The 70,001-nt window shown below is 51.0% G+C and overlaps 5 protein-coding genes across 5 annotated transcripts in view; 2 read left to right on the top strand and 3 right to left on the bottom strand.

Moving 5' to 3' along the window:
* The window catches only part of LOC100908734 (venom allergen 5-like), a 786-nt gene extending 350 nt beyond the window's left edge, over nucleotides 1-436 (bottom strand). Inside the window, exon 1 of the mRNA XM_003743243.2 lies at nucleotides 1-436. This exon is cut by the window's left edge and continues 350 nt beyond it. Within this exon, the coding sequence (XP_003743291.1) occupies nucleotides 1-409 (409 nt within the window). The 5' untranslated portion in view covers nucleotides 410-436.
* Nucleotides 437-10,441: 10,005 nt separating this feature from the next.
* On the top strand, nucleotides 10,442-13,825 carry LOC100908597 (5-hydroxytryptamine receptor 1-like). Its single transcript, XM_029111457.1, has 7 exons — nucleotides 10,442-10,589; nucleotides 11,041-11,252; nucleotides 11,392-11,581; nucleotides 12,627-12,704; nucleotides 12,892-12,998; nucleotides 13,157-13,591; nucleotides 13,775-13,825. The coding sequence occupies exons 1-7, from the start codon at nucleotides 10,442-10,444 to the stop codon at nucleotides 13,823-13,825; spliced, it is 1,221 nt and encodes a 406-aa protein (XP_028967290.1).
* Nucleotides 13,826-33,244: 19,419 nt separating this feature from the next.
* On the bottom strand, nucleotides 33,245-43,958 carry LOC100908456 (uncharacterized). The gene is made up of 15 exons (XM_003743241.2): nucleotides 43,715-43,958; nucleotides 43,201-43,362; nucleotides 42,826-43,014; nucleotides 42,453-42,632; nucleotides 40,941-42,322; nucleotides 37,581-37,847; nucleotides 36,942-37,196; nucleotides 36,662-36,845; nucleotides 36,307-36,451; nucleotides 36,042-36,205; nucleotides 35,364-35,619; nucleotides 35,020-35,275; nucleotides 34,460-34,916; nucleotides 34,042-34,225; nucleotides 33,245-33,927 (listed from the first exon to the last, which is right to left on the bottom strand). Exons 1-15 carry the CDS (start codon nucleotides 43,858-43,860, stop codon nucleotides 33,742-33,744), a joined length of 4,413 nt encoding a protein of 1,470 aa, XP_003743289.1. The 5' UTR covers nucleotides 43,861-43,958; the 3' UTR covers nucleotides 33,245-33,741.
* Nucleotides 43,959-50,714: 6,756 nt separating this feature from the next.
* On the top strand, nucleotides 50,715-55,093 carry LOC100908168 (uncharacterized). The gene is made up of 3 exons (XM_003743239.1): nucleotides 50,715-52,339; nucleotides 52,458-53,953; nucleotides 54,099-55,093. The coding sequence occupies exons 1-3, from the start codon at nucleotides 50,715-50,717 to the stop codon at nucleotides 55,091-55,093; spliced, it is 4,116 nt and encodes a 1,371-aa protein (XP_003743287.1).
* A 4,203-nt stretch (nucleotides 55,094-59,296) lies between these two features.
* LOC100908030 (probable serine incorporator) lies at nucleotides 59,297-65,579 on the bottom strand. The gene is made up of 6 exons (XM_003743238.2): nucleotides 65,510-65,579; nucleotides 60,811-61,094; nucleotides 60,547-60,695; nucleotides 60,014-60,439; nucleotides 59,599-59,857; nucleotides 59,297-59,494 (listed from the first exon to the last, which is right to left on the bottom strand). The coding sequence occupies exons 1-6, from the start codon at nucleotides 65,577-65,579 to the stop codon at nucleotides 59,297-59,299; spliced, it is 1,386 nt and encodes a 461-aa protein (XP_003743286.2).
* Between the last annotated feature and the right edge of the window lie 4,422 nt (nucleotides 65,580-70,001).

Genomic DNA, 70,001 nt, shown 5'->3' with positions numbered 1-70,001 from the left:
CCGAGCTCAACCCCCACGATCCGCCTGCGCCCCAAGCCATGTTCTGTCCGACGCTGCTGTAGGACGGAGTCACCCTGCATCTGTCATGGCCAGGACCGAAAACGTTGTCCGCGATACACAGCTGATGCGCCCAGTTCAATGCAGTCCGCGCGAGTTCATCGTCCCAGCTGATCTCGAGCATGTTCGTCGCATCCTGGCCGTTGAATGGTTCTCGGCGGTATTGGTTGTGAGCATCGACGATCTGCCGCCTGAAGCTATCATCGAACTCGCTCGATTCCGCTATCGAGCAACGGTCATTCATACAAGCCGTCGCGGGGCTCGTCCCGCAGAATCTCCGCACATTGTCCGTGCACAGTTGAGAAGTTGAAAGGCCGGCCAAGGCGGCAGCTCCCAGAATGATCCACAGCATGGCGTCGACTGGCTTTTGTGCCGGCAGATGAGCAGCGTTCTCACTCGATCCCGGTATTTATATCCCATCGGGAAAGCTGCGGCTATATCCCGTATGCGTGACAAAAGCTGTAAAAGGTTGCGGCTGGCGCGCGAAATCATTTATAACGAGTCGAATCGACCGGAGTCGCCGAGAGCCGTTTGCCGCGGTTCGGACGTTTGAGGCCCTGGGGAAGTTTATGGCGTTCGGTCTAGAAGGAACATAATGAAAAGTCGCTTAAACGCTATTTTCCCTGCCAGCCTCGTGTCTAGAACCCGATCGCGCCTGCTTGAGCGAGTCGCGGATGCGGAATCATGGAGCGTCGTCGTGGTTGTTATGAGTCGAGAAATCCGACGCGGACAAGATGCGCGCTCACGTATACCGAGTCTCAAGATAACAAGCAAGCTGTCCGTCCGTCCGTCTGATCGACCGCCGGGGTAGAGCCGAGCGACGGCTGGGAACTGGAATTTTTTTTCGACTCGCTGGTTCTCCCAACAAATGTCTCGGACTAATCCCCCGCATTGTTGGGGAAATTTGACCGAGACCGAGAACTTCATCAGTCTTTCGCGGTCTCGGGTGCGAGTCATTCCGGTTCGGAGAGCTCTGGGTTCGAGTTCACCGTCTGAGAGCACGAGGAACGGAACGATGGGGAAATATCGCATCCGCATAAGCAAACTTTGGATGGAGAAAGACGATTCGCGAGAATTCTTATTTTGGAGCGGGCGACGGCTTGGCGATGCATCGCACTACTATTCCATTTCAGTAGCGACCCGGAAACCTCAAATGGAAGATATCCTAATACAGAGAACACGAATGATGGAGCGGCCTCGTTGGGAAAGGTTTCGGCGAATGTCCCTCTCCCGAGTGAATGTCCCTCCGAGGGTCCGAGGGGTCATCTCCGAGGGCGCTTGCTTCGAGCGGTGCTCCAGCCGTCATGGCCGACCGAAAGGGACACGTACGACATTACGCGATCGCGGTTTCGACACGCTCATTGGCTATGATCGCGAATCGACCACGCATTGATGCTTCCATTACGCCGCTGTTGAAGCATGCTCGGGACATGTGAGAATCCATTCCTGTTTTTTTTGTGCTGCGTCGCGGCGCTCTCTCTTAATCAGTTGATTCAGGGGACGAGCTGGCTTGCGTATCATAGCGTGTTGATATGCAGTGGAGGAAGCTCGCTAGAGGTGCAAGAGCTCCCTCGAGGGAGATCACGTTCGACATTGAGCGTCGCGATAATAATAATCAATTAGGATTCCTCTCTCCTCAATAAAAATACAAGATCAGCAGATCGGTATTGTTTTCTGCGAGCCGGATTTCGGTCCGGTCGGTCTCGCCCTGAACAGGTATCCGGTGTAATCGCACACGATGCGGAACAGCTAATGTAGAAGCTCTGTAGGAAACGAGCGCCATGGTTTTCTTCTAAGTTCCCTTCTCTCCACCCCAGAGCCGCTTTCCGTTGAGTCAGAGTGCAAAGCTAACCTAATAAAGCGCGGGTCCGCTCCGAAATGCTTTTGGTGTTCGCCTGGTCTGTGTTGACGTCCGAGTCATGGATATCAGGGCGCTTGCAGTCGGAGCAGGAAGAGCGTAATCAAGAGACCGCGAGAGAGGGAGAGAGAGGGATATTTGAGGAGTTCCCACCGAAGAGAAACTCGAGCGCCTGTCGCGGGAATTTATTCGGGAATCCCATTCATGAGCGTATGTGTCTATCTCGGACGGTAAACCCGGCAGAACCCGTGTATAACCTAACTTGAACTGTTCCTCTCACCTTGGGAGAAGTCGCGGGACGCTAGGACTTCCCGACGGAGATAATTAAGGACCAGCGCTGTGAGCGACCGACCGACCGACCAAACGAACAAGGAGTTCAGAGCTCGGGATTCGGACCGACGGAAGTAGAGCGGAAGGCAGAAGAAAAAGTTTTCCAAGAGCGGAGATGAGGAGTCCCGGCGCGAAGCGAGAGGCTGCGCAATTCCGACCAGGAACGAGGGTGCGTGGTCTATTGACGTGAAGAATGCCAGGTACCAGTGAATGAAAGTCACGGAATCTGTGGAATGTATGTACACGGAGCGGAGAAGTCGCTTCGCCGAAACTGCTTGAACGCTCTGCAAACAAGATTTTTTATCTCGTTATTCTCCGACTTGAACAATCTGCCATAGGATACGCGGATCTGCTATGCAACCCGAGTAGCGTTTCGTAGCCCATTCATTGAGCAGAGAGGAAGCCGAATAATGGAAACAGATGGAGCTCATAGCGCCGTGTTCCGGTTCATGGATAGGACGAGGAGAAGGGTGCCGCGCCCTCACCGGCGCCGACGCAGAAAGTCGGGAGAGAACGCTCTTGGGTGGATATAATCCTCGACGAGGAAAAGAAAAAAACTAGTCCGATAGCGAGTCGTTAACTTAATCGGAGCACCTTGGGCGCATTCGGGATAAGATGTGGTCGTTTCCGAAATGATTCGCTCTTGCGCCCATACCGTGTTGTTTCATTTCCTTGAGAAGTTTCGAGCGATGCCCTCAGCAAAAAACCCGACGTGAACTCCGGAGGTATCGGTATCACTCGAACCTTCGTAGGATGATACAGTCGGGACGATCAAACCAAGAATAGAATAATTCGTTATAGGAACCCAAGGTTTCGAGCCGGAGACTCGGCTCGAATTGTGTACGTGGGACCCACATGGGTCCCGATCGAGCCCCTCTGCTAACTCGAGAGGAGCGAAACATCAGTGGCTGCCTACCGGTGATGAAGCGGACGATTCCTCCGAGACTCGTGGAATGAACCCTCCACTGAACCTGTCGCGGAACTTTCCGTACGGAGACCGAGCAACATTGTTGAACATGATTTAGACATGAGTGATCGACATAGCGTTCCGAGGGAGCAACCGAAGACGATAAGATCGTTGTCGAGAATCCCCGCGGACGTTGCTGGATCCACGGTTTCATCAAACTTCGATCTACTCGAGCAAAGTGGGCCTTTGATGAGCGGACTGCCTGCTTGGCGAGGGGAAAGTCGGTCAGTGAACTCGCGGAGGCATCAAGGGCAAGCTGGGCCGTGCGGTAGAACGGGTTTTGAGCGGATTCTTGATCGGAGCGAATAATCTTCTGATCTCGAGATTATCGATGGACACACATACTCGACAATGAAACACCTGCTTTCCTCGGGGGACAGCCGAGAATTCCATCGAATGCGTTTGCAGGCGAGAATTAGGTGTCGAGCATGAGACTGTGTCGCCTGTCGACATGGACTGACTTCCTACAGAAGGTGGCGATACGCCTCGCTGAGGCGACCGTACACCTGTTAGCTTATGAGAGTGAAGTGCTAACTTATGTTATCTCTTCTGTATCTTTCTTCGAAACTCGGCATCTGGCGGGCATGGGTCCTGAGTCCCGCGGATTGAGCTTGGCAAACCCGCCGAACGACATGGACCGCCGGTGTCGAGTGTGTGTGCTCAGGACTTCACATCGCGGGGCGAAGGATGCATGAACGAGTTTTGCAGCGAACTCCCTTTATAGGGATTCTTTCGAGGCCGCACAGTTCTGGTCGGATCAAGCATCCCATCATACGGGGCCCGGGGGAATGGACTGGATTCAGTCGCAGGTCTTCGAGTGAGAGCCATTCGATCGAGTTGGCAATGAGATGATGCCATGCGCGGAGTCGTTTTTTGTGTATAGCGAGATTCTGCCAAACACCCTGTTCTCCGGGACTTCTATCTTCCGGAAAATAAGTGATGGTGATGAGCGAGGACTGATGATACGCTTCTGGCGAGAACAGGACAACCGGATGTCCCACAGTCATCAACACACGACAGGGTGGAAGAATGAAAGACCGAGCCAGAAGACAGAATTCTGCGCCCGAACGGAGCCGGTTCGGAGATTAGTCAGGGAGGCGCATGAGCGTCACAAAACACAAAGCAGACCACACCTAGCGTTTCAGGAACATACATTACCCGGGCTGACGGTAGCACTCGAGGGCCATACACGACCGTTCCTCATCCCTCTCGGGATGTACCGCCCTTCTAGTTGAAAGAATCACCGAAAGCCGATGCTAATACGCTGGGAAGAAGACGGAATTTACGCTGGGCTCTGTCAGAATTGATGCATTCGGCGATCTCGGTTCTCGACCCTTCTTGGATTCTAGGGTGACCTCGCTGCCCGCTGAACCTTGGTATACGTTTCTCTCTGATTATCATTGAAACTATCCTGCTATCTTCCATTTGGGGGATATGTCGTTTATTTTGTCCTGGGAGCAACTCAAGAGAGCAAGTCTTTCGTCCCCGTTTCGAGTCTCCCAGTGTTAAGCACGGGTTCTTCCCCAAGATGAACTCCAATCAGTATTCTGCGGAATCGGCCCGATCTATGCGGGACACTCCCGGATTCTCGAAAGAGTTTGCTTCACGGAATGACTACTTTGGAACGACCGGAAATCTGATTCACAGCGTCCGCCGAAAGTCAGCGGCTGCGTTGGTGAATAGTTCACATATCCTCGACGGATCGTCCAGTGGTGACGCAATTTGTCCATTCCGAATCATCTCTCATTATATGTGTCCCATGAGAATCTCAAGTTCGCGTCAGAGCAGCCTTTGTGAAGTCATACGCTCGTAATCAAAGATCTGAAACAGTGAAAGATACTCCTCGGACTCCGGACCTTTTTGGAATTTATTCCTGCAGGGGCTACCCTGACTCCGTCCCACCTGACCGCTTCACCGCGACTTGAGGTGCGGGCCAGCTGTTGCTAAGAATATTTTTCCATTTTTATGCCCCTCTTCCCCACGGCACTTATAGGAGCGGTCCCTGTGTTTCTCTCTTCTTCAGACTCGCACTGAGCGTGCGTCGGGTCCATGAGGAAGTCACGACGACAGGGCTGCGGACGTCGATATTTATCGCCTGAGGCCAAGGACGGGGTGACACGCGAGTCACTGGCTCCGGTCCTGTCTTTTGATCAAATCTCGACGGTGCTCAATTATGAGACCGTGAAGAATTACTGACGTTCGATGACGGCGGCGGCCAATGATACGTCAAACACAAGCCGGTGAGGGTGGCAGCGCAGGCGATTCCGTCCGCATACAGCCAATCCGTTGTTTCGGCGATCGACTGACGGGTGCAAACAAGTTGGGAATATTGCATGTGATCAGTGATCACTCACAGCTTTCCGATAAGAGAATGATGCCCCTCACATGATCCTTGGATCACATTCACTAATGCCGGGACAAGTATCGCCGCTTTCGGAGCCCAACGGGCGGATGATTTCCGATTTCCCACCGCGGTATCGAGATATTTTTCTCTTTCTCCGCTTCGGTGGCATACATTAGTCAGTTCTCGTGTTTCATTGAAGATGACGAACTCAGCAACATGGCGTGGTGAGCCAGAGCGGAATCTTGTTGCTCCTGGCACGCGGAACTTCCGAGCGAGTTTCGAATACCCACTCTTCAAGCACCCGTAGACCACTCCGTCAAAACGAGGACTCCTTGATCCTCAAAGTTTCGGTGGAACCCACGAGCTCAAGTGCTTGGAGTGGCACTTGTATTCCTTCCTTGGATGTCTGAGATTTGAAGTTTGTCGGCAGCACGTTAGACTTTTCCTCGCTATCTCCTGTGGGGAAAAGCTCACTTCAGGGTCTTGCTAATTTGTAGACTCATTTCTCTTGTATCGGTCCCACATCAGATGTCATGGCAAATGTCAGCAAAGATATGAGTTTGACTTCTGGTCTGTGAAGAGTACTTCTGCTTCTTTGCACGGCTGTGCGTCCCACCGAAGCTCTTGATTTCGGGTCAGAGCGTGCGATGAAGGAGGTATGTTCATCCTTGAATAGGCTATGAATCCAGAGCCCTGGAGACGACCATGAACATCAATCTTTCCATCTGTGATGTCTCAATTCTGAAACGTTGAGAGCGAATGTCTCACTCGCCCAGCCAGAGATAGAGCCAGACAGTTTAGTCCAGAAGGCAAGACTATGGGTTCCAGTAGTGATCTGGCCTGGACTGTCCTCGACAATAGTGACCGACAGTCCGTATCTCTCATCTCTCACAACTCACAAGTGAAGAATGAGTCAACAACTCGTATTTCTGAGCTGAACCATGATTGTCCTGTAGTATTGGACCGCGCGGGTCTCACGGTTTCATCCTTGTGCGGAACAGAGATGACATCTCTCTCTACGAGGCGGAAGAGGGACTCTCTGTGCTGAAGGTCATCGGGAGGCTCGCGTACGAGCGGCTATTTTCGGTTTCTATGCAGACGAGTTTATGGAAGATGTTATTCCTAGCTCTAGACCTCCCTGACCTACAGTGGCGGTCAAAATAATAGAGCCACCTAAAAACTTCGCCTTCCTTTTTCGGAGATCCGTAACTTTTCAAAAACTCCGCCGAATCGGACGTTTTTTTTTTGAAATTGAAGAGAATTGGATGAGCTTTCCAATGAACACGTCACTTCTGACATTTGAATGCGTTTTGGGGGACTTACAGCCATCTCAATATCGCTTATTTTCGAAATTTTCTATCTCATTTTAAAACCCTCATAAGTCGGGACGAGGGTATCGCATCGGCTCGGTGTGGTCGGCATCTTGTAGCGCGGGAAAAGAGCTGTCGATTCGTCTATTCACTTTCAAAAATCGGTTCACTTGGAGCTGAGAAAAAGTTCGTCTGCTAAGTGGAAGTAACGGTCAAAATAATAGAGCCACCCCCCCATAATAGAGCTGGAAGGCAAAAGGTCGTCTCTTTGATCCGTGCATTAGACATGCCCGAAGGAAAACGGAGACGGGAAACCGAGGAAAATACGACGGTGAACCGGGAAGACGGGGAGAAATAAGAAAAAAACGGCAGAAAACGGGAAAACATGAGACCAGAACGAATGGAACGGACGAAAAACGGGAGAAACAAGAGAAAACGAAAAAATTTCAGAGGCATGCTCGTTGTTCTTTATCGGCCTCAGAATCGGCGGGTCGATGTATCGACGAGCTCTTTAGTATCTCCGCTCGGACTTGAGGTCCATCGACGGGTGGTCGAGTGATCAAGGCGTGCGTTTCCCTCGTTCAAACGTGCTCTCCGACAAGAGGTCGCGAATGAGGTGGCGTCGGTTCGATGCCGGGTTCCCGACTATAGCTATCAAAATCCTTGGAAGCTCGTGTGTAGAACCGCCTCCGGCTAAGAATGATGTATAAATGCTTTCGAAGACGAAGTTCAGAGACGTTCGTCTGGCCTGGCGATGGCGGATAGCGCAGCGTCGGATAGTGAGTCGCTGCGCATCGAGCCCAGCGGTCGCAAACGACGCGTATCGCCAACGGCCGAGACAACTGATCTTGATCCTGATCCCGATGTCTCATTCCTTGACGTTGCGAGTGCTGATGGTGAGTTTCGTTCTCGAATGGGAATCCGTGCTGGTGCAAGAGGTAGAGACTTGGCACCGCAGCTGGAGGACCTTAGGATTGGATGATATTCTCTGAATCGACAGTTGATGAGTTGATGGCATCAACTTGATGTTCATCGATAATGGATAAATCATAACGGAAATGAGCTCGCGAGTCACGACTCTTGCTTTCAAGTGGACGATTCCTTCGACCTGCGGAGGAATGCGCGCGGAACCGTCGATGAATTCCAAATGTAATAATTGTAATCCTGGCTCCTGGCTCTCATTAATTACAGACGCTCATCGAGGCTTTGGAAGCCAACGCGTCAGGATTCAACAAGATACTGAGCCATTTCATCTGCTGCATCGTCACTCGTCCGAAAAGCTGACCGCATAATTAGCGAGTACGAGCAGAATGCCACAAGCCTGAATGTACAAATGAACCCTGTCTTGAAAACCGTGATAGCGGCTCTAGATGCAATCAAACCTACAAGTGTACCGTCTGAGAGGGCTTTCTCACGCGCTAGGAGGATCAAACACTATAGCCGTGAGAGGCTCCGGGATGACGTTTTCCGTAACACCATGCTAATGAGAAATTTTCCAGCTCTATCCCCTGCGCGACGAGAAGGAGCGACGAATCTTGATGTAGCTCTAGATGGGCGAGCCGTTCCGGAGCTTCCCTCCGCTGATGGGAGCGATAGCTCACAAGCTGCTTCGAAAGACTGAAAAAGTCGCGACCATTTTCGGAAATTAATCGATTGTACGAATAAATCCGATCTTTCTATCTTGATTCCGTCATTTTATTGACCTGCATCTCTGCTTATCATCGGAGAGGAATTGAGCATGTCCGCTATAACAAGGGATTCCCCTGAATGGGTTCGAGGGAATGGTGCAGCGACAGAAGATCGCGCCCCCTGGAGCACGACCCACGCGACACATACACGCAGATTCCCCATCTTGCTGCAAGCGTCGCGTACGAATCAGTGTCAGTGCAACACTCGTGGCCTCGGTCGCTCCCGCCAAGACAATCGTCTCTTCATTGCTCAAAATTCTTGTCCTCAACAACCGATGTTTTCCCGATCCTCCCCATACTTCTGCCACTTCCCTTCCTTTCCATGTCTCATTCGTCGTCTCCCGTTTTCTTGCGTTGTTCTCGTTTTTTTTCTTCCATTCCGTTTCTTATCCGTTCTTTCCTGCTCTTACACTTCTTTCCTCTGTTCGGCCCGTTCCGTTCACCGTTTCCCACTCGTTTCCCCGTTCCCTTTCTTCTCCGGGCATGTCTACCGTGCATAACTCCACGGAAACTGGTCCGATCTGAGAAAATAAAAAAGCAATTCCGCGCTACGGAAGACGGGCTTTCCGATGCGCATGCCAGACCCACTTGACTTATGCACGGATCAAAGAGACGACCTTTTGCCTTCCAGCTCTATTATGGGGGGGGGGGTGGCTCTATTATTTTGACCGTTACTTCCACTTAGCAGACGAACTTTTTCTCAGCTCCAGGTGAACCGATTTTTGAAAGTGAATAGACGAATCGACAGCTCTTTTCCCGCGCTACAAGATGCCGACCACACCGCGCCGATGCGATACCCTCGTCCCGACTTATGAGGGTTTTAAAATGAGATAGAAAATTTCGAAAATAAGCGATATTGAGATGGCTGAAAGTCTCTCAAAACGCATTCAAATGTCAAAATAGACGGGTTCATTGGAAAGCTCATCAAATTCTCTTCGATTTCAAAAAAAAAAACGTCCGATTCGGTGGATTTTCTGAAAAGTTACAAACCTCCGAAAAAAGAAGACGAAGTTTTTAGGTGGCTCTATTATTTTGACCGCCACTGTATGTACCCCCTTGCGCAGTGGTCGCGAATGCCTTCTTCTAATCGAATCGACCCGCTCGTGGAATGTCCGAGGGAACGAGAAATGAGAGAGGGCAGAGTCCTGGGCCGTGTTTCCAGTACTGGTGCGTCTTTGAGGATTACAAACCTCAGGTTTTTCTTCCCTCAAACACAAGCTTCGAACATCATCCTCTCACTTGGCCCGTCCTGTCCGAGTGCGACAGCGGCGATTGCAGCTATCAACATGTTCATCTTCATTGTCTGGAAAATGATGGAACTTCAGACTAGGATGGCAAGAGATGCAGAAAGTGGATGAGATGCTCCGCGTTCTCGCCTCGTACGAGATAATAGAGAAACGGGTTTGTCGCTTGCGATGCCTTCTGTAAGCTCATTTATACTGGAGGCTTATTTGCCATTGGAAGAGAAACTCTTATTTCTGCCTGGAACTTGCTCCGCGAGACAAGTGTCCGAGAACTCAATTATACGAGAATTGATACAATCGGATCGATGCGGCTGCAGCTGTCACGCCGAGATCCGTTTGATGCCCCCCTTTTCTTGGACGGGTTTCCCCCCGTGGAAGTTGATTGAATGGCGGGAATCGGCCCAACGATGTCCAGGGAATTGCGGTCCGCTCGGTTTCCAGTCTCGACAAGCCCAACAAAGTCATCAAGTCATTGAATTGCAAGCTTCTCCTCAGCTCGATTCTCGAAGAATACTCGCTGCTCGAAGATAATTCAAATAATAAGATTCAGTTCTTCTCGAATTCCAGGTTTCGGACCCGATCGACATATCCGGAGGGCACGCCAGAGATGAGTTCGTCGAGGAGAACCGTTTAGATTATGGGCATGCCCGAAAACGATGAGCCCCTCTTGGGCTCCGACAGATTGAAAGGAATTCTCTTCGGCAACTATACCCCGCTGGAGATCAACGCCGCCCTCACTCCTCTTGAGCAAAGCTTGAGCAACGAGGGTTCGGCGACACTGAAGGCCTTCGGTGAGTTTCTCCATGGGGATTTGAGCAGAGCTCAAGGGTGGAAAGACTTCGAGGCATCTTGTCCGACCCACGCTTCGCTCACAGCTGCGTCTCAATTTGATAGACGTTCCTGCCGGCTAGTCTTTACATGCATAGATGCCTCTGCTGCAGCGGATGTTCCCAGAAGGCAACGAGCGAGCCAACTCGGGGTTGTACTCAACGCTAAGCTGCATCGAAAACGAAAACTGATGGCCCGGAAGAGACCGAAATCAGAGCCGAATACGATTCCCTCAATCGGGGTATACGTCTGTTCCATAGATTCATTCTCTCCCTGGTGACTTCGTCCGTCTCAGCGAACTCTGGGGTCGAACAAGGAATCCGCCTGACAAGGAGCCTCTTTGAGAATGAGCTCCGGGGGGAGAAGGGGAACCTGTAGCTGTTTTGTACATGTCGCTGCTTTCTCCCTCTACAGTGCTGTCCTGCATCATCGTGGTCACAGCCATCGGGAACATTCTCGTGTGCGTTTCGGTGATGAGCGTGCGACGACTGCGTCATCCATCAAACTACCTCCTCGTATCGCTGGCCGTATCAGACTTGTGCGTTGCACTTCTCGTCATGCCGTTCGCGATGTACTTCGATGTTGTTGGTAAATGGTATCTCGGGAACACGATATGCGACCTCTGGGTAAGGATCATCTCTCCGAGCAGCTTTTGCTACAACCTGTTGACCAAATCTCATCTCTGTATCTCTGAGAATAATCCGTTTGATTCATCGAGATGTCCTCACTCAATTCTCTGAAGGATCACAATCATTCTCTTTCAAGGTCTCGTTCGATGTAGCTTCGTGTACGGCATCCATACTGAACCTCTGCATGATCTCCGTGGATCGTTATATGGCCATCACGCGACCTTTGACATACGGAGTTCGGCGAACCTCAAAACGAATCTGCGTGTATGTGGCGGGCGTTTGGACCATGGCATGTTTGATCTCGATCCCACCTGTGATTGTTTTAGGTGAGTGCTCAACAGGTGATTCTGGGTAAGCTTTACACCTTGTAGAGTCAGGTCAGGCGGATTGACACTCGTGGCTGGCGACAACGTACCGAAAGAAGATGGAGCCAAGCAGTCCCAAGCAAAAAATGATTGCTCCGCCTAAAACCGCCGCAGGCCGCCGACGTGAGAGATGGGATTGGCTTTATCAACTACCCATGTTCTCCATCATCCACGAAGTCCCTCGCTGTCGGACGCAGTGCGCCGACTAGTCCAGGGCGAGAATTTCCGGAAATCGCTCATGTTCGCCGATCCCGCTCATTCTCCTTTCTCACACTCCCCGCCTATGAAACTCACCAAGTGGTCTGAATTCTGCCATCTTTACCCGAGTACCAAATCGGAGAGTCTGAACCGTGCGAGCACATTCCAGCAATTGTTGTCAAGGTCTAGTCAGCCTCCTCTCTTTCTCCCTGACTGACATGTGTATGTGGGATAATTGGAGAACGCTGCGTCCGATTATCGAGTTAGCTCGTCGATGGTATGGAGAATCGCGCTCTCTACCTTCATGACTGGGAACACATCGCGGCGACCCTAATCATCGACCCAGTTCGGAAGCTCCTGCGATTATTCACCCCCCTGAGGCCCTGAGGTCCCCGGTGGTCAGTCGCTGCGAGAGCGTCCCATCCGGATGGAATATCGTCGTGTTTGACGGAGTGAAACCGATGCGGAAACGAGCGGGGTTCGAATCCGCGTTATTTCCTCTCGGAGCAGTCGAAGGCCACGAGAGAGCCGAGAAGTCAGTCACCTCTGGACGGCTCCTTCTCCGCCCCTTCTCTTCCCCGACGGAAAATAAATGTGTGGTATCAGTAAATCGAGTTCCTTGAGGGTCTCGAGAGCTGAAACCTGAGGAATCAGGTTGCACGAGCAGGTCTTAAGTTCATTCCGAAAGATAAACAGGTCAAACAGGAACATCGGTTTGCGGTAACATTATCTTCATTGACCGTCGCGACAGACATGAGGAAATGAAGACTAATGAGGAAACGAAGACTAATCAGCTCTCGCGTTCCAGGTAATGAGCACGGAACTGACGAGGAGCCCGGGTGTCAGGTCTGCCAAAGCATAGCTTACCAACTTTACGCGACGTTAGGTGAGACGATTGCTGGTTGTTTAGTCCGCATGTGGCTTGAGGAACTCGGATTTCGCCACAGAAAGCTCTGATGGATGATCGTCACGATTAAGGAAGCGTTATCAGCACGAGTCGAATATCAAGTTCATTGTAGTAGTCGTCGAATCTCCGATTCGTACCAGGGCACCAAACGTGCTTTTGTTTGCAGGTGCATTTTACATCCCGTTGATTATCATGATTGTGATGTACTACAAGATTTACGCTGCGGCAAAACGTGTTGTAGACGCAGATCAACGAGCACAGATAAACCCTCAGGTCTGTTGATGTCTAATGAATATTCTCATGGCGTCTGACGGGGCACGGATTGGGTGCGGCGCTCCTTCACTCCGACGTGTTGTCATTTTTTTGGCGGAATGATTCCAGACTCCAGACACCTATCTACGATAAACATGAAGCGGCTGTCTCCCTTTCAGGTTCTCCTGAATAAAGGCGACGGGTGGCACGGGGGCAACTCCGAGATGAGCAATGGCGCGGACGACTCGATAAAGACGTCGGCTGGCGTGTCTTCGGCTCCGCACAATTGGCACAACAACATGAAACGCTCGACAATGATGCGCGAACGCAAGGCTTCAATCACTCTCGGCATAATCATGAGTGCATTCACGATCTGTTGGGTGCCGTTTTTCATCCTTGCCCTGCTCGAGCCGCTCATAAAATACGATCCCGGACCGGCCATCAAAAGTTTCACGTTATGGCTCGGCTACTCGAACTCGATGTTGAATCCAGTCATATACGTAACGTTCCATCAGGACTTCCGCCGCGCCTTCAGGGAGCTTCTGCGTTGTCACTGGTCTACGCTCAATAGTCGACTTCGGGATGATTATTACCTGCGCACCTACACGCTCGAGGTACCTCCTCCTCATAAGTAGTGAAATCCCTGATAAAAAAAAAACTCGGGCTCAGGATTCCCGGCCTCTCAGGCATCGATGAAAGCTGTGGTCGCGCTGACGCCGGGGTGGAGCACGGCAGCGGCGGCGACACAGACAGGAAGTGAAATGAACAAAGCCTCAATATCTAATTCGTTTATTCAGGGAGCGGCTGCCGAGGGCAACGGGAACATTCACGTCACGAATCACGCCTAGGACTTCAACAACTAGAGTGACCAACGGGAAGGAGGCGGACGACGTGGATGAGCTCGACCGCGCCTGAATATGCATTAATACGTGCGAGCAGCCAAACGTGCACATTAAGGAAGGGTCCGGACCGGTTTCGGGTTCCTTCCCTGGAGAGGAGCATCAATGCATCCGACGGCGGCCAATGTCCTTGTTGAGAGTTACGTTGATACTGATGTCATCATTGTTGACGTTATCGCTGTTATCGTCGCTGACATCACCGCCAGCATCATCTTTGAGACACATTGTGTCCGAAATGTCCCCGGAAGGCCTCCAAGGGAACCCTTCGTGAAATACTGCTCGATTTCATAGAGTTCCGACGAATACAGAATCTCCGAACCAAGTCTGACGGTACCACCGAAAGTGGGTCGAATCCCTCCAGAAGAGTGGTCTCGAGATCTTGAAGAATTTCATAACTTGCCCAATACGCTTCCTTTTCTCGTATGTTGCTCTCTGATGTTTCCCGGGCGTCGTTCTTGAGCCGGAACCTAGCCAGCCAATGTATCTTGGATTATTATAAGAGAGGGGGAATGGTTGAGACATGTGAGCGTGAACCCTATCGTTGTACGGAAAAGCAGATAAAATGAGAGGAAAAGAGTACCACATGTTCAAAACTGTCCATAGCTCCGACTAGCCCGAAAACACAACGGGGTTGGTGTCTTCCTGACTGCTCCGATCCTCGTTTCGCTGGCGATTGTAAAAATGTACATGACCCATGAGATCTCACGATGGCTGAGATGATAATGAACAGTTATATCATGCTCGTTCCGATCATACTCATGCTCGTTTCGATGGCAATAGCTCCCATTCTGATTGTTGATGTTGCGAATAGCTTAGCGGAGGGGGGCATTGCCATCGAGACGCACGTTGCCAATGCCGTTGCTGTTGTTCGTCGTCGAACGATTTTCTCGCCGCTCTCGATAGCCAGACACGGTGGGGCAGCGAATAAGGAGACAGCTTGTACCTACATATATGGAACAATATGGAACAATACTCCGTCAGACAGCCTCTGTTTATCAATCGGGATAAGAAACAATCTTGCCGAAGTGCTGGATCCGTCAATAATGTACAATGTCGCTTGCCTGTTCTCCAGCTCATGTATTTGCTTGTCGAAGTGTGCGTCCCCGCTCTTAGGTTCGAGTAGAACTTATCAACGAACGAGCTCCCGTCCTTCTCGGAGGTCTGTTCGCGAGTCGAGCCTAGTTTGTATTTGATGGTTGACCGATTTCTGTTTCGTACGATTCGTGGAGCATCGGAACGTCGCGACCAATCGTTGTCTCACTGTATACACCCTTTGACCCATTCATTTCTAGAGAGCTGATATCGGGGAATCTATCTCCCCCAAACCGAGAGCGTTTCTCTTATCGGACTGTTGAATGGAGAAATTCAATATTTTAGATACCCATTCCTCTCCTCATATAGGTTCGCGAAAAGATTCTCAGTCGGCTCCTTTGGAGAACGGTCCGTCATGTCTGACTCGTTGCATCATGACGCAAGACAACACGAAGAAAAACAGTGAGAACCTCCTACGTTTCGTGGGTCCATCAGCTGAGTCAATGATCCCGCAACAAACGAGAACAGCAGCCGCAGGAACAACGATAGCAATACCCGTAACCCATATGAGAAATATAGTGAAAGGATTGAAAGGAGGATGAACATATTCCACGGATGATCATGGCGGTGATGGCGATGAGAGCGACGGTATTGGTGAGAATGGGACAAACTGCAAATATGTAAAAGGAACAACCATTTGCCACGTGGATATTTAACTCGAATAATTAATGCGTGAATAAATGACGCAATCAAGACCGCGATAGGTTCAGTCCAACTGCTTATTCCTCCTGCCAAATTACAGGAAGACTTCTCGCTCCATCACTTCATAGGCTTCCGCAGTAGCAAGGCGTTCGACCACGCCTCTGACGTTCCGTCCGGCTTACCGCATGATATTCACAGGAGGCGGGAGGGGGATGATAAATCCGACAGAAAGCTAGGAGTGGCGGAATGGTGACTTTCTTCCCGTAACTTTGAAGCGCAGATTTCGAAAGCGGCCACAGTCTTTGATTCGCTCTGCCTTCATGCGAAGCTCATCGGCGAAACCCATAAATTCCCCCACCTGCTCTCCCATCCGTCGAAGTCAAGCCTCTTACGCTGGAACTCGCGGCCCGGTTTTCGAGAATGGGACCGGGGAATTATTCTGGAGAATACGTCATTATATTCCACCCCCGAAGTCCGAGACTCGGCTTCGGCTCGCGCTTCAAGCTCACATCTCGGTACAGCCGAGTGATCTCCCTCTGCCGCGGGGCGTTTTCAGGTCTCGAGGCGCAATCAGGGTTTCTACGCCAATGTTTTCCACTGCTCCTTACTCACGAGAGTGATTGCGAGCAGGACCTCCAGATGACTTTCTCCATCTGGTCTACGCGTTCCGCGCCGAGAATGAGGCGCCAAGACGTCGAAAAGCTTCAGACCGCAAAGCAAAATGACACTTTTCAGGCTTCAAGAGATTCCCAAGAGCGAATGTGAGCCAGCGCAACGGAGCCGAGAGCGTCTCTGGGAAACCAGTGATTCCGCTAGGTCTGCTGCGGCGATATCTTTTCCCCCGATTACGAGCTCGTGGGGTCCCATGAGAGGACATGGCGACACATTGACGTCATTCACTCGCTTGGGACGAGAAGCCCAATGCTTCATGCTACTCCGCGGCATTCGCGTGAGAGACATCACGGACGCCCGATTCTGTGCCACCGCCATATGCTGTGCACCTTGCCTGCTGATACACTATGGGAGGAAGGTGCCGGTGTCCTCAACTCCCTTCTGACGATCCTTCGTTCGAAGATAATGCTCCTCTCACCCTCATCTAAGGCTAGACTTTTCTGTGGGCTCTACCCGATAGCATCAAGGAGTCGACCTTGAACCTCGGTCCTCGTCTAAGCAGCCTGAACTCGCTCCCTCCAATCCTTTCCCGGGTCTAACTTCTCATCTCAGTCTCTAATTGACAGAGAGGAGAAAGAGATCCCCCAATCGGTTTTGAAGAGGGACGTTTGGCGGCAAGTGCGTGCCATGATTTGTCATTGGGATTGCATCTTCAGTCTACGTCATGACCCGGAATCCGATGATACGGGGGCGACCCTTGAGAATCGTCGTCGTTCCCTCATTCTCATCCGAAACTGAGCTCAGCTGAGGACTCTCGCCCGTGAGAAACGAGCAGAATCAATTGAGATGAAGACATATTGCGGGTGACGTCCCCCGCTCACAGTACAGGTCACGTTTTCACAACGGCCTCGGGAGCGGATCTCTGTCACGGAATATAGCCGCTCTCTGGGGAACTTCATGATCTGCCTCAATACTCTGCATTCTAAGAATCGTGGACGAATCGTCGAGCGTAATGCACCTCCTCTGAGGGATTCTAAGAGATCGAGGGAGCGCGCATGGTCCTTATTCGACGCCGAATTGAGCCAAACATCCTGGGGTCCTGGTCCATACGGACGCGTCGAATTGGATGGCATCTATGCCGATTCAGTTCGCTGCCACATGTTTCCTGCAATAAACAGGTGGGGAGTCGACCTCCTCAAATGTGGAGCTATCGCAAGCCGCCCGCTTTCGGAAGAGTTCAAGGGAAAGGTCATCCCATGAGTGAGTCGGACTTGCCTCCTTGTGCCGAATATCCCGCTGCTACTCAAGACTGTTGACACATTTGCAAGCTCGTTGCACTGGGGTCGTCTTCTTTCCGATCCGTTGCTAGCTCTGCGATGGGGCGCGGCCGAAAGCAGACTTCGGAGAAACTAGCGAAATGGCGTGCATTGCCTATTTAAGAAGCAGATGGGGCTCATTTTTCCCGATAGATGTGATCGGCTCGTAGTATGAGGAGAGAGGATCTACAATCGGGAACTTCCTCATCAAAGCAAGAAATGGGCAATGTTCGATTCACCAGAGCGATTCGTAATGTTCCCTCTCACAACGCCTAGTCCCGCTGTGGGTTGAGCAAGGAGGTATTTTCCCGGTCGGAGCTGGGAGGAGCGGTAAGAGGAGGGATCTCGAGCACCTTTTCGAAAGCCTGATTTCGAAGCTGACGCGACCATGCATGGTTAGACCGACGCCCAGCACCTTCCCACAGACTAGTCTGCAGTTTCGACTCCCCATCCCGTGAGCCCGATTACCTAGTTGGGGATTCGATCTCGGAGAACCCCGTTGCCTATAATCCAGTCAATTATTTCATTCTAGTGAGACAAGATCGGTGGTGTCATCCCATTCCTCCGCATTCCCCGTCGTGCAGTCCAGCGCTTGCTGAGATCCATTCCACACTCCTACAGAATCATGCTTCCGGTCCTACTACGCCTCGGCATGGCAACGGCTTCGCTGCAAGACTGAGTAGACCTTCAGATGTCCCGTAAGACTTCCTTGAAAAACAAACTCAGTGTCGCAAACATTAGAGGAATACATCCCTCGGGAAGCTAGCGCGTCTAAGGAAGAAGCCCCGCGTCCACGGCCTAACTCGGAGAGGACTCCGAACAACGTGGACGTTTCACACAAACATACGACCCGCGGAGGAGAGTAAATGTGACAACAAATCGGGGACGGTTCCCCAATGAACCGCACAGTCGGAACTGGGTCGCGGGAGCTCCTCGTCCCGCCAGCCATATGATTAGTGTCTCCCTACGCGGATGACATGATTATGTTTCTCATCCATAGCGTAGCGAAGCATGACGGACAGTTACAGCCCCGGCTACTCCACACCGTGTCATCTTCGGAGAGGAGTCCTTCCGGATGGAACTTGTCGCTGGATGCTAGCTTTCCCCAGCGTCCCACTGAATCTGGTGTCACAGTGTATTTAGGAGCCCTCGCGATCCGGGGTATCTGGAGCCTCATTCTGATAGGCGATCAAGAATAGCGTGATCCTCGTCAGAGCGAAACCCAATGGAAATGATATGGCTACGGCGAACGGACTCGTGCTCTTCTGCTCCTTCAGGAACAGCAGAGCTCCCGGTCAGCTCTCTCCGTTAGTCAGAGAACGCCGCACGATGTTTGCTGCTACGGGATTATCTAGAGATTCGGTGAGATGACTTGTCTGAAGTGATGATTAAGATGTCTCGATAATCAAAGATGCTCATTCTTGCTCATTGAGCAGGCCCGATCCAGGTATTTTTGTATTTTAGAACTAAAGGGAGTCAGGGGTATCCGCTGTCAGTTCCGTCGTTGGAACAATACTCCCGCCCGAGCTGTACATATGCTCCGTCCGTGAACTCTCCGTTCCGTTGCCCTAGATTGCGTAGAACGTTGCGCTCGAATCAGTCTACAAGGACACAAGAGAGAATTTGCATATGCACTCCACTGGGGATTGTGGTGTCATGCCGAATGGAATCGGACGGACGAACAGCCAGATGGTCGCTCGCATATCCGTCTGGTCTCGACTCGGGCCGAAAAGGCTAGGCTGACGGACAGACTGAAGCTAGACTAGTCATGCATTCATGCTTGTGTGCAGGCGACCGGCATTCGGTGTTGCACTACTGACACGACTGAAGCTGCTGTGTGGAGTTGCCAGAGTCGCTCGAGTTGACCTCGGGCCCGAATAATTGATTACCTTCATTCAGAGCGTTGCCGCATACGCGTAAACTGCTTTCATCGGCCACCTTTGCTTTGGACATCGTTCGCTTCATTACTCTCAACATTAGACAGAACGGCAGAAACGACAACAACAACAACAACAGCAGCAGCGACGACGACGAGTTCGGCTGAGGCCCGATCGAGTAATCAGCCCCGTGGCGTCGGAACCTCAGCGGGGACGGGCGGAAGCGGTTTCGATCCTAGATTCGACCCTTGTCGAGCCCGATCTGATGAGCTCTCCACATCGGTATCGAGCATTCATGTATACGTTTCACTCACGTTAACTGCAGCTGTCCCAAAACGTGAGACGAACTCAGATGTGCTTGAACAGCTGCGAGCAGAGGACTATTTTATACAGGTTTCTTGTTTGGCTGGTCCGACCGAGGGTGGAACCCGAGAACTGTTGTCGAGCTCGGACAGGCTTGGGGAGCTCCGGGACACGTTGACATACATGTGTATTTTATAGGAGACGAGATTTATTATTTGTTTTTGTTATTTTCTTTTTTGGCTCCACTGAACGCCAATCGTTAAACCTGCACACGTCGCTCGGCGGAGAGCTAAGTGGACCCTGACTGGAAGACTTTTCGATAACGAGTATGGCCACTCCTTCATTATCCTCTTTAATGCCGCGTCAGCATATGAACGATAGCGCTCTTGTCACTACATGCCTACAATATGGACTGGGGACACGGAGCTTGCAGGCAAAAGAGCTGTTTCTGTCTGATTGAAGCTCTGTCACTTTGACGGAATCCTCAAACGGTCGTTTTCCCCTTCCGAGAGAAGTGAAGAAAGGTCTGCTTCACCTTCCAATCATCGGAGCCGTTGTTCTCCTTCCTTCTCCGACCGTTCGGCCCCGGGGCCTTTCCGGCATACAGCTATGAGCACGACCTTGCACAGAAACGCAAGAGCTTCGAATACGAGGCCAAAGTTCGCCGAGGAATTTCAATGTAGATCATGTTCAATTGTTGAGATCGCAGGAAAAACGACAGTTTTGAGTCAAAGCCATCTCCGCTTAGCGTCATACCTTCACCCCAGATCCCCAGGTTCTTGAATCTCTGGACTGCGTTCGAACTGACCGCATCGTAATCGGACCTTTCTGGACTGGGTGAATGACTGGTTCAATGAACGGTCCGGTTCTCGCTCCCGAATGGGGAGGAATGATCCCGAGGGTGCCAAGATCCCCATTCCTCGGCGAACACTTTTCCATACAGGAGAGAGTCAGCCGACGAGGCATGTCCGGACACTGGGGTTGAGGAGATTTGTTTTCGGCCTGGCCGAGGAAGTCCTGGAAAATCGCGCTCACCAGAATGATCAGCTTGTGGATATTAGACTTCGATGCGGTCCTATAGTCTTCTCATCAGCCTGGTGTCCTCATGACCCTGAAACTGTGCGAGCTGAGCTGATTTGCGGGTAAGATATAATATCAGGGCCGTCCGATGCGGTGAATGTTCGATGTGCTGTGGGCTGATCAGCTCCATCAGCCTTCACGATAATATTTAGCTGTCGGGGTTCCGGTCCCGGAAGGGGAAACGATCAGCCTGATCGCCGCTGAGCGGGCGTAGAAGTGAGAAACAATGATCATTCATTACATATGTAGAGTCCATGGGTTCGCATGTCGCCCCTCCGATTCGGTCGTGGTGACTATGGGAGAGGAGCCGTAGTCTGCTATGATCCGGCAGCTTAAACACATCGATTTTTCCCATTTTCCCGATTGTTTCGCCTTTACGAATCAGTACCTTGCCAGTGATCGGCTCATTGGAGTCGACATCTAGAAGGAGTGTAGTCATCGAATCTCAGCGCCCTGACGGCACTCCGGGGAGACTCTGTGGAGTCCGGAGTGGTTTCAGCCCGCTGCTACAGACGAGGGAACTCTTTCTCCAACGGTAGTCTCAAACCTCTCGTGGAACGAAGGCTGTTTGTTATAGCTCTGAGGAATAACAAAGGCTTCCAGAACGACCACAAACGAGCTCACTTGCCCGCACTACCTGTCAGCAGACATGAACGCGGCAGCGTGCGCGTCACGCGAGGAGCCGGCTGAAAGCACGACCGACACAGACAACGCTTGTACGCTTTGGAGAACACTCTACGACCAACCTGGGAAGATCCAGCGTCCCCAATAGGAGAGCTTTTCTATTCATACGATACAGTGAACAAAGAACGCAGCCAATCAAATGCTTGCTCTGCTCGCTTGCCTGCCCTCTTGACTGGCCGTTGAGATGGCTGTCCAGGCGAGGACTCTTACCACAGACGTTGATAACGAGCTACAAGATATGCTCGTGTCTCAAGATCCGTCGGTCGGGTCTCTCAACGACGACGCGGACAGGCTCGTCGGGGAGCGGAGCGCAGACTCGAGATGGATGGAGCATGGAGAAACTAGGCTTCCGAGAGGTACTGACACTTGACATGTGGGGCTTCGAGGTTGAGCTGACCGACGGTCCCATATCTGGGAGGCGGTTCGGGATTGGTCTTTTCCTGCTCCGGGGTTTTTATTTTTGCGAACTCCTCTGCGACCCTCGCCTTCTCGTCGATGGAACTCGACGAGCCTCATTGGAGTCTCGGATGGCGGAACGAAGACCTACGCGCTGCTCAGGTAGCGCGACCTTTCCAGGGAGTTCGATAGTGTGAGCCCCCGGTTCCTCCGCAGTGATCGCAGTGCCTCGGTAGCGGACGGCGCAAAGTTACGTCTAAAGCACTAAAACGTTACGTCTCCGAAGCTTGGGAAGACTTGTCTTTGTCGACATTACCGGCACCGCCTTCTTCTCTGTTGTCCCCGTTGTTCTTAATGTTGCTGACGCTATTGCGACCTTTTATATATATGAGCATCACCTATTTATGGCTCGTCTGCTTTGAACTCTACCATCAAGGTTCGACAACGTAATTGCGCGGGTGCCGGTTTTCCGCTGATTTGCTCGCAATCATCCCATGGGGAGGTCCAGCTGTATTGGAATGATATTCCCTGCGACGTGGATTGAGGCGCTTGCCGGATAGTTCGAGTCGCAGCTCGTAGCGCGCATGGTAATGGCCCTACCACGAGGCAGTGTACGGGCTCTTTCCAAAATTCAGTTCTAGCTCATGCGGGACTGCTTCCGTCACTGATATTCTCCATATCAGACGATCGCGAAACGTGCCGTACAGGAGCTTCAACAAAAAATCAAGTCAGCAATCAACTCGAAATGCTGATTCCAGCATCTCAGTCAGTCACTCTTTATTATTTGTCTCGGCTCATCAGCCGGAATTCTGGGAAAGAACTCCGTGCCGTTCAAACATTGATGTTTGGACTTGCGTCACCGTGACACCTGACACACGAGGGAACGTGTCGATGACGTGTGTATATTTACGTGCACACATGACGCTTTCGTACATCTCCGCAAAAGCTTCTCGGTTCGCCCACGAATCTTCCCATTTCATCCAGTCATGGTGGCAACGACGATCGACGATTCCCTCGAGGGAATTCTCGGCATAATTCATGGAAATTTCCTCGAAATCATCCGATACAGAGAGAGGGCGAGAATAGCTGCCGCTCCGTCGCCGTAGACGTTCCCGAGCCTCATTACTTGAGTGTCAGACGATTTTAGCGCCTCATTACGGCATCCTACTGCTTTAGTTATGAGGTGTACGATAGCCAATTCGAAACAAGCTGGAGGCGGTCAGAGTTACCCGCAAAATCACTTCTTGCAAGCAGAGAGGGGAAAAATAGCTCTCAGGACCGCGCCTCGATTTTGCCCTGCTTCTGTATCCATATTCCTCATTTGAACCCCGACTTGATCCATTCGACGGCTTGTGTGACAGACCTGGATCTCGACCGATCACAAGGTGACCATGCCTCCGTTCCCATGCTCTAACAGAAGCACTGCTGCCATCCGATACGACGGCAGCACACAACGCCACAACACGAGAAACTGCGAGCGTTGGCAGCCCTTCCTTCCAAAACGAAAAAACTGTCAACGCGAGCGTTCTGGATGACACGGTTACGCTCCTCCGGTGTTTGCTCAGGCAAATTCCTCGGAGCAGCTCAGACACACGAAAGAAGCGAACACTCAAAGGTGACAGGCTCCGATATTTACATTGGGGAAAGGCTTCCGGGACCTGCGAAAGATTTAGGGATGAATGCGGAGCCTCAAGCTCGCGAATCGAGTGAAGGAATGTATCAGCTGCTCGATTGTGGAGTTCCCGATTCGACGAGCAACAGATTGGAATTCGGGAGCATGGAACTGGCAGAATATATCTCCCTGAACAATTCAGAGAGGTCTGCCGGTGAAAGGCAATGGGACTGGGAGAGCCGGACTCTGCTGGGGGAAAACTCGAAAGAGGTACCTGCGATGGCTGGGTGATCAATAGAGTGGAACCAGGACCAGACTGCATGGATATGAGCGATGAACCATATGGGTTTCCATCCGAGGAATCAAGAGCGATACCATGGCCGCTCTCTAGTCCGGGAGGTTCTCATTTCTTCCTCAAACTTTGGATCCCCCGACGAACCGCGTGCTCAGCATTCATCGAGCTCTCAAGCTTGCGGAGAATTGTGTGCCCCGTCGTCGTCGTCAACTTGATGAACTTTCTCTTCTCGCACGAGGCCTGATTAAGCGGGAGCCACTCTTGCATATTGGCTTTGTGATGCTTTGTTCTCACAATCATTCCTCCAATGAGTTCTGTCAGCGAATTCGCATTCAGTCCGCGCATTTGCCCTCGTTCGCTCGGCTTGCTCACCTCGACCGGGGCAATAAGTTGGGAACTTGTTTTCTTGCGGGTCTGTATCCTGGGATGACGAGCCAAGAATAGCTTTGATATTGGAGCGCTTGCTGTATTAAGAAAACAAGCAAAGCGAAGTCATGCCGGGAAACCAATTCAAATCCCGGCTCCTCCAGGGAAATATTCATGTTGAGGGCAGACACGAATCCAGACTCTCAAATAATGTTGCGAAAATTTTGGTCTGTGTCGAACTCCCGCGGAGAAGAACTTCCCCCTGAAGGTCTTGCGGAATTCACGGAGACTCGGCTCTGAAAACGGATAACGTGGAGCAAGCAGAAGATGTCGAAATTCTTCTTCGTCATCATGGACGCTGTCTTGTGGTCTCGGAGTTTTTAGGAATTATTCGATAAATCTGAAGAGTCAGCGAGATTAATTTTCACCAAGGCAAGCGTGAGCGAGCGCCACGTCCCAGTGGCGTTATTTTCTCGTTCGTTTGTGCCTCTAGATATTTGTGGGTGAGCATGTGTTTTTGTCAGGTTTGAGCAGAAAAATCGAACCGCGGGCAAAAACAGTTCGGAAGGCTGATCTCTCTGCCACACCGACATCCGGCGCGCTCAGCTAGCCCGGGGAGGGAGCGGGAGAAGCAGCCGGCTCAATACAGCAAGTTTCATTCACTGAACAACGAGACGGCGAACACTGCCAGAGAAGAATGAACGGAGCAATGCAAGGCCGGATCTGCCTATCGAACATGTCCATCAGTCATCTGGTCCCGCGTATTGACACACTGGCCGCCTGAGGTGCTCAGAAAAATAGAAAGACGCGTTCCAAACCAATCTGTCAAGAAAGCTCATCATCGACTTGTCAGTAATTCTGAGCTTAGAGGAACGAGCCGGCAAACTCCTTCCGGCGATAGCTGCTCCGCGAAGGAAGATGTCCGGGTTAGGACTCCTTCTCGGAGTCGCTTCTACATCGGCATCAGGGAGAGAGTGGCAGTGTTCTCCCATATGGATTCTCCAGGAGAATAAGCGCTCAATCGCTGTTCCTCGACCCAGAAAGAGACGGATTCACGAATTCGTCCCTCAGGGGCCAATCGTTCCACTGGTATCGGATCGAGAGTCGACAACTGTAGCATTACAGAATTATATTCAGGTGAAGACTAACCATCAAATCCCCTCGGACGGAATCATGGATTCGAAAATTCCTCCGAGAGAGACCTTTGATTTGTTTTCATAATTACAGAGAGGGAGTCCCTTCGCTAGGTGGAGTGCCGAGGGCTCCAGTGATTAAGTATCTAATGGGAAGGGAGACGACGTCTCCCGTGATTTTCTCGAAAAGGTCGCTAAATTTGGGGCACCTCGCTCCGGGAAAAATCTTCATTTCTCGGGAAGTTGTCGCCACAGACCTCGAACCTCCAGCTCAGTGCGGTAGGCTGGTCAGCCCCATTGGTGAATCCGTCTCTGTCCGTCCGATTCAAACAGTGGGAGGGATCGATTAAAAGAACCGAAGGTGCCACGAGTCGAGAGGCGGACGACGATAATGGACGGCAAAAAGGACATGCTGCCATGAGTGGGAACACGAGAAAGTAATTAAAGCGTGACTTATCCAGGAACGCTCTTGCGAGAGCGAGATGGCGTTGAGGTTCATTTAGCCGGAGCCTCAGACTGACTCAATTGCAACATAATATGGAACCGGGCGCCGAAGACCGACGCTTGAGCCGGTGGGTGCATGAGAAAGCTCTCGAATCGATCAAGCCCCGGGAGCCTCCGCCGGGACAGCTATCAATTCCTCGAAAATTTCATCGTTTCCAACCTTCTTCGGCTCCCTTGCGAAGCTTCCGAGATTATTCCCAACAGACTAAACCTTCGGGGGATGAGGAACCACTCGTGGTGGAAAATCATTCGGACGAGACACGAGCGGAAAACTCGCGACCTCAATCCTGGGAGCGTTTGTTTTGTCGTTTAATCTCCAAACGCATGTTGAGCCATTGGGATTTCGAACCTCCGATTGAGTGAGAGCTTCCAAAGTTCGAAGCTCCCGATTGGAGACTTCGAACTGCGAGGCAGACGGAGGAAAGAGAGGGAACAGTACGCCACGGGATACGATTCTTTGCTGCGGTAGGTTATGGATCTACCTACATGCTTCCCTTAGGACTCGAAAACCAGCTGTGACTCTGCCGGGGGCCAGAAGGCCTTGTCGTTGGCGAGATGAGCTCTGAACTTCAAAGTTTGTTCGATTATGCGAAGAACGTTTGGCATAATGCCTTGAGATCCGATTTTCCTGAGACCGCGTTCTATATAAATGGCGAGAGGTCTCGTGTTTGCGGGCGAGAACGGAATGATTATTCCTCTTCCCTCCCACCTCATTTCCGCATCCCCCATGGACTGCCCTCCGAAGATAAGTGGAACACAAGCATTGCATTCCCTTCGCACGTTTGCACTGATAAAACATATCACCACATCACAGATTACTCTGTGATGACGCCGGTGACTAATGAGGGACAAAAACAATGAGTTATCTCCTTTCTGTCGAGACGCGGCTGAATGGATCCGGCTCCGAGAATGATCATGTATGTAATTGCCTAAGAGTCGTCCGCGCTTCCCCTGCGCAAACACATATCAGATCACGCCGATCGCTGACTAAGCCCGCTGTGTGCAAGCTTCGACGGTGCCAATCACTGGCTACCACATACGTAGGTGCCGTCTTCGTCCTCGATCCCCATTTTCGTCTTGTCCTAAGGACGTATCACACGCGACATCAATCTCACTGATACACGGAGATCGTGATTTTCGATCGATCACCGTCCTTGTCGTGAGCCTCCGAATCTTCAGTATCTGGATTCGGCCAACGGATTCACAAAACAAAGTCCCAAGGCGGAGCCATGCCCGCAACTTGAGGAGAATCGAGTGCATTGATAGGTCAGGTCCCGGCTAGTACCGTCGCGTCGGGTGCTACCATGACGACTACGTCGCCCGAAGCTCGGGCAGGCCATGTACATAGGTCGCAAATTTTTCTGGAGGGACGAATCTCCAGGTTTTGATTCCCAACCTACTCCCTTCCTCTGAGTATTTTAGAAGCGGACGATTCCAACCCCCAGAGTTAGCATAGAGAATTCGAAAGGAGACTATGAATTGTTCCGAAAGTTTCAGAAAATTTTTCGAGGATTCTCGGCAGGATATCACGCTGCCGACTTTCGGAGGATCTCAAGCTCATGAGCTCTGAAAATCCGCTGAGGGGGCATCATCCGCACGAGAGGAACGGGAGCTGGATTTAGGGTCTATCTCTGATTGCTGCTTCGATTGTCAATATCGGGATACATCAGGCAGAAAATCCCAGGTTCTCACCTCGCAGTCTTTTTGTTACAGTCCGAGCTTCTTGCCTCGCACCATTGTTTCTGCGGAGTGCGCGGGACGAATTTCGGATGCAGCGTGGGATGTCATTGGGGGCCGGAGGGAGTAAATACTGTCGGAGATCACGCGGGCCCCAGTCAGGATCTTCCTGGAAAATCCTGCTGAAGGCTCGCAACGCCCCTCTCGAATCTCGAGACGACGACGTTGAGCTCATGTTCAAAGAACTTGCGCGCCCATAGATTCGATGAGGAGGGCGCGCACTGTGCCTCGCCTCCGGGTGAACAGGACGGAAATTCGATTCTCGAGGCGAAAAATTCAAAGTCGTCGGTTTCTCTCACCTGCGATGCTGAAATCTCCCTCTTCCGCATTGCTCTCCGAGATATCTGTTGGTTTATGATTCAAGAGCTGCGATATTATGTTTTCGAGGAGTCTTCCCGAAGGAGTTGGTTAGTCGGGAACCAAGAGCTCCCGGAAATACATCCTACACTCGTGCGTGACGGTCGCCGATGAGCAAGAATATGATGGTGTAAAAGAATAACGATCGGTGATAAACTTCGGCCTGTTGCTACAATAGGTCTGTTCCAATAGAATCATCGGAAGCGCTCGAATCAGGGCGGAAAATTCAGCGAGGGCCCCGAAGGGCCGACAAGCCCTGATCAGACCTCTTCTCATTGCAGGGATCCACCGGGACGAAGAATTCTTATGCGAATTTATGGAACGTAGCCACTCTTTCTGCCGGCCTTGCGAGCGTTCGCCGGTGCGCGGAGGAATTTCTTTCGAAACATTCCACGCTAATTAGTGCCGTGGGGGAGCACTTGAGGGCAATCCAGATGAATTTTTCATTCCAGGCGGTTTCAGACCCACATACTCATGCGCCGACTCCTCGCATTCAGAGAATTCATATCTCTCAAGATCAGTGACCTCGTCAACCTACAGAGATCCAATTAGAGGAAGCTAACTCTTCGGCTTCGAAACCACGAGAATCGTGCGTAAGTCCCTATGTCATATTTTCCATACTTGAACACCAGACTGCCTCGAGGGATCGCCACGGCAAGGAATCTGAGTGAGAGCTTCTCCGGTTCGACGGGTGCCGCCAAGATTCTCCGCAGCGACAGAAAGAAACACAATAGATGGGAGCCATGATTTCCGGCACGATTGCGAATCTTCGTCTTGCTCGAGCCCCGCGAAACCCGAAGGAATGGTGATCGGGTTCTGGAGTACGAGTTCAGAGGTGAGCGACTGTCCGTCGAATACTCCCGACGACATAGTGTGAGGCGCGTGCTCAGGATTTTCTTCCGGGTAGGGAGGGCTGGGGCGAGGAGGGTTATTTCTCCCGCTATTTTCAACAGTGGGAGACAAATGCAATCGGATCATTCTGCAATGGGATATGAACGAAATCAATCGAGCATACTGCTCGCACATAACCGATGATGAATGATGATGATGATTGCAAGAAGGGTGCGCGCGTTCCATCCTGAATGGAGATGTGAAAACGACACCCTTGTCCCCTCTCCCATGAGCACGCCATCGCGTACGGCTTCGAGAATGAATTTTCTTCCCGCTTTATCACGGGAGCCGCGGGCGTTCTCTGTTCTTTCACGATGCTCAACAACCCCATCGATCCACCCCAGCCCGACGTCTGCATACTTCCTACGCCTGTTATTCCGGCTGTTAGCAGTCCTCGTGCCCGCCGATTCCGAGGCGCGTTGCTGCATAATGACATGCAATTGCGGCTTTCCAAGCTCGAACTTCTTAATGACAATACGAGTGGTCTCCCTCCACTGCCGAAGCTTCAGGAACTGCGTCATTCCCTGATTTTCAGAGCAACGATGAGCGTCGTGATGCTTTTTCCGGTACCACGGAACGCTCCGCCCATTCACCCTCGAACCTTCTCTCCAATGATTGGATTCATCTTCGGACAGAGCTCCCAGGAGATGACAGTTGCTTCGTTCGGAGGATCCTTCATTTCGCTCCATTCCATGTATTCTTTTGCTTTATCTCTGGGACGCGGCGCCGGCGCTCGGAGCTCAATTCTAACTTCCAACCTGCTCGTTCGAGCTTTTTCGCTGGTCGACGACGCGGAGAACGTTTCTAGCGGCGAGTCCTTTCGCATCGATCCGACGACAAAGGGGCGTCAGGAAAGGCAAAGGGCGATGAAAGGACGAGCATGAAATGCGCCGAGCAACGTTCGTGGTCTGGACTCATCCGAAAAAATCGGTATTCTCTGCACGCGCTCAGCTCCAGAACCCCCTCTCGTCGGCGCTCTGAAATATCGACGTTTTCTGCGAGCTCGCGGCGCAAAGTGTTTATTCTACTCAGTGCTCGCCCGCCCGCGGTATTCCGCTTTCGGAGCGAGTCGACGTTCTGCTCTCATGAAGCTCTCCGGCCCCGCGGGCGCGCAGATTTGGAGAGAAGCGACGAAAGTTCTATATTCCGACTCGAGAGATGTCATCTCGACAGACCCTTAAGATTCGAGACCCATCAAACACTGATGGGAAAGGAGATGGGTGGTGACGAGAGCGGAACGTCACGCTCGATTTGTCGCTCTCAGCTGATATTCAAATTTCTACATCATCGATATTAAGAGAATCTCTGATCCGGATGAAGATTCACTTTTATCTCCTGGAATTTTCCAATCAGGAACCTTCGATCTTGGGCTTTCATCGAGGGGGGAGAGCAGTAATCGCAAGAGCTCCCTCAGCACGCTCGAGACCTCGCAGGATATTCATCGATGAGGTGTTCTTATGTGAGCCGAAGCTGCCAGGCTGCTGGAATCATGCGGATTCGAGAAAGTTCGGTGGCGCGCAAAAGTAGCCGTGCCTGAACATTCCGCTTTAATTTGGGTGATGAAGGAGCCTCTGAAGCTGAAACTTATGGACTTGCCATCTGGGTGCTGCGCGAATCTCTGATCGCAGAACGGACTTCAACCAGCCTTCGGAAAAATTGTGCTGCGGAAGACCTCGCCTAGGATAGCATCGACTGGGTGAATTTTCTGCCTGCCAACGAGTCCATCTCTCGGACGATCCGTATTCTCCACCTCATACATGAAACGCATTTCTACCGACGATGCGAGGAGAATTCGACGCCACATCGGGCTTGAAGTGACCCCTCCGATATTATTTCCCTGTGGATATGTGGTCTTTCTCCTCCGAGCGCTCCGCCTCCATAGTCCGGTATCCCGCAAGCTCACAGAGTTTGATGACCACGGTAACGAAAAGAATCGGCCGCATCCTTCACAGCGGGATGGGGATGAAAATTTTCCAGTACAGGTCCCGATTCTGTGTTTCTCGAGACGGGATGCTCTGCTCATTTGGTCAGTCCGAGTCCGGTCGAAGGAAGACCACGGTCGACCTTTTTCATTTCATAGTGGGTCGGGAGACAATCCATACGCCCCCTCAGCCCAGTCTCGCCATCCCGCGGCGGAATCAGAGGAGTCTGCTCGCGAAAAATTGAAAATGTGACTCGGGCAGCGAGCAACTCACAATTTAAATGAGACGCCGGTTTCCTTTCCGGGAGCACCCAAACGCCGAACCCTCCGAGCGCTGCAGCGCTCACTCATTAAAATAAAACTGAGGAAACGAAACGATGAATGGAACGGAGCTCTCGGGGATCAGGGAATCGGGCCAGCGGTCGAGAGGATGCTGAGGATACAATCGTCGGGATCCGAGACTCTCTGAATCTGCCGGAGTTTCGATCCCTAGAATATTCCATCGCACACCGGGAATGAGCGAGGCCGAGAATGCGCGGGATCATTCGTGTTTCTCACGAATAAGGCTGGCTTCGAGAGAATCGCGGAGTTCGAGGAAACCGCGATTTTCGACAAAGTTCAACGAATCTGCGACTTTCGTCACTCCCTGATTTTCTAATACATCAATCTGATTTACTCCGACAAAGCACAGGGAACGTATTCTGATCATGAACGTGACTCGGGGCATTCCGGAAGAGCTCTAGAACTCCACGAGGCTCGGAGGGCTCTCAGCTACTTCTCGAGTTGGGCCCCGAGTTCGAAAGAACAGCTGAATCAGTATGAGAGATACGAGGGAGAGCTCGCAGAGCTCGGTTGCTCCGAGGAGCTGCTGTTCCCGCGAGGATCGAGCGAAAATCGAGCTTATCTGCGACTACGAGCGAATTATGCGGCTCCCCGCGATTCGGTCGCGACTTCGGCGATTTTTTTCCGCGATCAATCCACGGTTCCACACATGAGTGCCATGAGAAATTCAGCAATCAAGGTATCCTCGCCGAGGATTGATCATCATCGGTAATGGATTGTCGGACTCCCCATCGAGCCAGTCGGAATCGGCAATCGGATCAGTCGATCGGTTCTTCTCTCACGGTACACCCGAATCCGAATTTCAGTAAACCCGGAGAATGGGGACTCACAGTCTTCTGGGCCACAGCAGTTTAAGATGAAGTCTAAAGAGAAAATGAGACGACGGAGTGACGAACAACGTAGCCTCTGTGAGACGAAGATTGATACGCGACTGATAAGCCGGATAGCCGAAATCGCCGCGATTGGGCGTTGACTTAAAAAAGGCATGCTGCGCTAGGAGCCGAGGACTAGATTGAAAGAGCCTGGACAGTCAGCGAATACTTTGAAGCGATCACCGCATTTTTGCGAACAGTCTGCAGGATTGTCCGCTCCACCGAAGCGGAGGCTAGAAGTCACAGGCGGTACATGTCCCCGCGAGAGCGAAAGAATTATCCGCACGACACAGGGATGATGGGACGCGAGGGCGAACTGCATAATCCGATCGAGACCCGTTCCTGAAGAAATCGCGATGGCATTAGCCGATGCCGAAGTCCGAAGTTTCCTTGATTTACTCCCGATCGGTAGGTAAGCCACTGGACGAAGTGCTGAACCAAAGGAATCCGAGTCGCTCCTGCAGTAGCGTAGAGCAGGTCCGAGAACTTCCTTAGAAATGATCACGAGATGAGCACATCTCTGCCTCTCTCTCCGGGAGTAAGAATCCTTTGTTGGGTCTCGAAAAGAAAGTAGGAGCGCTTCGTTCGGTCAAGAGAAAACGCAAGGGATGCAGTCAGCAAGAAAAAGTTTCAGAAAAGGAATGATGAATGTAATAAATATTCATGCGCGCGAGGTAGTAGCTCAGGGGAACTTTTCACACGTGCACCCGGCGGAACCGAGATCTGGCGAATAATGCAGAGAACAAGCTCTCAAACACTTGTCTCTTATACACGCGGGAGCTTTCAACGGCTTCTTGAGGTTCTGCAAAAACACTTACGCTATTCGTAGGCTGTCCGCGGTCGCACTCAGGCCCTCCATACGGGGACATTAGGCTAGGACTGGTCTGGGATAAGCCAAGCGAATAATACAACATGAAACATAGGAAATACGGACTAAGAGTCCTGGTCGACAGGATATTGGGTACCCAACCTCGGAAGAGCCGAGTGCAGATAACCCCGAGCATCGATGCGGAATCCGAGCTAGCCTCCACAGGACAGTTCATCGCATCCCAATCTGGGAAAGAATCAGACCTCGCCTCTTCCCCGGCGCGTTATTTTACGTTTTGAGCGATGGATCATTATTTGAGACCGCTCGATTCAGATTGCCCCCGGTGACGCCAGCTATCCTCAGTCTCTGTTCCTAGCAACAGCGGGAACGTTCATATGACGGAAAGAGAACAAGTCGAGTTGATGAAGTTTCATTCTTCCAGTTTCAAACAAATCACACGTTTTCTCAATCCCCGGGACTAGAGCGTCCGATTAGGAATTTTCAAGTGTACGTTGAATAAATATCGAAAACCTACACAGATCCTCAGCGGAGGCGACGGAATGCTATTCCCGAGGCTGGAGTTTCCCGCGTACTATTGTTGTGCTGACCAGAGCGAGACCTCATCTGACGGTTTTTGTGGTCCTCACGGTCCAAACTCGCCTCTCTGAACGATCTTCTATCATGAGGTGACCCAGACACGCGTGGAAATCTCATCGGGACCTCGGATGAGGGAATGTGTATTTCGGCTTCGTGAACGAGGTAGGCTTTATGCCGCCGCTGTGGATTCATTCACATCAATATGTATTTTCACTTCACCTAGCTGCCTAAGTTTTTGTCGTAGAAAAAATAGATAGACTTCTCCTGTACAATGGGCACACTTGGGAGTAAAACTTCTGTCCCGCTCGAGCTCTTCAACTCCCCGCCCCCCGGGCGCCGATCTTTTCTCGATTCCCCAATCTTCGTAATCCGGTTCTCCGAAACTGCGCTATGATATTTTGCTCGTATTTACAGCATGGCATGATGTTTTAGAGTTTCAAAAGAGAGACATATATCAAGAGTCCGATCAGGAGCGAGCTAGGGCTGAATATCGAGTGTCCGGCGTTGGCTACGTTGCAATCTACCAGCCGCATCGCGCTCAGGAAGTCTAGACCCAAGTAGCGACGATAGTTCCTCTTATTTTCTGGGACTGGGCGAAGCTGCTGCGTTGAATCCTGGAAGAAAAGACGGAGGTGAAAGGAGCTCCGGGCAATGTTACACGTGAATTGTTTCCGCGGCCGACGTCAGAACTTTTCGGAATCTGGAAAAAAATCCTAAATCAGACAAACCTGGAAAATTAAATCCCGATGTTCGAAGGTGGACACGAACATCTTGAACGTGAACTCCTCGCTGTATTTTGACCCGTAGAACTGCTGCGCATAAACGAAAAGAGCCACGTAAGCATCCATTTCTTGCTGAATTTTATGGCGAGAAGTCATCATCGCGTTCGCGGCCACTTTCCCCAGGTTACACCTGAAATAAATTCGACGATCGAGCTGTGATTCCTCCCGAAGTGAGCAGCATTCCCGAATTCCGATATGGCTCATCTCAGGAATGTCGAGCAGCGACGATGTCCTCTCGAGGAGCTCTCGACCCGCGTAAGGGTTTTACCCTCACCGAAACCAATTACGACAAAATCGCGTATTCGCATGATCAGCCCCAGCACAGGTCGATCGCGGACGCAGCGAGTGGAAAATAAAAACTTACTCTCTGTATTTGTCGGAAGTTTGTCGACTGCCGTCTCTGCAGAGAAGTTCGAAATCTTCCGGAGCGACGTTCCTCGCCCACATAAGCGGATTTCGTCCGGCCGTATTCTCGAAGATTGTCGTATGCTTGACGAAAGCTACTTCACCTCCGCCCTCAACGAGACATCGAAAAGCGCCCGAGTGTCCATAGAACTGCTCTGAGGCGTCCCTGCTGCAGTAGTTGCGACTTTCGCCGTGGCACAAATCGCACAAATTTCGATAAGACTTGTAGTCTGTAGAGTAGGGTGTGGCGAATTCTTCGTTGAGGGCACCGGGCACGCAGCCTTTGCTGAAAAACTCCGACATTGCTCTCGCCGAGTCGCAGCCGTACGACCTCATGCGATCGTTGGTGAGTAGGAACGCGAGAGGTATGACATAGCCCGCGGCTGTGAACATCCCACCGCTGCAGACGCGCTTGCCTTTGGGGAGGAAATCTCGATATGAGAGTTTCTTCGCAATTCCTGAATATATGGCTCATTCCTCGCTTCAATCATCCCACTATGAGGAATACTGGAGACTTGCCTTTGAGATACAAGAGATCAGTGTCCTTGTCTTTTTGCTGAGCTACGCCGACCGCATAGTACGATGGCTCATCGAGGTTGTATTGCTCGGCGAGGATGGGTCGGAGCCCGAACCTTTGCCCTGCTCTGTAGATGTCCCCTGCCTCGAACATGGCGAGATCAGCATTGCCCTGATGTATCATGTGCATACATACAAGCTGGGTCGGGGCGAGAACACAGTGTATGTCTGGCTTGAGATTTTGCGCCCTGAAAGCAGCCTGGAAACAGAGAAATATTTTCATTCTTTTTTTCTCCCTCTATACATCGGGATCTGGGCGATGATATCCAGAAACAAGAGGAACCCACCCTCATCTGTTGACATTTCTCGAACTCCTGCGTCGAAGTCACGCAGAAACCCGCCGACGGCACTGGACATTTCCCCAGTTGACTGAACACCTCTAGGTGTGGTCCCAAGAAGCCGGCGTAGGTTTGTTTCTGCCCGTTCAAGCGAACGAAACGTGAGGTCCGGTCTTGGATGAGGAGATTCGAGCCGTTTCCATACTTATTGAATATGTTGAAAGTCTGAGACATCGGCGTCTCCCAAGGAGGTCGGAACTCGGAGCTGAAATTGAGAATGTGTGAGCCTCGAAGAACATGAGGAAGAGGATGTTAGACGGCAGTTTCCTTGTGAGTTCGAGGTGCACGATTCAGTATGATGCAGTGACATTAATTATTGTTTGTATACCGGGGCATCGATGATCTGTCATATCCTTCGTAATGGCTTGTGAGAAAAAAATATTCTGATTAGTCAATGGACGCATGCGTTCGAAGCTCTCATCACTTCGGGTTACTCGAATTCCCTCCAATTCGAAGGAGTGTGTCGCTTTCGAAACGAAACGAGCTCAGCGCATGCAATAAATAGCTTTCAATGCGGACACCTGCATTCGGGTCATGTCGAACGCAATCGAATCATCGGAGGGTCAAATATTGATGAGCGGGAGGAATGAAATAATTAGGTGTCTCCGTCGGATTAAGGACACTCACGAGTTTATCGATTGGTAAAAATTGTTGTTATTGTTGGAACCGAAGCGGTTGGAATCCAATTGGCTGCCGAAGTCGTGGTTGCTTGTCGGGTTATTTGTGTTGTATCCAGTGTTTGAGACATCCACCTCTTTGGACGGAAATTTCCCGAACAGCCGCAAAGAATCCTGCAGACGGGATCAAGGCTTGAAGCAAATTCCACAGAAAATCTCTCTGACTACTTTCCAACCTCTGGCAAACATGACATCGGTACGCCGAGGCTACTTACAATGACAAAATCTTGAATCAGACGGCGACGATCCTCCGGTGTTTCTGATGTGGTTGCGATCACATTCGGCGGAACGAAACCCCAGTTACATTGATCGTGACGATCCACGGACTCGATGCGACCATCAGGACACAGCAGGCGGTACCTTCGAATGTCACAGCATGATTACATGGTCAGAAGTCGCTACGATAATGACCCACGGCGGGCCCGAACTATAACATAGTAGCGATGCAGAGATAGACCGGCGATTGTACTATAGGAGCATCATCAGAAGCCCGGAGCCGGAGTTGATCAAATCACACAACGCCGCGATCTGTGTCCCTTCATTTATCTTCATATAAATATCAACACTAACTTGAACTTTCTCGAGGGATTGTCGGCGGTGGCTTCGTGAATTGTGGTGTGCTTGAGGAAAGCGACTTCGCCGTCTTTCTCCAAACATCGGAAAGCACCGTCGTAGTTTGCGTAAGGATCGTTCCCAGAGCATCGATCCGCGGCTCGCCCCGCGCAGATATCGCACATCTTTTGAGGATTGTCCCCTGCGAAATACCTCGCTTGAAATACCTCGTCGAATTCAATTGGAAGGGAGCGTCACGGACATGTGACGATGTGTTGTGGGTCTCATACATCCTCACCAGTGGGATTGTGTTTGTCCAGAAGAGAATTCGGAGCACAGCTCGGCCCGAAAAACTGCGAAGCACTTTTCACGAGGTTGTTGCAGTCATTCACTTCAACAATTCCATTGTCGATAAGATGGGCCATGGGCACAACCCAGCCCGCCATGTCACCCACCGATGAGAAACACACCCGTCGTCCTCTGAGATGGTGCAAGTCGCTTATGTTGGAGTATTCATGCACCACGGCCACGGAATAGAAACCGGGTTGCTCCTCTGAACGACAACGAGAATTTTGTGGTCAGAACATCTCCTGATATTTCATCAGCCTCCCGAAGGAATCATCGATGTTATGGTTATGGAATCCTCTCGTGAATCTCCCGATAGAGATCTGGAGCTTTTTTTCCTCAATACCTCCGGCGCCCGAGGGGGCTTCACTCTCAGAGCGAAGCCTGTAACGATTTGGTTCTTCCGCGAGACAACTTGCCATCGGCATCATCAGATAATCTGGTGCTTGTCTTGGCTACTTGGAGGGGGGCTTTCGCTCTTCCAGAGAGTCCCCGCCGGGAACCGTGGTCGGGACGATTATTCTATCGAAATGGTGGTTGAGTTGGAAGGTTCACGGTGAACTCGTCCCTTCCGTAAATTCACGCCACTCACCGGGTCCGTAGAGCTCGCTCAAGAGCGGTATGACTGAATGCAGTCCTCCGCCGGAATACATCTCTCCTGGATCCAACTCGACTAGATCGACCTTCTGGTTGTCCAGGAAGTTCATGCATTGATCTTTGGACGGTGCTTGAGCGCACAGAAGTTCAACGTGAAGCCGTTGCGACGTTCTCACTGCCTCGGCGAATTCTGTGCATTTCAATTGCTCGGAGTCGCTGACTGTGCACCACGTCAGGTTACCGCTCGATGCGCCAAATACACCTGAAAAGCGAAAAAGAATATATATGCATACCGAGATGAGAAACTCAGGAGTTCGACAATGCGCGGGAATTTTTTCACCGACTCGGATATATCTCTTTCCTATCTAATTCTGAATATTTCGTCATATGAAGTTCCCCAACGAAGATCCGGTGGACCTCAAAGGCTTCTCTGGAGGAAACCGGAGGGTGAATCGGACACAAACTTCGGCGCATCAACATCGTGGCCCAGCTTCCGTATAGACCGCGGCACTCCCTCACGAATTGAGAAGACCTACAATTTGACTTCTACCGTTATCGCTCCCCGAAACTTTATTTTCGCTTATGGATTACGAAAGCACGGGGGAAAATCTCCAGAAGAAAATGGTCACAAAGTCAACCCGGGAGCGGGCAAGTAAGCTCCATCTTCGATTTGAGGTCTCTCCTCGTTTCATGTGTGTTTTAGGATCTTATATGGAAGTTTTCAACATTCAGGGGCTTCCTCGCTTCCCTCTCGCAACTCTCCCCCATGAAGATGAGCCGGCTGAGCCGGGTCTCGCATAAGGAAGTCCTAATATGGGAGAGGTACTCTCAGAGCTGGAAATGATTTATCTTCGATGAAAATTTCTGTCTCTCTTTCTCGTATCGATGCTTCGGGGAGAAACTATTGTGACTCATCGAGGCTCCAACGTTTTTTTCTTGAGAAACTCCGACGCATAAGATTCTCGAACTTCGCAACGACCAGGACAATCGGAGAATTCGTTCCAGGATTCAGCCTCTTCGTACTTCAGCATCGCAACTCTTTCTGACAGGTTCCCCCCGCTCCGCACTTTAAACGAAATGGAGCTTGATACCCATTTACTCACCCGACAACGAAAACGACAGAAAAGACAGAAACGTAGAGTACACAAGTGGTTGCATGATGATGCACTTCGTCCCAAAAGCGAGCAGAACGGATATCAGCAAAGTTCACACGTTTTCGGAGCCATATTATCAGAATCGCAGAAAAGTTGACTTTTCTTCTGCTTCTGTGCGAACCGTTCCTTTTGACGATATCCCTCCGGTTGCCACCACAACGCGACGCTGACGCTCACCGACGTTAGACGTCAGTCCGTCGGTTGAATCAATCCGGAGAAATGTGGAGAGAATCGCCCTGAAGCATGGTTACCGTGGCGACGTCCGAACACACGAGCGACTGCGCGCCTCAGGTGTCTGGGGTGGGTCGCGGACCTGTTCATGCTCCGGAATACGCTCGTCGTACAGCCTTCCATTCCTCCTTAAATTCTATAGATGGTAGCCATGGGCGATCGTGTAAGGTTTGTTTCCACATTCCATGAGGGAGTGGTGTGCCGTCGGAGGAGAGAGCAGCACCCTTGGACGCGGAGAGCTGAGGACGACAGCGGGAACCAGGAGCAAAACCCGAAGAGGATAGTTTCTCGTAGATTGCGCAACGCCCGAACACGGTGCCTCGTATTCGACTCGAGAACGGGAAGCAGTGCAGAGCGTCGCTCGTTCTGATGTTAGCTGCATTACCGACGCTCAGCTGAGAGGCTCCCCTGTCAGACTCATCAGGAATTTTTTGCTTTTCCCCATCAGGCGGGAACTTCAATCGTATGGTCCGAGATCTCGGAATTAGCCTCCTCCTTCTTCAGAGAGGTACCGTTTCGGACCTAAGGTTCAGGGAGTCTGGGCTCAAACGGAAGGCCATGTCCTTCGTAATCAGGATTGTTTAGATGCGAAAAAGCTTCACCCGATTTTCGCGCGATCGCTCGCAAGTCCCGCCCGAAGAAGTAAGACGAAGAAGAAAGTGGAAGAAAAAGAAAAAAGAACTGCCAGACGAGAAAACGGGATCTTCCAGCGGAATCTCAGGGAAAAGAGATCCGTACCGGGACTTCATGTTTTAGTTAGAATTTTTCAAGCAACTACACTGTACGCTCGGGTTCGGAAATCGGGAAAGCAGGGGGAGGGTGTCCTGGAGACGATGTCCGTTTCTTGTGGAATCCGGCGCACAGATCGTACTTATGCGGCGTATCCGTTCATGTGGGACATCCGGCATCTCTCCGTTCGAAACAAGGGGCTCAAATTATGGATAGCGATCTTCAGACTAACTCTCCGGACCTTCCGCGCCGACGGAAAATGAAGCTTCCCCTCAAGTTCATTTTCTCCTGTACTGTATCCAGATATGCGGAGCTTCTTTTCGCGTCCAGCGAAGCGACAGAAGATTGAGATGAAGGCGAGAACAGTGACTGGGGACAACTCTTGTACGAGACACGATGGATTCGAAGCCACAGGGATCGATCTTATGGAATCTCTCAGCTATCCCTCTCGCATTACGAAGAATCAGACTTATGCCTGAAGAGGGCCCGAACGGAGACTTTCCTAGCTCAACGATGCGGATGAATCTCATTTCGTAGTGAATACACGGAATCGAGATCAAGCCAGCAGCTTCTATTGCTTTAATGATACTCAATGGCTCACAATTTACAAGTGTTCCGCATGGATTGAAAGACTAGATTCCAGTGTTCCCTCCGAGCAGTCGCAGGGCCCTGGGGGATAACTCGCTCCATATGTACATTTATTCACAGACTCCCCTATAGCGGTCCGGGGGGTGTTGTTGGGGATACTCGGGAAAGGGGAAAGTCGTTTTTGTCCTCCTCTCCAGTTTATTTACTTGGCAGCCTACTGCCAGGGGTCTCGACCGATCGAGGGCCCACCACTAGCACGACCGGCGCCTACGCCAGCCAGGACAAGACCCTATCTAGGTGCACGTTCGCTCCGTCTCTCATGCACATTGATTCCGACGTGCCTATATGTCCTCAGCTTCTGCAGCATACGGAGACTGTGTTTCGAATTTGGGTGCAGACCCACGATATGGACTAGGAATTTCAAACGAGTCAACAATGGAATCAATAATCGATAAATCATTATAAGATGGAAACGATGGCACAGGAGGCGACTCGGTGACGACTTGTTGATCTTCAGGCTCGGCCGAAAACTCCGAGGGGATCGGAGTTTCATGAGGAAACCGATCAATCTCGCAGCCCATCAGAAAGAACTGTCGATGATCAACGATGGAACGAGAGGCTCAATCAATCAATCAGCTTGATTTACAGAGTGCCAATCTGATTGAATCGCTTAAGTCTTAGAGGTAAATTATCTTTGAATAATACGGGATCAGCTCTGCATTGTGAAATTCCGAGAGGCATTCCGCCGAAAGCTTCCACAAATTTGTTGATGCAATCCGAGCGTGCTTTCATGTGATCCAAGCTTGCCGACAACGAGTTCGCTGCCGTTGAAGGCGTGTCGGGTTTGAATTTTTTGCGTGGAGCCACTTTCACGGGTGGTGCGCCGTCCGTCAAGTTTGCTACGAGGAAATTCATAAGAATATCTTCACAATTGAATTTAGTATCCACGTAATCGCGGAGGCTCTTGTCGAGCTCGAAGAAATGTCGTCCATAGTTTACATGGTAGATCGCAGCTCCGGTCAGAACCATGCTGATGTCGTTCAGCCATTCCGACTCGTAATGCCACCGTTTCGTTTGATTGTTCCAGACATGGAGCCTCGAGGGGAATCCCACGATTCGGTCTGCGTTCTCACACCAGACCTGGAACGCGAACTCCAACTCGTCTGAGGTCAGCATCAAGATGTCGTCATCGAGTGACAGGACGGCTTCGGTTCCTATCTCCTTGTACGGATAGAATCTGTTGGTCAACTTGTTCTCCTTCGACTTGACGACGACGAGGGATTTTGTCGTTTTCATCAGAGGGGATGGCGGTTCGACGTTCGGATTGTTCCACACCACTAAGATCTTCGCCAGTGACGGCACGCTCTGTAGCAGACTGATCAATTTTCTCAAGGACTCTAGACGATTGTAGGTGAGGATGACGGCGGTGAAGCCTCGACTTTTCTGAGCGAATCGCGGAATACTGTCGGAAGCGTACGTTTGCCCCGATCGTTGAGCGAAGAGCCGCTCATTGAGAATTTCCATCGCTGTCGACATCACGACGGCCGGCGAGCTCATGTACCGTTCGAAGACGGAAACGAGCTTTTCGCGGCGGAAGCGAATTTCTGCAGCGCTGAACTTCTCGAGATGCTTGACGATTTCTGGCCGCCGCTCGAGGTTGAAGTTGACCGCGAGCTCCAGCCAATCGATTCGCTCGGGAAACGGCAGGATCATGCGGTCTTCATTGTGGATGAGCACCGGTATGCACCCTGCGCTGACAGCTTCGGTGAATGTCAACGCCGACTCGACACCTACACCGCTGAAGATCAGGCAGAAGTCCGAATTCTCGAGAGCTTTCGGATAGTCCATTAGGACATTTTTCTGCGGTTCCGCCATCGAGAACGTTGTATAGGCGCAGCGTTTGCCGCGTCGCTTCGTGCAGGGCTCGAGCAGAGTCACTCCCGGAGAGCTTTTGGCCAGATTGAGAACAAGTTTTTCCGCCCAATCGGGGAGCTCCGCCCAGCGCGGAATCGCCAGAGACCACGCTCTGCTGAATCTGTATAGAAGGAGACCTCATTCATTCTCGGATCCGTCGTCGAGAGGCTGACGGAACTCACCAACACCTTGGAATTGGCGAAAGGAATGATGAGGACCGATGGATTGATCCGTCTTGGAGAGGCTCTTACCTCAGTTTGTCTCCCTTATCCTTTATCCGGTAGGCGGAGAAGGGCAGTATCGGTATACTGACATCGAATCCGGGTCGGTATGTCTGATCTGTGAGAGCAGCCGATACGTGAATCGCCCTCCCTGTTCGTGGCGTGCTCTGGAGCTGGTTGAAGACGAGGTGATTGGAGCCATCCCCCCAACTAGGAGAGATCAGAGGAAAAAGAATAATTTCTCGACGTTTCCTGTTCCTGCTCATGTTCGAATATCCGAAATTCGATCACAGAAGCTCTCTGTGGGGAGGATGACAATACGCTGCTGAAGATTGTGACGGGAGTTTACCATTCATTTGCTAATCATCCCCGCTTTCGTTTAGTTCAGAATAACTTTACTCACAACGGCAGCGAGTTCAATACGTCCGGAGTCATCGGGTGCTGCACTCCCAGAGTATCGACGCTCGGTACGAGTAAACAGGCATCGTTGGGATCGGTCACGAAGTAATGCGATTTCCTCAACCACTCCAGCATTCGCATATATTCAACGCTGGTCTCCGGCACGACTTGATTACCGTCCTCGTCCACATATCTGGAAAGCACTCACGAGCTCAGCGGATTTCGCACAACATTCTCCTTGAGGTCGATAGGGAATACCAGCCGAATCACAAACTTTTGAAGATCCGCGGAAATGTTCACTCATGCGAACGAGAATTCCGCCGGATCGGATGAAGAAAAACGAATTCCGTCTCACGATCAGTGACCTCAGTCGACCTACCTGGTGATGGGGTAAATGTATGCGGTGATCCTTTCGGCGGTTTTGCCGCAACGGTGTACGTCTACGCATTTCCAGTGCGTGCATAGTTCGGTCGGGACAGAATGTCCGGCAATCACATCATTCTCATAATACGTATCCTGGACGAGGAGCGGCTCGAACTCCCTGTGGATCGGAAGCATTGCCTTTAAAATTTGAAGAGCCCCGGTACTGTGCGGGAATCCGAAGAAGTTATCATGTCATGGAAAACGTAGAGTTCTCGGCTGTGCTCCGACGCGGGAACCGTGGCAAAGAGAGGAAACTAGGCACTCTGGACGCGTCACCAACTAGGAGCAAGGGATCCGGGATTTCGAGAACGGGGATCCAGACTAGTTCTCTCCCGACGAACACAGGAATCGAAGTTCCTCTCCGCCTGAAGAAACCTCGACCGGAACGAATGCTCTCTCGCCGGGAGCCGACGGGGCTCTGTGGTTGACTGAAAGTTCCGACCTATCCAAATGTCTGTACTGACCGGTACCTCTTATCATACGACTGAGCCGATCTGTTCTGGAAGAAGAGCCACAATGCATAAGCCACGAGCAGTGCAATGGCCAATTTCGGCCAAGTGCGCCAACGGTGGCTCGTTTTGTCCAGGGTCATGTTTTTCTCAGGGAGCAGATGCATCGCGTCATGTTTCACCGCCACTTCGATCCGAGATTAGGTTCCACCAAAATCTGTTCAGCTACGGCATTACGGAAATACGTTTCCGAGTGTTTTCGAGCAAGGCTGAGCTGACGGAGTCTTCTCTCTCGAGTTTCCTCCTCTCTGCTTGAGAAAGAGAATGCTCTGTTTACACGGTCTTCGCGCCCTCTCCACGCTCGTCTACCGCAGGATCCCCTATTTTAAATCGAGAAAAAATGATATTTCGGCCGCTTCTGAATCTCGGGCAACGAGGCTCTGGTTTAGCTCATCCGCATGAGTCAATCCTTACATTAGGTCTCCGTTTTGTTTCGACGCGGTGGCTTGCGGGAACGTTCGCGAGTGTGTGTCCGGAAGGTTGAGCGGGAAAATGCATCCATGACAGGTGGCGCCGCGATCGGAAACGTTGAGATGAGCGCCAAAAGCTTGGAGAACTGACGGATCTCGATGGTATTGTTTTCGACTTCGTGGATTTTCGGTTCTTCCCCTCTCCAAACTGGGTAAGATAGACCATGTTCTTATCGCGCCAATCCTCGTGGAACTTAGAGCACCGCCGGGAGACTTCGCGAGAGTCGTACAGCTCGTCCTTTCTCGCGGAGAATCAGGTGCAGTCGGCTATTCGGCACGCAGTCGCGATGGGGAATCCGCTCTTGGACCTGTATAACGGAGCTAATTGCCTTCATGATCATCGAGAATGAAATAAGGGTGGGGAAACGATATTTCCGAAGCGTTTGACTCTTTGGTCAGCGCAGGTCGTGGTTGACTTTTTTGGGGCCGAATAATATATGAGTGTCGAACTGATTCTCGGTGCCAGGTTGCGCGTAGAAGTCGCGCTCTCCCCCCGAATTCGAGCTCAGTCCTGATCCGAGATAGCACCGAGGAATATACTGGAGAGTCTCGACAAATCTAACGCGAAATCCTTGGAACTGTTCGTGTTGATTGGAGCCGAATGCGTGGCACAGAAAATCTCATTCTAGCGGACCCTTCAATTCGAAGGCGTATTTTCCTCCTTTCGTTTGAGGTTCCTGATCCCTGGTTCTATACGTCTCGGGTCCCAGAACGCTGTTGCGCTCCCTATTAGTTCGAGACCGAAGGGTCCGGCTTCCAGAGACGGGGGGAGTGGAAGTTGATCCGGAGTGAAATTTCTGCAATTCGATCCATTCGCGGAAATTTTCGAGCTCCCTCTATTCTATCATCGGAGAGCTTCGGCGAGAATATTTTTCTACTCATCGATTCCTTATCGTTCACAGAGACACCATGGATCTCGAAGACGTAAAGTCTCTCACAGAGTCTCAGATATCAAAAAAACTGGGAGACATACGAGCCTCCGTTCCGGTCGAAAACCTCTCACGAGTTGTCGAATGGACGACAAAAGTGCCGAAAACACATCCCAAACTCTTCGGAGAGGCCGCTGCTGCTCTCGGAAGAATTCTCGAGCAGAACACTGATTCAGATGTCTCGGAGAAAGTCATGATGTTTTTCAAGAATAACTTGAACAAATGCGAAGGGGCCTGGGTCGAGCACTTCATATTCATTTCATTCATCGCTCTCAGCCAAGAAAACAACGCACTCGATGGAATCGTGTGCGAAATTCTCGAGACAGCGCGGAAGGCCGCCGCTAAGTCTGACGACAACTCTCAAGTGATGACATCTCTTCTGAAAACGCGAATCGTGCCAAAGCTCAAAGAAATGGCTGAAGCGAAGAACTACAAGAAAGCCTTTGCGGTCTGGCGAGCAATCGTCCGTTCCACAAAACTGAAAATCACCTCATCGATCACTAATGACGTCCTCCAGATAGCAACCATGGCTTTCAAAGAGAATAATCCCGAGTACCACGCCCTTGCGTTCAAAAGCTGGAAAATACTCATCGAGAACCTCCCGCAGGAAGTTTTGCGTAAACCCGCCTACATAAGGCTCGTCCTCAACCCTTTGAACAGAACGTACCGTGACACCGACGCGAATAGCACTCTACAAAAATACATTGCTTGGTGGCAACACGTCGTTTCGCTTGGGGAAGATGCCGAAGTCCATTCTGATGATGTCGTGGTGCCGCTCCTGCAGAAAGCTTTTTGTTTGCCCTCCGCAAAAGCTCGACAGCTCAATCCGACAGCGTTCGCCAATCCGACCAGAATCATTCCCCAATGCGCCTACACCGTCCTGGTATTTCTATGGTTCGACGGTAACCCGGAACTGCGTCGAGAGCTCCAGCAGTTGGGACAGCCAAACTTCAAGCTGAATGAGAATTTCATCAAAACCTCATGTCTGGCGAAACACTCCGGCGTTTTCGAAGAAGCTATCTCGCTCATAGTGAACAACATCACACAGAAAGTCGCTCCGCCGCCAAGAAACTATTCGACCCTATTCTGCAGAGTGCTTCTTTCCCGAGTCGCTTCGTTCCACGAGAACGGACACCATGACATGGTGCGATCGATCCTGTCGGCGGTGTACGGTATCCTGCAGACGAAGCTGGACATTGATCAGTCATTGAGGATTTTTCAGTGTCTGTCAGACGCTCTCCCCCCGGAAGTTATGTCGTCTCCGCAGTTCAATTTCAGACAAGGATCCTCCAGCAAGGACGAGTTCCCTGAACTGACGTTTGCGAGTCTTTACGTGCGACAAGTGGCGAACCTCTGCCGGGCTGCTGGGGATGAATCGCTCCGAACGAAATTCAGGCCTGGACTCAGAAGGCTCTTGGAGCGAGGGAACAGAAATATGAGCACGCCTCGATTCTCGGGGCTTCTGATGGTCAGCCTGCAGGATGCTGAGTCTTTGCAGGCCGAGTCCTGGCAAGAAGTATCGGCCTTCCTGAGCAGTCAGTTGAGGCAAAGCAAAGTGGTTACATTGGAGGAAGACTTGAGGACGTTTTCTCATGCGCTAGCTCTTCCGATTAGGTGCGTAAACAATATGAGGCGTGAATCACTGATCGTGTCAATTATTCGTATCGAAACCTTCGATTTTCACCCGTTCGTAAAAAGTAAATATTTCTTTCGCCTTTCAGCTCCAAGTTCCCCTTGACCGAAGCAGTGTCGAAAGAGTGGATCGAATTGCATGGAGCTCTCATGCAGAGCAGTTCTCGGGGAGAAGACTTCGATCCCAATCGATTCATAGCCGATATATGTGGTCGAATACACGAGAAACTTTCGGATTCCCACCACGACCTCAATCATTTACTGCTCATTTCCCAGATGTTTGAGTCCGTGGTGGATCACTGCGTTCTGGAGTCCACTCCGACTCCTCGACCGGAACCCCTTGGCGATCTCGAGCCCCTAGTGAGGTGCGTGATCAGCCTCATCCGGAAAGGTTGTGAGCAACTCACGCCAGAGAGACAGTCCAGGGCTCCGTGTCAGTTCTACGTTAATGTTGTGGAAATGGTTCATATTTTGGTGCGAGACAGCAGGTCGCCGGTGCTGTGTGAGGAAATCATCGTGAGACTTGTTCCTGAGCTCGTGCCCATCTTCAAGAAGACTGCGGTGAAGTCCATTTTCAGGAACTCGCCGCTGTTCCATGTGGAAAGTGCTTTGCTCACAGCTCTCGACCACGTTCTTTACGCGTTGAAGAAAAGATCGGCAGAGCTCCCCAAGGAGGGTCCAGTCCTGGAAATCATCCGGCTTGTCGTGAAGGAATCCCTGAATCACTGGAAAGCTTCCATAAACGACACCGCTCATGAACTAGCCGAACTATTGTCATTGGATTTACCGAATGAGACTGCGAGCAAGCGAACGAGCAACTCTCCAATCAAAACTCCAGCATCGTCGCCCAGACCGTCGCCTTCGACGAAGGCCCCACAGGAGCCGGACCGACAGCCGGAGAGGAAGTGGACCAGGTCCACGCCCGACGCTTCGACTCTAAGGAACGGGAATGCGCGGGAGAAGGGATCCCTCAAAGCTAACCTACCCTCGAAAAGAAAATCGAAACCCACCGCCGAAGAGGAATTTGTGCATATAAGCGCGGCGAAGAAAAAGAGCGTAATCTACACCGAACATCAGCTGGAAAAGCTTAAAGAACAAAAAATTATCCCCAGCATGTACGAAGATCTCTCACAGAGCTCGCAAGGGACACTCATGGGCCCCCCGTCGAAATCGCCCGAGGACGGAGGGTCGGCTCCAGCGGAGCAAGTTTCTCCCACAGCCACGGCAGCCTCCAACGGTTCCACTAATAATGGGAACGGCAAACCCCCCACTCGGGAGTCGGCGCGCAAATCCCTCCAATCGAGCCGAAAACCCAGTCCGAGAAAAGTAGTAGAACCTTCCAGCTCGGATGACAATTCAGAACTCGGTTTCACGGAAAGCTCTCCTGAAGCTTCGCCGGGAGATGGTGTGGGAACACTCGTTGTCGGAGGTCGGAACCGAAAGGATAAGGAGTCGTCGAGCGCGGACGTTCGCACTGACGACAAGGTTCCTGGATTGGGAGCACCGTCTCGACGAATATCGGAGCTCCCGTCTTCGAGCGAGCAGATAGACGAAAACGCGGACAAACCGAGAGGCGCACAAAAACGAAAACTTGGTGAGTACACCGGAGCCCATTCTCTGATGAGCCGCATGGTCTCCTGGCTGTGCGACAGCTCCGTTCCATGAATAATAATATATTCGAAAAGTATACGATTCCTCGATTAAGTGATTAATTGATCCACGACGATTCTCAGCGCGTCCATCGCAATCACCCATGACCACGAAACTTCGACCAATGCGACTCAGCTCCACACTGAGCAGAACCAAGTCAAGACGCTCGCAAGCGAAATCGTCTACCGGAGAGCAGTCCGTCGGAATGGACAGCGACTCCGTGGCGGATGTCGACGTTAAATTAGAAACGTCGAAAAAAACGGCGTTACCGGAGAGCTACGCGTCTTCCTCGGACAACGGACTGGATCAATTGACCAAGGCGAAGAAGAAACCCGCGAAACTTGAAACGAAACAGAGACCGTCAATATCCAAAGTCGGCGCTGCGGGGAAACTTTCAAGAGACGCACCGTCGAGTCCCGACCTGCCGCAACAGACGATCGTAGATCGAATCAAAGCAGCCGCAGGAGCTCAGAGAGAAGATTTGCTCAAATTCATATCCTCCCCGGAATTTCTACAACGCATGACGCGAGAGGAGCGAAAATCCTTCCTGAAAACGTTCCTAAACAATGTTACTGAATACATTCTGTGATGTAAGCAGCGAAAACATTCTCTACGATCTCAATCGAGGAACCGCTGCAGAGAAAATGCCGCCCGTGGGCGCTCGTGAAATCTCGAATGTATCGAGGAGTGATTTATTTGAGTTCGCCTCAATTTCTACAGGGTGCTCTTGTACAGCTTCCGCTCCTTTAGAGCGAGAAATATGAACCCGCAATGAGAGTCGAGTTTCTGATGCGGGTGATCAGTAAATTAAGGCCGGTACCCCCGGTATTCTCAACTTTGTGAATCCTCTGAACTGAGTAAGCGTTCAGTTTTGAAGAGCTTCCCCAATAAACGTTCGTCAGAGTATCCCACTCAAGCAACTCCAAACAACTGAATCCTCGAGTCTGAAGTTCAGACTCTGAACTGCCGAGCCTGTGGGAAACAGCGAATTGACTATCGCGGCTCTGGCAGGCTGAAATAGGTTTCACGTGGCCGATCATTGGTAGTGCATTCAGAGAGCGCAAGCCGTCGCGTTTTCCTCCCAGCCGCGCCAGCATGATGCGTTCCCGCCGGGGACGTGCTGCGGATTTGGATTTGCATCGCAAACCCATGCCGAGCATTGGGAATTCAAATTTGGCGCCCCGGCTGTTCAGTCTGTGCTCTTTGTTTACATTCGACGATGTTTCTCGCAGCCCGGCGCTGTCTTCGTTTAAAGAGGCGCCATTCTTGTCGAAGCCGCCCGCCAAGAAAAGAATAGAACACAAAAGGCTGCAGCTAGCGATTTTCTCTCATCTACGGCGAGCTGACGGCTCTTTCGACTCATAAGTTACTCGTCAATTATCGGACTCAACGACTGGCCGGATCTCGATGGAGTGAACGTTCCCAGAGCTCAGTCCCTTGAAAGTTTTTGACATAGGATTTAACGTGGCGGCAACCCACCTGATGTGAGTAACATTTGATAATTCGCGACGCTTATCCCTGGAAAGTTTGTAGCAGCTCCTTATCCGCCTTTCGGAGACACGAATGAGGCAGAACATATCCGGTCGTCCTGGTGCGCAACATCTGCGGAACTCTCCGCGCCATGAGCAGAGGAAGTCCCGACAACTTTTCCTCGAAAATTTTCCCTGAGAACGGCATGATCGTCAGCCTCGCGATCTCCGTTCTCGGAGGAGTGCTGTGGTTTCGCGGTTTCCGATCATCGATTCCTGAAGCAACGGTGCGACGCTTCGCTGGTCTCTGCCGTTCCGGAGAATCACCTGTTCATACCTCTTGGGAGAGTAGCTATTCTTTTGGAAATGGTCTCCGAGCCGTCTGTTTAGATGTTCCGTCGCTGTTAGAGAATAACTCGCTCTCTCTGATACATGGCTCTAATCAGTATGACTTCCCGGACCTGGGTACTAGATTTCGGAATTTCGTGGGGACGCTAAGAGCTCCGTAAATTTCCGTGCTCAGGGGGCAATCAGAGTGTCTCCGGTCACCGAAAAATGGCGCGAGCTAGGGACCGATCTTCATGGTACATCAAGGGGTATATAAGGTTCGATTGTTTCATTCCAGAGGTAATCGGTCGCAATCATCTTCCGTCTCGAACGTCTGGAATCTCAGTGTGTGATTTGCTTTGCCTCTCTGTCCTGTCGACTGACTCCTATTCTCTGACATTTGCGCAATCGAAATTTCTCAGAGTTAGACATCATGTTGAAACACATATGGGAGCAATTTTCCGGCTTTCCAGTCGATCACCAAATGGATCAGGATCCGAAAAGTGAAGCCGAAGCGACAGAGAAGCTTCAAAAACTGAAAGACACCCCGGCAGATCAATTCGAAAAACCGGATCAGGTTGTCGGCTGGCTCATCAACTCTGTGAATCGTTACGAAATCCTGTTCTCTGCCGCTGTTCCGGTCCTATCAGCGGTGCTCTTGAAATGTTCGTTGAGCGTCGAATCGACTCTGAAAATCCTGAACTTCTACAAGAAGAATTCTCAAAAATGCAAGGGAGACCTCGCACCTCAGTACGTAGTCGCTGGCATCAGTGCGTGTGCTCTCTGCGTCGACGACGTGACAACGACTTCAGAGTCGTTATTGACTGCGATCCGACCGTCTGTATACTCCCATGAAAATACCCAGACGAATGCCATTGAGGCCCTGAAAGAGGTGGTCATTCCGAGGATGAAAACCCTCGCCGAAGCGAAACGCTACAGGGAGGCGCTCAACATGTGGAGGTCGGTTGTGAAATTCACGCGATTCGAAAAAGTTCCCACGAATGTCACAAATAAAATACTCCATGTGGCCACCATGGCTTTCAAGGAATCCGACCCTGAAATCCACATCGACGTTTTCAATTCGTGGAAGACCTTCATCGAACGTCTACCGGAGTCGACGGTCAGAAAATCGAACTACGTTTCGCTCCTACTCAACCCACTGAACCGAGTTTATCGCGACACCGAGTCCGAGACCAACGTTCACAAGTTCTCGGTATGGTGGCAACTCGTCCGCTCTCTTCGAAGTCACGCCGAGAACAATTTCGACCAGGTTGTCATGCCTTTGATCCAGAAGGTTTTCAATCTGTCCCGGAGCCAGCAAGCAAAATCCGCTTTCGATCTCCCGCAAACGACCCGTCTTGTGACTCGGGAGGCCTACGCGGTGTTCGCTCTGGTGCTCTACAGAGGTAACAATGAAATACTCAAAGAAATGAACGGCTTACACGAAAAGTTCCCGGTCAATCAGCACGTGCTCAAAGATGAGCACTTTGTGAAGCATTCAGCACTGATGCGGGAAGTCCTAGAGATAATTGTCAGCAATATTCTCGAGGGATCGTCACCGCCACCGGAAGTGTATCCGTACCTCCTCTTGAAAATACTGATTTCCAGAGCGAGCTCATTGTACGAGTCCGATGCGCACGATTTGAGCCGAGTTTTCATGAGCAATGCGATGAAATTACTGCGAGAAACGCGACTCGATCCGGAGCAGAGCCTCGGCATCTTCGGCGATCTCGCGAATGGCACGCCCCAGAAGCTGATCGTGACGGGCCATTTTGTCCCCGAGTTTGCCGAAACCCCCCTGGCGCACGTGACCGTTCACTTCATCAATCGAGTCAGCGTGACCTGCTCTCAAGGAACGGAAAATCAAAGAAAACGATTCAAGAGTCTGCTTCGAGTTCTACTGGAACGGGCGTCATCAGATTTTCTCCCATTTGCCGAGCACGTCGTCTCGAACTTCGAAGACATCGCTCCTTCGTTGGAGATCCCCATATGGCTCGAGCTCGTCGAGCGTTTGTGTGAAGTCATCGCCCACACCCATGAAGTCAACCAGGGCTCAGACTCCAAGCCCAACTTCAGTGCCATCCTGAGTTGCCTCCGGTACCCCTTCAAGTTAGTTTTTCCCACCTTCCATCTTCCATTCAATGTAGTCATCTCTGATGCGCCGCAGCATAGTCGCCTAAGAATCGCGTGATGCCCGAACTAATGACGTATTCTCAACTGATTCCAGGAAACCCCCGTGTCTGACGCAGGAAACTGTGAAGTCGTGGTCGAAGCTCTTCACTGTTTTCGCGGCAAACGCGATCCTGGTGAAAAATATTGTCCCGAATCAGCAGATCGAAGAAGTTTGCCAAATCCTTCTCGAGGAGTTGATTCTTTCTGAAAACAATCTGCATCGATTGATGCTCTACAGTCAAGCTCTGGACTCCGTGGTGCGTCAAGTGGCGTCCGAGTCCGTTCCCGACAAGAGGCCGTTGGGGAACTTGGAGTCTCTCGTCAAATGCTTGTCACACATCGCCAAGACGAGCTCTCATTTCATTTCGGACGAGAAACGACCGAAGAGCGATTCTCAGCTGTTTGTAAATGTTGTGACGATTTTCTATCACCTCATCCATACCGTTCAGGACTCGCGCGTGTGTAAGGCAATCTGCAACGCTCTCCTCCCCGACCTTCTGCAACTCTACGAGTTCACCAGGACGAGAAACATCATCCGGGAAACTTGTCTGCATCAAGTGGAAGCACCGCTGACGAATATCCTGGGACAACTCTCCGAGGAACTCGTCGCTAGAGCGGCGGCTTTCGCCGACGACAGCCAGTTCCCGACGCATATGAAGCATATCCTCAATGTGGCCGCCAGTCACTGGAAACGTAGCATCCGTGACACGTTCATCGCTTACGCAAATTCGATATCCGCGCCCGTGGTTGAAGGAGATCAATCGTCGCAGAGTTTGTCGCAATTCATCGGCGTTTCCGACGCCGTCCCTGTTTTCGCGTCCAAGGCACCCACGGTCCAGGAAAAAGCCCCGTCGGCGGTCCAGGAAAAGTCCCCAACCCCGGTGGTGAAGAGGCGAAGCTCGAGGAAGAACAGCAAGGTCGTGGAGAAAGAGGATTTCACACCGATCAAGAGCGCGAAGAAGAAGAGCATTTTCACCGAGCATCAACTCGAGAAGCAAGCCGAGTCGAAGGTGATCCCGAGCATGTACCAAGACCTATCTCAAAGCGTCGATAAGAACCCCTCGCAAACCGTCGTCGATACCGAAGTGGGTACGACAGTGACCACCAATGCGCCCGTTGTGGATGAGAACGCCAATTTCGATGTCGAGTTGAAGGCTGAGGAGAAGGACGATGTGGAAATCGTCCAGGCCCCTGAGCTCGGCAACGTTGAAGAAGATAAAAAATCATCCGCAGATAATCCGAACGTTGGTATGGAGATTGAGGGTATTCGACCGATCGAATCCCCCGATGACACCGAAGCAGCGGCTCTGCCTCCCACGGAAGGCGTGAACAACGAGAACGACGAGCCCGTTGCGAAAAAGAAGAAGCGGTTTTCTTACAACGAAGGTGATGACATGCCCGACCCTGTTGAGATAGATCAGCAGCCCAGCTCATTAGTGAAAATGGCTGAGAAAATTCAACAGCAGCAGCAGCAACAGCAGCTAGGCGACGTCGAAGGTGCTGCTTTTGAGTCGCCGATGCGAGGATTTGCTGCGCGTAAGAGGAAACTAGGTGAGAAACTATGGTCATCCCTATCCACTGATGACAACATAATTGGATTAGATACTATTGATTGGATGATGATCTGGAAGCAGGGATGTTTCGAATTTGACTGATTGTAGGAACGATTGATCTGACAGCCAGGATTCCATTCAAGGTCAAAACTTCGAGTCCCCGATCCTGATGCGGATGCCGCCGAAGAACGCATTTTTGGTAAACTCGCCGTCCTCAAGATCCCGGAAGATGCTCGAAGCCGCCCAGGCGAAACAAGGAGGCCAAACAGATATCCGGAACATGCTCGCGGGATCGACTCCACGGCATAACAAATGTTTCCCGATCCACGACAATCCTCAAGCGGCCTCACCACCCGACGATCGGCGACTGACTTTCGCTGCTCCCACGAACGGGTTCGGGGCTTCTAGTCCCCCGTCCGCTCGACGCAGTATCCTAAAGCGATTCTCCACCGGGGCCTCGGTAAAACGGGTGTCGTTCAGCAGGTCGAACGAAGTGTGTGCATTCTTGAAGAATCGTACCGCGAAATCCCTCTTCCCCCCTTTCACCGTCAAGGATGACGACAATGGTGTCGCCGTAGAAGAGACCGAAGCGTCGCCCAGGGTCGATTTGTGCGAGAAGTCTTTCTGCGAAGATCTCGAAGAGAGTCCCGAAACTGCCGAGAACGAGAACGATAGGGACGTCTCCATTTGTTCCACTATCAATAATTCTGTTCGACTGGAGTTGGAACCCGACGAGGATTCCTGTGTCAAGAAAGTCCTCTTCGATACAGACGATGCTGAGCAAGATACGAACAGGGAATCTAGCGCCGCGGACGCCGAAGTCTGCCGTGCTGATGACGAAGAGCTCATGGATGCCGAGAACGTCGTCGAAACCTCATCGCCCCAGGACGCTCAACCCTGCGGAGAGAGCTCGCCGAACGAGGCGAAAGATTCGGTGTCCGTTGAAATCCAAACCGAAGCTGCTCAGCCGCTCTCCGAGGCCAATTTGGTCGATCTGATCAGAGAGGCAGAAGGCGAGAATCGAAAGCAGGTATTGGCTCACGTTTCATCGCCTGAGTTCTTGGGCAAGATGACGAGTAACGAGAGGAATGCTTTCGCGATTAGAGTTTTCGCGAGCATAGGATTCTATGTGGCGTAACGCCGGGGAGGATTTTCTTCCGTTCGTGCCGATGCGTTTTGTTCCTATCTCACCGTCATTCTTGTCTGAACGCTCGTCTTCGGGGGAATACTTGTAAATAAGGGGTTGGACTTTGTCATATCTGGTGTTTTACGGGTGTACATGGCGGTCTATCGAGGAACGCGCCGGAAACGCTTTCACATTGTATTGAACTGCCGTGCTGTGTTTCCGTACAAAATAAGAACGGAAAAACGGAGATGTTGAATTTTATCAAGAACCGGAGTCAGACCGAGAATCTCCTCTTGTTTTACTTCTAGGCTAACGCAATTGATGATTCGAATATTCTCGGTGGGAGCGCTGAAGTTCCGTATTCAGCCGAGAATCTCCTGAGCCGATCTTGTGATGGAGCACCAAGAGTTTATAGTTCGATACTTAGTTTATAGTCCGGGATGAGGGTCGCGGGCGGAAGAATTCGAATAGCTGTGTTGATAGGAAAATGCCAGTGGGTGTCTTTCTCGACGAGTAGTTCATCTGACAGCTCATCCAAAACTCTCGTGGTGAAATTCCGATGGCCTCCAACTCGGATGCCTCTGTCCTGGAGGCTCATCGAGCTCGACGCGGCGTCTTCTGTTCGATTCTGAGCCCGTCGATGGTCGTTTATCCGCAAGGCAAGCTCCGTGAGTGAGCGTTTCAGTAGGGGCCTTGCGAGGTCATTCTCACGAGGTATTCAAAGTTTTTTGAGGTCAGAGGAAGTTATAGGTATCGAACTACGCTTGTTGCAGCCTTCAACGAATCGCTGATGTCCCCGGGCATTCCGACACCATCGGATACGACCTCGCATGCTCATAATTTCCTCCGACCCGATCATATGTAATTATTGGGTTCTGCGCGATATCACTTTCGGTCGGAGCATTCGGCTGTCGGGCCGATGAGCTATAAATGTTCGCGGCAACCCCGGAAGAACGAGTCCAGAGCTCAGGGACCCCTTAGAGACATCTTTGCCGAGGGACGACTCGCCGTCTAAGGGGCGGATCCGATGGAATACACTGCCGATTTGAAGAGGATCGACGGAGAAAGTCTTGGTAATAACTCTGATGGATCGGTTGACAAAATATGCCTCAGTCGAGGATTGGAAACTTGTTCGGGAGGGATGGAGCCGCGTGTGATGAGCCTCTTCGTGGAACACCGGCGAAAGTTTGCGAAGTCGAGAATTCTTTCAAAACAAAGCTCTTCACTTCCAGCAGTCATGGAAACCCGCCTCATTTCAGATTCCCAGAAACTTCAGAGAGTGGAGAAAGCGAGAGTCTCGCAACATCATATTGGGACGCAGATTGCGTGGAGCTCTGAATTTTCTGGGAACGCGAGTCCGTCATTCCGCATATATCTAGGTATCAGATCAGCGGGTTGTGGTACTTCCTGCTGAGAGCGTTCGAAACCACAGGCAATGCCCCCCTCCCTCCCAAGATCTCTCTCCGGGCAACAGGGCTCCAAGTTGAGGCTCATCATCATCGGTGGCTAGTCCCTTCCAAGACAATGGCGTCCCCCCCCCGAGGAATATCATGGGCCCGCATCTGCTGGAAGGACTTAAATACAATCCTCAAGCTCTGCTTCTTTCTCAAGGTCACGGACTAGGGGCTCGACACAGCGCCTCGCGGGTCGGGGAAAATTCGAAGAGTCGATCGTTCCGATGTGTAACTGCGTAGAATAAACTTTATTATTTTCGTCCAACTGATATGCTATCCAGACATACGGTTCTGCTTCAATAACTTCGACTCTGGTTTAATTCTTTATTTTCTTGCTAATCCATTTTTATTTTCTCTCGTCGAGGGCTGCGACACTGTCGCAACAGTACCATGGTTAACTTAATCGGTGTCCGCTGTGATGGTAGACTTGTACCAGTGAACAATATTACCGATAGAAGGATTTCCGTTCCAACAATTCGAAACCATCGGTTCATAGCCTGTAGGTGGAACGCTCCTCGGCACCAGTCAACGAATAACGTCGCAATCCAGCAATTATTGGGAAACACAATAACATACTCGGTGATGCGATCACATGATCATTTCACATGATCGGAACTTATTTAATCAATCTTTCAGTCAGTCGATTCGTACTCTCCAATGATATCCGCGGCTGAAACAGTGATATTCCCCTCTCCTCATCGATAAAGCCAGCAATGATAATCATTGTAACAGGTAAACATATCAGTCATCGATAACCATACGCAAACATTACAGCAACTTCCATAGTGTATTTCCCAGCGACGTCTGATTCATAGCTATGTATAATTATAATTGACCGCCATCAAATCTGTGATACTTCGAACCAGTAACTTCGAATAGAATAAAGCGCGGATAAACTCCAGAGTCGCGATAAAACCTCTGTCCTCTCGGCCTACCACGTCTTTTCGTATGGCTCCCGACATACGCTGAGTGTTGGCCATCACTCTGTTTTGATTGCCGATCCGGGCGAGTAAACATCGGGGCATTGTTCACGATTGACTCCTTCTTTTCAGAGCAATCGATTCCTATCAATTTCCAGATCGCCCCGCATCCTGATATGTCCCTACATATTCAGTCAGATATTGTCATCATTACAGTCGGAGTCGGTACGCATGGGTCAACGGCGGTGGGTGGGGCTTGATTTCGTGATACCGAACTTGATTGATCCGATGATAAATGTAGCCAATTCTCGATATGAGAAAGGAGACGATGCGGAAGAAATTCCATCAAAAGGAATGGAAGCTCCTTCTTAAAATGTAGAATAGACTGATTATCCGATCGCGCACCGGATCTGCTAGGTTTTGATTTGGCAATATCCAGCCTAAAGCCAGAACTTACGAGTTTCAGCGACTTCATGAGGGAAGCTCTCACAGGGCTCCCCCCGGGAATGTGGATTGCCTTGATATTACCTCAAGCCGATGGGAAACACAGGTATAGACTTCATTGCGATTAAGGTTCCCCAAATTGATTGGATCTCGCGTTTTGGATTAGCTTCTCGGAATGATTTTCACGATCGAATCTTGTCGAGCTCGGAGTTTCCGCTACAACAGGGTACGTCGATAACAGATGTAGTAATATTATGCCGTCTCAGCGTTGACGTCATTATTCCTAGTATTGTGGTATTAGTACAATTATTGATAATAATTGTTGTATTAGTAGTTTTAGTAATAGTAGTAGTAGAAGTAGTAGAAGAGAACTTTGAACGAAATCACTGGCATCGCCCTTGAGCATGTCAAGCTAGGGAAGATGCATATTCGCTAACGCGACAACCGAGGCCCGGGCCGTGAGCTGTCCAACAATTATTGTGGAAATTGTACCTTGTCGAGGTGAGCTGCTCTTACTAAAACAATTGAACCTCTACAGTTTTGAAAGCCATCAGTATTGGATTGTAGCGAGTCGACGTCGACCCCAACACTTCTTCGCATCTTCTTTCGTCTGAATCTCCCCTTTCGACTTCATTTCGCTCCTTCCATTCGATTCTCCTCTGATCTCATTGAGATCTTCCGAGCATCCGTACGATGGCATATGCTCGCCTTACATTCTGTACCATTCTCCTTCGCGGAAAGCACTGAGATATATATACGAGATTCTTGAAAGCTCACTTTGACCATCCATTAATCCTATCCTGGCCGATTGGACGCTGATCGTGATCGATCATCAATCGAATAATCATCACTCCGCGTCACGTTTCTTTTTGTCGCCATCGGCAGCTGGACGAGGAGACAGCGCACGTCCTCTGGCCCAGGATGAGGTGTACGACCTACTGCGCTAGCACTGCTCACCGACTACGTGTAGTTTATTTGGGTTTCTTAGAGGGTGGCTTGATCTGAGGCTTGGTGGAGAATTCTCAAGCTCCTCATGTTCACTCTCTCAACCGGTTTTTGCCCGCAGCGGGAGGAGCTCCGAATCGTCTCGGAGCTCGATTCCGGATGTTCGCCCTCGTTCCGTCTCCCAATGCATATCGGTCGTCGGGTATTGATCTCTGATGCACTAAATGTATTTCAGAGAGGCTGAGAATGTACACTGTTCTGTTTTCGAGTCGCGACCAATGATAGTATTTGCGTCGATTTGTCTAAGATGAACGTTGCTCATTGTTCCAACTGTGACAGCTCAAGTTTCTAGGTCGGTTCGGTGGATGTGGATTCGATAGCTTGATAGCGGATTCGGGTGGGCTGGAGTCATCTGGGTTTGCACCGGAGCTGCCCTTGAATTTTGCCAAAAGTCAGACTGCGTAGCTGTCCGAAAACTGCGCAATCTTCGACTGTTTTACGGTCGTTTCGACAAGAGACCACAGGTACAGGACTGCGCAAACCCATGATGCAACGACGTGCATCCATAAGAGCGGTGTTGCGTGCGGATCTGCGAAAGGCGGACTAGGGGTCGAGTCGTCGACGCCCATCGCCCACTCGTACTGGCTTGTCTGGAAAGAAAGAGAGCATTGGGAAGCGGAACTAAACGGAGCTGTGAACGAAGGGGGGGGTGCGATCTATTCGTTGGGTATATGATAGCGAGAGAGCAACTCACCTTGGTACTCCTCTTGGGGTAGTAGAGATTAGTGAGTGTGAGCATCACGAAAAGTGCCGCCCCGCAGAGCACCAAATGGAAGACGCACCATGAGTATTGAAGTTGATCAACTTCATCGAATATCTCGTCGTAGTTACGGAACTTGATCTGATCGATATCATTCGAGTGAACGTGGAGAGGTCCTCTGAGGTAGATTCTACGATAGAACCGACCCAAAACCCCGGTCGACGATGAGCATGGAGAGTGTTGGTCGTTGCGTCTGGAAGATTTCGAGTGGCTCACTTTCCGGAAGAAATTCCGCGCACCCACTCAGGGTGAAGATCGGAAGAGCTTCTCGGATTGCTCCTGCGTCGCATCAGTTCAGACTCCAGACCGAGTATGATTGGATTTGTAAATGTTGCTGTCCGCGACTCACCTCACAAGCAGGTAGAGTAGAGTACTGAAGCTGAGATACAGTCCTAAGATTAATGTGAGTCCATCCCACTGGTTCTTTCCGAACTCGCCACAAATATTGCTTCTCGATATAAGGTGGGTGAGAAACGCGAGGAAATTGAGCGTTACTGCCCCCGGCAGCAAGTTGCGACAGGGTCTACTGTGCGCGTCCGGGAAGCCTGAGATTAGGGTCATAGCAAGCACGATCAAATAGAGCGCCGTGTTCAACTTCATCATCGAGTCTTTGACGACGCACTTCGAAGCGGCCGTCGACGTCGAACTCTGCGTCGATCCCGCTTCGCTGTATCCGAATCGGGACAAGATTATGCCGCCCGAGCATAGTATAGCAAGTGCGCCCATGGTGATGATTTTTACATTGCGTCCGTTTCGTCCCAGGCAGTCTTCGTATCTGGTTGGGGAAAGAGGCGATTAAGCGAATTGAATATGAATAAATTCCAGTGAGGAATTTCCCCTCCACATCCCCATGATCCTTCATCCCCTTTTATCCTCACTTACTTATAAGCACTCTCGAGCATCACAAGGTACGCGAAGATCATGAAACCAAAACCTCCCCAAATCCCCGCGTATTTAACAATACCGATGAAAACTCCTTGGTGCAGGTGTACCCTTATCGACAGCATGATCATGCCGAACATGATGATGATCTGCAGGAGCAGGAGATAAATCTTTATATGCATTCGCTCGTTCAGTCACCCGATCGGGGGAGGCACTTTCATACGGAGACGGGGTTCTGGCTCCTATAGGACGCATCCAACATACCTTGAAGGCCCAAAACCCTTGCTGTGCCCCCGATACGATGTCTCTGGAGTTTTGGACACCTATTGTCAAGACTGCCATGACGAGATGGAAGAACGCGACGCACAACATCGTTCGGTATACGAGGAGGTATCCAGCATCCGAGCCGCAGTTTAGTGGCCAACACAGATCGAACTGCTGGTCTGCCCACTGGACTACGGCATTCGATAGCATGACGCAACACATGAAGGATATCACCGTGAAGATGGTGATGTACATGACTCGCGTGGACGTCGAACTCTTCCATGCTGCGGAGGGGGAGAGAAAAATTAAGTTACTGAGCAGTGGGAGTCCAGGCTCTCGCGCTTAACTATCTCGAAGTCTCATTTGATTCCTGGACTTTAGGTAGTGAGCATCGCTGAAGGCTCCTGTTTCGGGAAGCGTCAAGAATGCTCCTTTCGAAAAAATCCTAAAACGGGTTGTGCGGGCAATAATCCCGACTTGAATGGATTCTCGGATTCTCTGCGCCGAGAAAAAGGGAGGACCTCCCCTCTCCCCCCACTCCTCTCCAAGCGGGGAAACTCTCGGACTTGACACCTATCCAGGAAATCCCGTGACTATCCACGCATGAAATAGAATATTGTAGAGTCTTTGAGCTCAAAGCGTGACTGTGGCAGCTGGAGCGTGACTGCTGTGATTTATAGATATCGGAGGGCAAGTCGATGGCTGCCGCGGTGTAAGGAAGCTTTCAAATAATCGGTGTTGCCTCCGATTCGGGAAATCGATTTTCCTCGGAACCTATGTAGATTGTATCGGCCTCGGCGAGTTCCCGGAAAGATTAGATTCTCCCATCGACAGAGGCCCGACCGCCCGAGCGAATGGTCGCTTGCGATTCCAGAAGACGCCGGTGCCGACTCGAGAACTCAATGCTTCAGCTTGCCTACTTCAGATTCCTCGCGGGGAGAGGCGGAGCCCGCGCGGATCTTTTTTTGGCGCCGAATCTCTACCCCTCTTTTGAGGGGACTGGGAGCTATGATGGCTGCTGGTATCTCCTCCACATCGGTTCTTATATCTGGTCGATGCGTTCCGATCATGGGCCCTTTTTTCTTTCGAGATGCTTCATTAGCTATCTCCACAGGAAGTCCTCCATCGCGTAAACTCGCTACAGCCTCTGCCATTCGAGTGTGAGGTTGGGAGAGGATTCCCGATCCTCTCTCTTTTGGATTCTAAAACCCAGAACCGCTCGAATGCCGCTCGCTCGTGTCGACATTCGGTTTCTCGTACCAGCCGCCGCCCGAGCGGCCACTGAAGCGACCCAAACAGCCGATCATACATGGTGTACATCGAGCACGCAACGTTCGAAAGCTAGCGTACGAAGAGCTGCTCTCGAAAATTGTTTTGACGCTCACTCGGCCCCACGAGCTCGTTGTCATCGATGATCTCCGGTTTCCCCGACTGCTAGGTCTCGTATCGATTGACAGAAAATGGAGAATTTATCTAATTGGCGTCTTCCGACTATAGAGAATGTGTACGAAGCGGCTCATTTCGTGCTCGTTTACGGTGGATCAGCGGTGGGCTCGGTCGTCCTTCTGATGGTGTTGATCGGCATAGGTGAGTTGTCATGCAAACCACAGTTCACGAGGGAGCTTTTTCTGTCAAGAGGTTTTCTGTGGAGATCGGGGAATATTCTCAGTCTCTGACCAAAGCCACGGTCTTCTGTGGACAGAAAGTCCGAAGCGTCATTCCTCTAGATCGCACGTCTCTCGAGCTGACAGGGTGAACTCTTGTTCAACCTTTCTAATAGCCATCTGATTGAATTGACCTTGGCTTGGCGTCACGACTACATCCGTTGATTTGAAAATATGAAAGTGTTCTGCACACCGAGCCGAACCATGTCATGTGTGAGCGGCCTTCGGAATGTAAGGCTTTGTTCGAAAACTGCATTGAAACGTCTCGTCGAGTCTGCTTAGATGTCTCGAGGAGTTATTTACAATGCGCCAGGGATCGGAACAATCACACCTGATATCTGAAAAGTATCTTGCGATATGCATCGGTCGAAAGTGTGTTGCGACGCTCCTCGATGACACGAACTTTCGGGCGGTAATCGAACCCGAAGTCTTTAGCGTCGTGAATGCGACCCGACCGAGGTCGGTATATCGATAGAGGTCGCGAACTACGTATCCCGGGGGAATGGCAACTTTATTGCGTGTCAGTCCCGCCGAGGAATCCATTCGGAAGCTTAAGAGGCGGAGGCTCTTCCTCGTTCCTCATTTCGAGGGATCAAGTCGCAATAAATCTCGTGGTGGTCGCGACCTCTGGAACGAACCCGCCGTCGGGAAGGCAACCAGGGAAAGGCGAAGTTCAGTTCCGAACCTTTCACGACAGTTCCCGGAGACTCTTGCTCTGTCGTGGAGCTTGTATGACTTTCCTCGGTACGTCGTCGATTTTCTCCGACTGAGATACTCCATTACAAGATGCCCCTTCGACTGGGAAGGATCGCAACGATTCCTCTACTCCTCGAAAAAGCCCCACCCCCGACGTTCCGTTGACGCTCCCGAAAATCAGGCGGTGCGCGGTGATATCTCAGGTTCATTCTCCTAATGGGGATCTTGGAGCAGACTGGGCTGGATCTTTGATCCGTCCGGAATCAACCACTGAAGTTTCCTCGTGTCGGTCAGATCGTGGTGCATTCCTTCGACAAGAATTGTCGAGTGCAACCTGTGGGCGCACCTCTGTGTAGCGGACCTACCTCGACAAGGAAGGAAAATAATATTCTCGCAGAAAGTCCCGGACTATGAGTTGACTCCCTTATCCCGGAAATAGGTTTTCCTAGCCTAGAAGCATTTGAGGCTCCACGGAGGGGGAGAAACATGGAGATCCGAGAAAAGAGATGAGAATCTTGTTTTGAAAACGGAGAAAAAAAAATAAAGTACGCTTTCGTCCTCAGGCTGGATGGGGATTTGGAGAATGTTCTTGTCGCGCTTCAAATTCGTACGGGAATTCGTCGACGGAAATGGAAATGCATCGGCTGAAAGCAGCAACAGATCGGGCCCGATACGGCCCCCGCGGAGAAGGCAAAGAGCCGAACAGTAGAATGCTCCCAGCCATCGTCCTCAACGTCACGAAGAGCCAAAAATGTGGCGGGATCTGTTTGTGAGCCGCGTTTTGCAATGGGTCCGAGAGATCTGATCTACAGAACTTGTTCCTGCTCCCTGAGCTATACGAGGCAGGCAATCCTACTAGAGCCGACGTTATGATCTGTAACCCTTTGTGTGTTGGAAGAGCGGACATCCTTCGAGACCGTGGTAAATAAGTTTTTTTTTCACCAAATAAATTAGATAGATCGGCCATCGCCAAACTCTGTTTTCTGTTCGTCCCGAGAGGGAGTGCGATCCAAGCGAAAATCCCTGCGTTCAGAAATTTTCTCTAGGCACTTGAGGCCTTAGTGAGAGACATGAGTCCGATCGATAAAGTTGCCCGACGCGAGAACAATCCACAAGGAGAGGCTTGAACGCCTCCTGGGTGAGAATGAGAGAATCGAATTCGTCGCTCGAAGCGGGACTCTTCTTTACTACGGTGAAGAGTCATTCCGGGGCGTAATCAGAATCCATTCAAATGTTCGCTATATTTGGAAGCAGCTCCGCGGCGAGAACGAGACCCTGGCGGAACGGTAGCTTCACCATAGACTCCCTAATTAGGAACCAAATCTAAATTCGTGAGTCAATTTCGACCCGACCCACACATCCAGCATCATGTAGAGGGAGTTACGGCGGAATCGTATATTCCTCAAAAGGTCCGAGCCAGAGCCCGCTGATCCTTGATGGCATCAGTTGAGGCAAGGTTCTTCGTCCAGACAGTGAAGTAGGCTCTTTTCAGGGAATTACCGACCCCGAATTCGAAACTTCCGGGGCTCGAACCGCGGTGAATATCCTCTCCCTCTGTAGAGCCTTTTGTCATACGTTTCATTTATCGGGGAAGGTCGTCATCCGCGATCGATTGCGTCAAGGAATTTCGGATTCCCCTGCTCTGTGTGCAGTTCGGGAGCAGGATTCCATCCGACCCGAATCGCTCAAGTGTCCAAGAGGAATAGCGGCATTTTCCGATGTGGACATCCCCCCTTCGGAGTTGACAAATAGATCTGCCTGCAATTGGAGCCAACTCCGCCGAGGGAAGTCGAGCTGGGTTATCCGTTGTCGCACTGCTCACGCGTCGGAAGAGATCGAGCTCATTGGCTCGCAAGGCCGAATGATTTCTCCGGGGAAGGGGGATCTGCCGAGCGTGATGAGGGCGTGGGCTATGCGTGTTCAATCTTCATGAATGACCACCGTCATATCGGATGTCAACGCAGGACGAGATACCATGACCACAAACAATGAATTCGTCTACGCGGAGCTCGTTATTGCCTCTCGAAAGCTCAAAACAGGCAAAGCAGGCAGGAAGACGTTTGCGCCCCGCATCGGACTTCGGAGCTGCAACACGGTCGAGAGTTGGGAGGAATCGTCGAGAGAGTCGGAGCTCGCTCGAAAGGGATACTGGAGACGAATTCTGTGTTCTTTAAATAGTGCCTAATTTACATGGAGGATCAAGCGTCCTCGTCGATCATCGGCGCTACGGCTGGAATTCGGGTCTGGAGACGTCCGCCAGAGTCTCACGAGCGACAAAATTGGGCTAACCGAGGGATATAGCGAGCAGCTCGTGAAGATCCGCACGCTTCTGAACTCACCTGGCCATGTTACGCAGCAGTGGGGTATCGAGGCGGGCCCAAAGAAGCATCGAATGCAAGGATGAACCATAGCACTGGAGCTCACATGTCGAATGCTTCAAACGGCACGTTTCAATCGGATCTAATTCAGCTTGTCGTTAATGAAGGACATCTGCACCCTCCCCTGAAGCAAAGGTGGTCATTGAGGAGGCATGGTGAAAATTTTCTAGCATTGTTCTCATCCTGGAACACTAACAACAAGAGAAGGACTACCCGACCTGTGTTAAGGATTCAGGAGTGGCGAGGGTGCTCCAGGGGGCGCTCGCGACCCTGCTCCCCTCCTCCTCGGCCAAGAGCAGAAGAACACGTAGAGCGCACAAGTAAATGGAATCTTCAACAAGCTTATGGCTTCGCTTGAGCCCCATCCCCCAAGCCTGACGATTCCCGCTCGTTAGTCGGGAAACTCGTCGACGCAGGTAGTCACCCCCCGGAGCCTTCCACAGGGTGGACGAGTTTCAGAAACTCTTGAAACAACACATAGATTCTCGTCCCGCGATGTCGTCAACGTCCCCGGGCGAGTGATCTGACTGAGATAATTCAGCGTAGACTTTCCTCGCCTATGCAGTGGGAGAGACGTCGGAGACTATAGCAAAGGATGGTGGAGATGCACCGTTTCGAGAAAACCTCGTTTGGAGTACATCTGTTGGAGGAGGAGAAATCTAAAAAAATTGAGTTTTACGTAAGAGCCACCCAGCGTGACTTTGGATCAGCCGCAGGAAGAGTGAAGGTCCTCGGGGGAAATCAACGTCTTCTTCCGCGGGAGGTCAGGGATTCGCGACGATCATATCGAAGACAGCGACACGAGCTGAGCTTAATGATGGTGATCTCATGAATATGCAGGAAAATTGTGACCTGTTCCGTTGCATAATTGAGCGTCCGCCAGCGTCGATCCCCCACCGTTCTTCGGTCGATCCGGAACGTCCTCCTCGTACCCAGGCCTATGCTGTCCATTCTTTCTTTCTCTCCGGGGCCAAGAGTTTCGGAGTCTCGCAATGAGGTAGGCTCGGGCAGCAGCCAAAGTGTCAGCTTCGCATCAAACTTCGTCGCATGGTCGTTGGTTTTTTCAGCAGGAGCCAAAAGCAGAAATCTGACAGGTCAGCTCGGGAAGCAAACACTCAGGCATGATGACGGACAGGAGACCAGGCTCTGCAGGAAACAACTACCACAGCTCCCGCTCGCTCTCTTCCCTCATGTCTATCTCCCTTCGATGTATGATATATCGGGAAGAAAGAGCCCGAGGGCATCTTGTCGACTTGCCTCTACTTGTAGTGTCCGGGTTCGACGCTCACTCTTAGCATCCTTGGCTTGCGCGTCGGCGGATGGCGGTTTGAGAGTCTTTTATGCGCCCCTCCTATAGAATGGCTGCGCCTCGTCCTCGGCATCGTCCTCTTTAGTCGCCATGCGCGACGGCTCCGTAGACGTCCGGTGGTCTGTCTCTGCCTTTCCGGAATCCATCGCTCGCGCAGCGGAATGGTCATTCCTCTGACTCGTGATTCTCTACGACAGCTGCAAGAATCTCCCGCGACCGAGGGAGGAGTGTACCGGGGTTCCCTTGGCCCTTCCCGTGAGTGAGTGTCTACCTCCTTCTGTAAGGGGAGGACGGTGCCTGACGTAGCCTAAGATTCAGACTCGTGTTTGATGTGGATCAAGTTTTTATTGTTTATAGCTCAAGTTCCAGTACTCTGATGATGAATGCTCCTGCCTAATTTGTGTAGTGCATCCTCTTGGTAATGAATCATTCAACACTCAGCCACCTAGTTAGGACTCTTATTTCTTTCTTAACAAGCATCTAGCTAGTTGGATGTTAGATTCGAGGCTCTGATATTTCAGACCCGATAACATTGCTCTTTCGATCAACGATAGCCATGATTTTCCCCAAACGAATCTCGGGCTTTCCCCAACACATGCGAGCTCCCAGGAATTTTCCCCAGAAGTTCATTCAGCCTCGAGAATTTCTGCTTTGAATTTCTTCCATATTTTCGATTTCCGGATCCTGTGTGCCCCTTTGGAATGTCTCCATCTATCCGATAGGATCCCAGTCTTGATATCATACTTTCTCACTCAAGGACACGGCATTTTCCCTCTGCGGGCCGAATTCTGAGCTGCGATTCTCTTCAGCATAAACTTCAGCTCCGTCGAACGGCAGAGCATCCCGCCGGACTGCGAGCGAATACCTCTCGTCCCGCTGTTCCCAGACGAACAAATGTTCTTGCTCCGACCATCCTCGATGGGCTCCTCAAACGCGGAGCTTGATATGAGCGACAAGCCGTGGGTCGATCTTTGCTTTCCTCGCTCGCTAGAGATTTCCGAGATCGTGTGGCAGACTGTGCCGTCAAGCTCAACATCAGCTCCTTCCATAATCACTACTATCAATCTCGGAGCTCGTTCCGTCTCACCTCTCATCAATCACTTTGAAAAGTGTCGCAACCTCGACCGAAAGTCGCCGTCGGCGCGAAGCAAGACAGACCTGAACACTCTCGCAACAGAGTTGACAGAAAGTACATGGTTTAAGACATCGGTTTCGGCTAGGTTCTTTCTCAATAGCACTATTACTTTTCACGGTAGTACTCGCTCTCCTAATTACAATGTTATCATGATCATCGCCGATACAATACTCAAGCTCCATCCATGGCTCTATGTACGCATGCTTCAGGGGGCATAATAAAGTGTGTCGGGATGAGTCTCCTGAGATTAGTTTTCGTTATTTCTCTTATGTACATCAATTCCGAGAGCTGCACGGATCAATTCCGTAGGACACACCGAGTGGAGTGCAGACTGATGCCTGACAAAGCCTCCCCCCCTCCGGGAGCAAGAGACTACCCTCTCACCTACTGGCTTGTCGACTTGGGGAAGGTAGCTTCGATTTTCCTCTGAGCTGGGAGCATAATGTAACGGTTTTCGAGGTTGCAAATACAATCATCATCACTCTCGGACTACGCATAATATTTCTCTATCATAAGCATGATATCGTCGAAGTTCTACTTAATGAGGTACTTCGTTTCGTCATCGTTATCAGCAGTCTTCAGCGCAAACCAACTAATTCTGGAGAGACGGGTTCCAGTATCAATCGATCGACCGATCCTCACCAACACTCTCCCAAGTCATGTGTACGACTTTCTTTCTCGCCGACTTCCGACTTGATCATTGAATTCGAGCCGATCACCCGAATCGGCTCATAATTCGAGCTGACTTCAACATCACCAATCAATGAACGAATGGCTCATGAATGCTTCAGAGACCGGAAAATAACTCCGATACTCGGTGTCCTCCCCAAATTCAACGCCGTCGATAAAATTCTTGAGATGATACAACATAACGCTTAAGACTGTCCAACTAATTCCGTGTGAGTCCACAGTTCCCGCTCTTGTGGGTAGCTCCGAATCTCGATCTACCAGCATCCCCTCTGTGGACCTGATTTTCGCCTTCTTGAAGATTTTCATCGCGAGTTTTCCCATATTTTCAGTTTGTCCAGATTGACAATCGATTCGGTTCCGGCATTTAGGCGTGGTCTGGAACGACTTTTCCGAAACGCTCGCAGAGGAGTGCGCTACATGAGTCGCGGAAAAATCTTCGAGGAAGCCTTCCTCCGCCATGCGCGAAGGGATGCTGGATTCGTTCGGGCCAAATCGAAAGACAGTTGTCAAACATCCGGGTGTCTTGCTGCGGCTCGAGAAAATTAATGATTGTTGTTGAGGCGACTCCTTCATGCCAATCATCATTCATAACGACTCGGAATCAGGCTGAATAATTAGCCCGTGGTCGCGATGCCAGCAGCTTCGGACCCAGCCTGGGAAAATCGATGCGAACATTGCCCAGCAATCTTCCGTCGTCTCATCCCGGACTACAGACAGTTCATGAGCCTCGAATTATCAACGAGTCTGTATCCGAATCACAATGCTCTCTGATCTTGTGGAGAACTAGTCTCCAAGGGCGAAGCTCCATGTTCCCATCGCTTCTGGATTCCTCCGGACGCTTCCGATCACCATTGTCGTGGACGAATGCCCAACATATTCAATTTCGGTCAGATCTTCCTGTACGCGACTCGCTCTAGCCATTCTTTTCCCGATTCTGTTTGGAAAATTATAACAGTATAACATTATTCGACCACTTCAGGAATCTCCACAGCGAGATCGGGTGATTGTGATGCGGTAATCTCATTCATCAACTGTCGGATAGTCATAAAATCAACATTTGCGACGAAAACACTTCCCGCTCGCGGCCGAGCATCAACCGAACAGATGCGGCGGGTTCTACTTCACTTAAGCCTCGAGCATGCATCGATGCCCAAGATATCTTGACGCTCGTCCCCTCTATCCGCGAACGTTCCATTCGCCTCTTTCTGCTTTTTCAGGTCACTGGCTCTAAATTATTGTCTAATGACGCAGCAGTCTCTCAGGGGAATTCCGCCGGCTACGGGTGGAAACCACATCGAGACAAAACGAATTCTGTCCCC

The sequence above is a fragment of the Galendromus occidentalis genome, unplaced genomic scaffold, assembly GCF_000255335.2.
Source record: "Galendromus occidentalis unplaced genomic scaffold, Mocc_1.1 scf7180000077441, whole genome shotgun sequence".
Lineage (NCBI taxonomy): Eukaryota > Metazoa > Arthropoda > Arachnida > Mesostigmata > Phytoseiidae > Galendromus > Galendromus occidentalis.
This window is presented reverse-complemented; position numbering and strand designations above follow the sequence as displayed.

Coding starts and splice junctions, on each gene's coding strand:
- LOC100908597 (XM_029111457.1), top strand. CDS start 10,442: ATGCCCGAAAACGATGAGCCCCTCTTGGGCTCCGACAGATTGAAAGGA. Junction 11,253..11,391: donor ACACGATATGCGACCTCTGG/GTAAGGATCATC, acceptor TTCTCTTTCAAG/GTCTCGTTCGATGTAGCTTC. Junction 12,999..13,156: donor GAGCACAGATAAACCCTCAG/GTCTGTTGATGT, acceptor TCTCCCTTTCAG/GTTCTCCTGAATAAAGGCGA.
- LOC100908456 (XM_003743241.2), bottom strand. CDS start 43,860: ATGCATCTGCTCCCTGAGAAAAACATGACCCTGGACAAAACGAGCCAC. Junction 36,206..36,306: donor TGATTCAAGATTTTGTCATT/GTAAGTAGCCTC, acceptor TCCCGTCTGCAG/GATTCTTTGCGGCTGTTCGG. Junction 33,928..34,041: donor ATCGGGATTTAATTTTCCAG/GTTTGTCTGATT, acceptor CTTTTCTTCCAG/GATTCAACGCAGCAGCTTCG.
- LOC100908168 (XM_003743239.1), top strand. CDS start 50,715: ATGGATCAGGATCCGAAAAGTGAAGCCGAAGCGACAGAGAAGCTTCAA. Junction 52,340..52,457: donor TGCCTCCGGTACCCCTTCAA/GTTAGTTTTTCC, acceptor AACTGATTCCAG/GAAACCCCCGTGTCTGACGC. Junction 53,954..54,098: donor TGCGCGTAAGAGGAAACTAG/GTGAGAAACTAT, acceptor ATTCCATTCAAG/GTCAAAACTTCGAGTCCCCG.
- LOC100908030 (XM_003743238.2), bottom strand. CDS start 65,579: ATGGTTCATCCTTGCATTCGATGCTTCTTTGGGCCCGCCTCGATACCC. Junction 60,440..60,546: donor ATGCTCGAGAGTGCTTATAA/GTAAGTGAGGAT, acceptor TTCCCCAACCAG/ATACGAAGACTGCCTGGGAC. Junction 59,858..60,013: donor CTACTCTACCTGCTTGTGAG/GTGAGTCGCGGA, acceptor GAAATCTTCCAG/ACGCAACGACCAACACTCTC.